At 39.6% G+C, this 72,089-nt stretch overlaps 4 protein-coding genes across 4 annotated transcripts; all 4 read left to right on the top strand.

Annotated features, from left to right (window-relative positions):
* The first annotated feature begins 46,721 nt into the window (after positions 1 to 46,721).
* Positions 46,722 to 48,702, top strand: LOC141617713 (uncharacterized). The gene is made up of 4 exons (XM_074434879.1): positions 46,722 to 46,959; positions 47,538 to 47,718; positions 47,985 to 48,263; positions 48,513 to 48,702. Exons 1-4 carry the CDS (start codon positions 46,722 to 46,724, stop codon positions 48,700 to 48,702), a joined length of 888 nt encoding a protein of 295 aa, XP_074290980.1.
* A 15-nt stretch (positions 48,703 to 48,717) lies between these two features.
* Positions 48,718 to 49,104, top strand: LOC141617712 (uncharacterized). The gene has a single exon (XM_074434878.1). The coding sequence runs from the start codon at positions 48,718 to 48,720 to the stop codon at positions 49,102 to 49,104; it is 387 nt and encodes a 128-aa protein (XP_074290979.1).
* A 6,674-nt stretch (positions 49,105 to 55,778) lies between these two features.
* On the top strand, positions 55,779 to 57,222 carry LOC141617711 (uncharacterized). The gene is made up of 2 exons (XM_074434877.1): positions 55,779 to 56,505; positions 56,576 to 57,222. The coding sequence occupies exons 1-2, from the start codon at positions 55,779 to 55,781 to the stop codon at positions 57,220 to 57,222; spliced, it is 1,374 nt and encodes a 457-aa protein (XP_074290978.1).
* Positions 57,223 to 57,351: 129 nt separating this feature from the next.
* On the top strand, positions 57,352 to 58,401 carry LOC141617710 (uncharacterized). Its single transcript, XM_074434876.1, has 2 exons — positions 57,352 to 57,789; positions 57,886 to 58,401. The coding sequence occupies exons 1-2, from the start codon at positions 57,352 to 57,354 to the stop codon at positions 58,399 to 58,401; spliced, it is 954 nt and encodes a 317-aa protein (XP_074290977.1).
* The last annotated feature ends 13,688 nt before the right edge of the window (positions 58,402 to 72,089 follow it).

Raw genomic sequence — 72,089 nt, 5'->3', positions numbered from 1 at the left:
TATCGAGTACTCTTGAAACCATTAGATTGTTAATGGTATATGCGTATCTTATATTCAAAGCAAGATGTCTCGTGCCTTTTGGTTGAAAAGGAGATCGAGGTTTTAAATCATTGATCCAAAATAGGTTAATCATTTTCTTTTACCAACGATTTAAGTTGACACTAATATGTTCACTTAATAAGATAAATAGAGAAATCTTTGAAGAAGTTCAAAGTATTCAAAGAATCACGATTTAGTCGTGATGGGATTATCAAAGTGAAGACTTTGATATAAGCCAAAGGAAATGTGATATAGTATCACAAGTTAATCTCTCTTAGCACGCATTATGAAATAATGTGTGGATGGATAAGAAATCAAACGCTATTCGATATGGTTTGAACTTCAATCAAGTTACTTTGAGTTACTTGATCCTTTTGGGGATTTTATCATTTTTTGTCTAAATTATTTTTCCACTAAATCGAATCATATGAGATATGAAATGGTAAGGGTACAATGGTTGTAAGTTTTCACAAGAAACAAATGCTCATTTTTCTCTTTTCAATTATCACGAGCACGACGGGTTTGCGGCTCATGAAGCTGTCTTTCTAAAATACAAGTTTATGTCTAGAAGATAGAGTGGGAGAAATTATTCAAGAGCCACATAGAATGTTATGTCGCAAGAAACTGGTCTTTCTTGGCTACATGAGACGTTTTGTGTAAGACATTGTTTCTTCAAAACCTAGGAGGTTAAATTCGTCACTTGTTAAAAATGATGAATTCATGCTACTTTTAAAAAAAGTTAAGAGCTTATAACTTACAAAAGAAATTGTTTGATTCAAGTTGATTACTTCTAGAAAGTAATGAACATATGACTTACATAAGAGTGTTTAAGTCACAACTCAATACAAGGCTTAGAGCCATGAAAATCCGAAACAAAAGGGCTTGATTAGTGACAAAGGGTTTTGCACTAATAAAGAGATATTTCAAAGCAAGATTGGTTGCAAAGGGTTTTGCACTAATTGAAATGATTAAGTCTACTTGGATCTTCTTAGGGATTGTGTTTTATCATGAGAATATGCATACAACAAGTGAATCTAAAACCCACTTCTTCAATAGAAGGAATGTATTCAATACATGTCTTGAGTTTTATAGATTCTTGCAATCCTAAAATAATGTGAAACTTAAAAGAGAATCTTAAGTAGGACATCAATGAGTTGGAATCAACATTTTGATCATGTGATAAAACATTTCTCGATAAGTCGAGAAGTTGTGTTTATACATGGAGTTTAGTGGGAGTTACGGAATTTTTAATTAGTCCGATATGTGGATGACATATTGATCATTGAGAATGATTTAAGACTTTTGGAGTATTATAATACATCTTGAATATCCGGATTTATGAAGATAAATCCACATGATATTAGCGTCGAAGAAAGTCTTATGTTGATAAGATTCATGACTAGTTCAATTAAATTGAACATATTTGATTGATTTCATTTGCTTCCGCTGCCGAATCAATTAAAAAGAAATGATGTATAACACTTCATATGCTTTGAGTATGATGAATTGTTTTCAAAATCGAATTTAAGTAATCTTTACCAAGTAAGCTATAAAGATTACCCTTAAGTGCTTGCAGAAGCATTAAGGAAGTAAAGCAAAGTGTTTATGATGCAATTTTGTGTAAGGGTGTTACACAAGTGACAATTGACAATTGAGATTGCGCATGGTTTCCGACAAAACCATAATCAAAACACATTAAGATGGTTAAGATACCATTGTGGCAATGTTAATTAAGAAGTAGATTTTCTAGAATCGTTCTAGGCAATAAAGAACAATGAGAGATATTTATAACGGAAATTGAGTACACTTGCAATCATGAGATGTGCAAGAAGGATGAGTCCCGCACACTGTGAAAACAGTGGGAGCTATTCTTAGGCTAGAGGGCCTATGTCTTGATTGGATCTCGACACGTACTCAGAAAGTTTAGTAATGCAAATGTATACATTACAAAGGAAAACGAGTATGTAGTGAGGTTGAGTAAGGTACAAGAAATTGATAAAACCTACTAACTAAAGCCTTCTCAAAGGCTGAACATGAGGAGTCATGTCATTTCAATTGAATTGAAATGAACAACTACATACAAGATCAAATTAGATTATAGAACATGAAATAGTAATCAGGCATTGACTATTCATATGTGATAATCGCATTTGTCGTTCGAGTTTTACTTTAAAACTCTTTTATTATACTTTGTTACATCCAAACGGGTTGTAAAGACAATTGAACCCCGTTAAAGTGAACACGGATTAGCATTGTATTCGCCCATAGTCACTTATATGAGGTGACGTCTCGAAGTGACTAGAGTGTGATGCGATTGATGGCAAGTTCAAGTGCCATAGAGTCATGTGAGATGACTAGTCGATCACATAGGCAGACTGTTAGGAACACTTTGTCGGGCAGTGACCGCTTATAGAGTTCTGGCAAATTTATAAAGCCTGGTCGTGGCGAGAGCTACTATAGTATTCTAATGAGTCGATTCTTTGACTAAAGACTGTTCACCTAAGATGGCACAGTTTCAGATTAAGTTTGATTTGTGTTACTACGACCTTCGTAAATGGGGTCAAATGGGCATATTTTGGGTTATGATGGCTGTGGCTAGTCGAAGGGAATGAGTGCGATAGGAATTGTCCATCCCCTTGTCAGGCTTAAAACAATATCTCGGGGCCACTCGAGGAGTAATGAATCGGAAATGCGTGGCCACGCTCGGAAGGTATCCGAGTGGATAAATCCGGTCAAACAGTTATTCTCCAGATCGAGGAAACCACTCTCGATATGATCACTTGCAAGTACGACCTGAAAGACACCTTGCATTGAGTGGGAGATAGTAATAGGACAAGAGAATTGGTGACGCACACTTGTCGAGGACAAGTGGGAGATTGTTGGGAAATGTGTCCTCAACAATAGTGCGATCACATGATTTAAATATCATTATTAAATCTCAATTTAAGAATACATGTGGGATGTAATATTTTACAGTCAACTGGTCCACATATATCGGTAATGATTGGCTGGCTAGAGTTTGACATTACTTTCGTGCGACAGTGGTGATCGGTTGATCCCTTGAGGTCACACCTAAAGGACGATTCCCTTAATTGAAAAGGTTAATTAATTGTATACCGATACAGATTAATTAATTCCTTAAAATTGAACAATTCAATTTGTGAGAGAGAATATTGATATCTTATTGTAATGGGATTAAATAAGATTTATTTTAGTAAATAAAATGCTTTATTGCTAAAATTGTTTATTGTTTGAGAAACAATAAAGATAAGAATGAATGGTTGATTATAATTACAAGATATTGTGAATTATAATTATATGACCCATTTTATTTATGTGATTAAGTATCACTAGTCAATTTGTTGAATGTAATTTAATTAATTTATAAAATGATATTTATGTGATAAATATGCATTTAATTAATTAGTAACATGTATCATACTACATGTGACATATTGTGTGACAAATGACAAATTGACAAAATAAAATGGTAGTCCATTTTATGCATATATGGACCGAAATATTGAAAGAGTTAGTGGGTTTAGGTTGTTTTATTTTATTTAATAAAATGGCATGATGATGCCTACCTACAACTAGCCTTACACCTACTCTTACACATCTATTTCTTGTAAAGACAAAAAGTGAAAATAGATGCCCTATTTCTCTTTATTCCAACCGTGAAAATGGATGGGCAATGAGATTAATTTACTCATCATTCATTCTAATAAATGACATGCAAGTTGTTCATGTATTTTCCTCTCTTCTCTCTCTTTTATCTTCATCAAAAAGATGAGATTTTAATTGAAATTGTTCATGTAAGATTACTAAAATTATCAAAGTAATATATGAGTATTAGTAATCAAATTTAAGGTAAACCACAATATAAACATCTAGTACATGTTAGTTTGTGGGATTAAGGGATTGTCTTGGGTGCTACTAATTGGAGAATCTCTACTTTGGGATTTTGTATGTTCATCCATTATTGGAAAGCTCAAGAACTAACAAGAAGGAGATCTTGTTGGTGCCCAATATGACCGAAATTATTATGGTGAGAAAATGTTTTCTTATCTTCTTTTATTTTAGTTTGCATGCATAAGATCCACCATTTAATTTTATGACAATTAAATTAAAACATATATGAATATGTTGAGTATATAGATCTACTTTTCCTTCAAGGAAGAAGTTGAAATTTCAATGGAAAAAGAAAGTGGATGATGCTCCATCAAAAGAACAAGGAAATTGCAACAATGAGAGCTTTAAAATCTCACCCATGACAAATGAAGAAGATGGCCCCATTGGCCAAGGCAAGAAAGAAGAAGAATTGTCTCTATCAACTCAAGACATTTTTAGTGATCAAGTAGACGAAGTTTGCGGTCTTTGGGATGATGAGTTTGAAGGGATATTCAATCCCTATATTGGTAATGCTATGACCGAAGACCATCATGGAGAACAACAAGTGCAAAGATCTATTGAGGACCTTTATCATGATAATGAGCAAGCTTTCGACTACTTCTTCAAGGTGTTGAGTAACATCAACAACACCTTGAACATGCCCCCTTGACATCTCACATTTGAATGAGAGTTTGGTGGAGTCCTCCCTAAACCACCATTTGTAAATATTCTAACTTCCTAACTTGAATTTCAATTATTATATTGCATTTTTGTCATTTTTGGATTTATATTTTTGTGCCTTGACCAAGATATTCATCATTTTGAGAGAAGTGAGGGAGGGACATATGATTTTATTGATGTGTAGTGCTTTACCTTAGTGTGGGGATAGTAATTGCCTAGGCTCTTCATGCCTTTGTAGTGCCCCTACAACGAAGAGCACGAGAATTGAAGAATGAAAATGATACGGGTTACGAAGTACCCACGAATAGACCTGAATCCATGTGGTCAAGGAAGAATCCGAGTGGCCAAATGGAAAATTCGATCGTCCTGAAGAAACCCGAGCGTCCAAGTTACCAGACGCTCGTCTGGTAGACCTGCAGAAATCAAAAATCTGGTCTGACTGTGAATCCGAGCGTCTCAGCTGAGAAACCGCTCGTCTCATTCTGGACGGTCGTCCTTCAAGAAAGACGCTCGTCTTTTTGCTGCAAAATTTTGGGATTTTTCACTGTAAAGGAATCCGAGCGTCCACCCAGAAAGACGCTCGTCTCACCACGAAGAATCCGCTCGTCTTTCCACGAATCCGCTCGTCCTGTGGCGTCTTGTCCTGAGCTAAATTTTGAAGAATCCGAGCGTCCCGACACCTGGTCCGCTCGTCTTCCCCTGCAGTTTCAAATGTAACGGGTCTTTTTAAAACCCTCGTCTCCTATTCATTCTCATTTCTTCAACATACAAAAACTACCCAAAACCCCAAAACCCTCATCCTCTCCATCAACAAAAACAAATTTCCTCACCCAAATCAAATCCAAACATCCTCACAACAAAAATTAATCACTCCTTTTGCAACAACAACTGATTCAAACATCAAAATCTTTAAACCTTTGAGTCAATTTTCAAGATACAAAGAAACATTCTTTTCATCCTAAATCGATTTGGGTATCACTAAAAATTGAAGATTTCAATCTTTCATTGGTGTAATCAAGCAAAGGAGAATGGCAAGAACTAAAGGAGGCAACAAGGCACCCCAAAAGAAGACACTTTCCAAAAGGCAATTGGCTCTTCAAGCAAAACAAGTATCAAAGAAATTGGTAGTCTATGAGGCAAGGTTGGAGGTTCAAGAACAAAATCCCCCTATGGAAGCTACTACTTCAACTCCGGTCATTGAACAATTATCCAATTATCCGGAGGTAATTTTCACTTATGAGTCTCATAGGGAGAAATTCTTTCTCTTTGCTAAGAAAACCATCATACCTACTAAGTTTATTTGCGAAGATGCATTGTCAACGTTGGGTGTTCTTGAACAAACCAAAACCTTCTTTGAGTCTATGGGATTGGGTAAATTGTTTACAATGAAATAATTGACATACCCCTCCCTCATCTTGGAATTTTTTAGTTCTTTAAAAGTCACAAGTGTGGAGACTCGAACCAACATCGAGTTTCGTCTTGAAAATGTTGATAGACGCATAACTTATGGCAAATTGGGTAAGATATTAGGCCTTAGTGATAACCCGAAATATACAAAGATTTCTATCAAGTATGACCCCGCTCCTCTTTGGATGGCAATTTCCGGAAAGAAATTCATACGCTTTCATGATTGTTGTGCTCTCTTAGTCCACCATCCGGGCATTAAAGTATGGCATAAGGTCATTGGGAATACTTTGATAGCTAGAAATGGCACAAATCATCTTACCAAGCTCGATTGTATTCTTCTTGAGTCGGCTTGAACATTGGGAGGGAATTTACCAAGCCATACAGTGCTTTAAGACTTTTGGTTGAACGATGGCTTAATGTCGATTGTGGCAAAGAAGGCACCGCCTTTATTGTCAATGGACGACTAGTTACCCATTTGGCTAAGCATTTCAACCGGAATTTCAACAAAAACAACACTTATGTGCCGGTTAAAGGAGGCCATCTTATTGATAGGGACACCATGATTCACAAGTTTAAGTGGGTCAAGCACGACACTCTTGACAACAAATATGGGTGGTTAACAAATGAAGCTAGATCCTTCAGCTTGCCTTCCAAAATTTGCCGATTGAATGTTCACCGACCGAACTACCTTCTCCCACTCTCTGAAGAGACCGAGTACATCATTCAACAATAAAGGGGCGAAATTGCCAAGCCCTCCTCCTCCATTATCACCCCACCTTACCCATTTGAATACCACGAGTTCAAACCCAAAGATGTCGAAGTGGGAAATGATTACTTGACTCTACTCATGAGGGAAATGCATTAGCAAGCTGACAATGATAAAGTGGATGCTTACTAGGCCCAATATCTGCCCCTCCTACATCTAGCTAGGAAAAGACTTCTTGATCCGTCTTGTCCTTTGCCTAGTTGGGCGGATAAGGAAGTATTCTTTCCTAGAACTTCTAGTGGTGGTAGACCGGGTGGAGAGGAAATGGTTGTTGAAGAGGGTGGTGACCAAGAAGGAGAAGAAGAAGAGGTTCAAGAAAAAGAAGTCCAAGAAGAGGAGGAGGAAAGTGAGGAAGAACAAGCAAGTGAAAGTGAGAGTGGACATGATTCCACATCTTTGGAGGTTTATGATGCCTCAAGAGAGGAAGATGATGATGATGATGATGATACGATGGGTGAGGATTAGCAAACTTTGGAGGCTCCTACATTCTTACACCTCCCTTATGGTTTGTCTACTTCTCTTGTTTTTTATTTTATCTTGATCATTTTGTGGAGTCCTAGCAACATTGGAGGACTAACACCTTGGCTTCATTAAGGTGTTCATTATTATTGTTCCCGACTTGTAAAATCCAAAATGACAATCTTCAATTTCATGCATTTTATTCCATGTGCATGAACTCCCCCGAAATTCATGGCATTAGAAATAATGTCTATTTTGGTTTGGGGAAGTCCATGCATATGCATTGGGAGCTAATTTAAATTATGCTCTCCGCCATAACAAAAACACATGCATCATGTAGTGTAGTTTCGTGTAGTTTCCATTTAGTTTAGAAATCATGCATATTCATTGCATAATTTCCTATCGTATTGGCCATTGAGGACAATGTCCATACTAGTGTGGGGATCGGATATTCATACTTGACTTTTATATCAAAATCCAAAAAAATAAAAAATTTCGAAAAATCCAAAAAAAAATGAAAAATTGAAAATCCAAAAAAACAAGTTCATTTCCTTTGAAGTATAGTCTTGTATATATTGTTTTGTATATATTGTGTTTGTTCATCCTTGTTCACATTGATTGACTACGCCACATCCGAGACATGAGGATATTGAAGACCGGATGGTATGATCTTTCCAATCTCCTTTTTCCTTTTTATGTTAATGACTATGTTGCTTTATTTTGTTTGATGCGGTATAAACAATGTGAATTTAGGACTTGCATTTAGATTATTTGGCATACTAGTTGGTAGAAGCATATGCATTAGGATGTATATATGTTAGTTGCATCATGGCATATTGATTTCATGTTAGGAAAATTATGCGAAACCGTCTATTTGGGAAGCTTGACAAGTATATATAGGCCCTAGTAGATACTTTTTCTTCTTAAGAATTTGCTTGTTAGGATACTTATAAAACACCCTAGGATGTGTCATGCTAGTATCCTTTGACCCATGGATTAAGGCCTAGTCAAGAGTACCTTGTGGTGTGATAACACCTTGGCTACCGTTTATTCCAAGGTGACCCGTGAAACCATGAAACCATCATTCATCCATGTTCTACCATATATTTTGTCATCAAAGGGAATGGGCACAAAAATTATTCAAATTTGAGTTCAAGAAGTGAAATGAAATGTCCAATAGTTTGCAAAATTGCATCAAAAGAAAAGAGGAGTAACAAAAATGAAAACTCCTATGCTTCAAATATAAGGCACCCTTATTACTAATTTGGGTGACTTTGAAAATATTCAAAAGAAATGCAAAAGGTTTAAAAATTGTCAAGTGTTGGAAATGCCAAACATCAAAAGAAATGGCAAAAAGAAAGTGTTCTCAAATGTCAAATGCCAAAAGAAATTGGGGGAAAACAACAACAAAAGCAAACTCCCAAATGAAACTCAAATCCTATTGATCCCTTTATCCATCGTATCCATTTTTGTGCATGGTAGAGAGGGGACGACCCTTCTTCTTGTATAGGCAAGAGGGGGAATTCCGCGATCCTCCAGTGTTTCTAACACCATAGGGAGTCTACTCTTGACGAAAGCATTTAACGATTGAGGACAAAGGTACCCTAGCTTGACACAACTTGGAGGTGATTTTTGGTATCCTTCTAGGCTTAGTAGTTTGAAGAAACAATATCTATGAAGGAGTGTGTACCCTTAGATTGCTTCCCCTTTAGATAATTTCCGCAACTTAGATGAGGAAAGTGGCTATTCCTTTTGTAGATGCATCCATTACTTGATTTTGTGTGCTTTAATGATTGGATGTGTCGCTATTTTGGCAAGACCCACCTTGAAGATGATTGTGTTGTTCAGGTCAGGGACATCCTTGGTCATATGGGCTACCACTTCTTCGGGTGAGGAGGTGGAATGCACTGTCAGCTTCCCCATAGCTTGATGAAAAGCCTGTCGTTGCTCAAAGGATATGGTGATTAGTTGCCAGATAGATATCTCGGCCTTGGCCTTCTGGAGTTGCTTGAGAATTGAAATCTCGGGAAACCTAGGTTGAATGTCAACGTCTGGGACGATTTGATCATTGATTGCTAACGGATTGTTTTTTATGTTGTTTGGGTTTTGATAAGGCCGTCTAGATCGAGTAAGGTGATCAATCTCTTTTGTTTGCTTACCCTTTACTGAGACAATGTAGACATCATCTACGTCATCTCTCCAAATGTCGTTAATTTCAGGGTCGCGAGTGTACCTTGAAGGGCTGTCCGTCGAAGGATAGTTTTTGTGAGGGAAATTTTGTGCGGGTAGTTTTGGTGAAGGTGATTATTATGAGGTTGATTATTGTGGGTTATGTTGTGAGGTGCGTGCCAGAATGGTCGCGGAAGTAGTCCATTTTGGAATTGGAAGTTTTGGGTGTTCGGGGGACTCTTCCTTGGACGTGGTGCAAGTGTTGGTGTATTTAATATTAGTCGGTGATAGGCATCCTCTAGTCGGGTGATCTTCTCCGAGAGAAAAGTTGTGGTTTTCTCAATTTGCTGAAACATGGCGAGCATGGACGCGACGCTGAACATAAACATCCCGTCCGAAGTGTCCTTTCCCAAGGCATTGATCTAGTTCTCAATAAGAAAGATGAGATGCGAGTAATCCAGAGTTGGTTCATCATCTTAAATGATGTGGATTCCTAGAGGGTTTATTTTGTTGTTTGGTTTTGCTGGTGTAGGTAGGGGTAGTTCTCCTTTCTCGATCATGTCCTGGATAGCGTGCTTCAGTTGAAATCAAATTTCTGTGTCGTGGCCCTTGCCCTGGTGATATTGGCAATAGGCGATAGGATTCCAAATGCGTGTTTTATTTGCTTCAGGCGGGTCCGTAGTAGGCCTAATTGATTGCAGTTTTCCTTGTTCCATGAACCTTTTCAGGGCGCTAGCATAGGTCGACCCTAAATTGGTGAATGTCCTTTGGGGACGTTCGGCTTTCTTTGCAGTTGGCTCGAGGAAGTTGACCGGGTCAGTTATGTTTTCTTGACCATAGCAACGAGATCCAGTTGATATAAAACCCCGATAACCTGTACCCGTGGTTTTGGCCCAGACGTCCTTGCGTAGGTCATCTTCGGTACGGGTCCCGAGGATCTGCAGATCTTGCAAGGTTTTTTATGTTCTGGCACCTTAGCAGGTTGGCATAAAGCAGATGGATATTGTTGACGAATTTCTCCAGCAAGGTTGATTAGCTTGGTTTGTTGACCAATTGGGTACTCACCTTTCTCCAGCGGGTTACGAATTCGATGAATCCCTCCTTGTCATTTTAGGTTAGGACCTCAAGGGTGAGAGTGTTTCCCTGAATTTCGACATTTTCGGCATATTGCTTAGCGAATTCAACAGCGACTTCGTCCTAAGTGGTAATTCTCTTTGGGTCGAGGGACTAGTACCATTGACGGGGAATCGGTTCTAAGGACGATGGAAAGATCCGGTTAGAGAGCTCTTGTTTGACCAATTTGATGGACATATAATCTTTGAAGGCTTAAATGTGATTGAGTGGGTCCTCCACTCCTTTGAACTTAGGCACATCAGACGAGGTGAAGTTGTTAGGTAGTCGATCCCCGACGGGGTCGAACCTTCGATTGTTTTCGAGGTGATGGTTGTTCCCACGTGACACGGCTGTCGCAACCCTATCAAAAATAAACCTACATGCCCTAACTAATATGGCATAGGTAAGTCAGGTATCCTACTCCACAGGGAGGCGGTCACTATCTACTCGTTATTCAGTCTGTCTATGGTCACAAAATGGGAGGTTTTAATTTATTTTGACTAAACTAATGAACTGAAACAAAAACAATAAGAGAAACAGCAAACAAAATTAATAAAAGTGAAATAAGATGTGATCAAATAAAGAAAAAGATGCCAGGATGTCGGTTCACCATGATATCACACAAATCAGCTAAAGGTAAGGTCAGTCGGTCTGATGTGAGAGGGGTAGTGGAAAGGTCATTCTGGTCCGCTATCCGCCCTAGATTCTTCCTAAATAGCTTCCGCTCTGATTAGGGTAGTTTATTGTTCATAGCAGGTCTATTCATTCCAATCTTCCGATCTAGGTCTAAATTTAACCAGTTTAATTACTTCAGTTGCGTGCACTCAACCTAATAATTATTTTTATATTGCTATAAAACAATTCTCACAACAAAAACCTCCTAAACTAATTATCGCACCATTGCTTTACTATCACGGCTCCCCTAATCCTAGCATTAGAGAAATTAGCTACGCATGGCAATAAATAAAACAGCAACGATTGAATAAACTATGCTAAACATGGTAATGAGATTATTAAAGAGAAATCGCATCAATCAAATAACAATATTAATAAATAACAGAAATTAAAGGACAAGAATTAAGTGTTTCAAAGGAATTAAATTGAATAAGAGGAAGTAGAGAAATTACAAAAGTTGAGATCCGGCAAATGAAAGCAAACCTACGTACGAACGAAATAAATTTTGAGTTTAATGTAAACTGAATTTTTTAGGTAAAGGATGAGATATCTAAACCTAATTACGTCTTTCCTTTATAGAGGAAAGATATTTTATTCCCTAAACACGTAACTTAAAATATCAAAATAATAAGTTCACGCAGGAAAAATCTGTGGGATTTATCTGTATGCATCCCTTTATTTTTAAGGATTATAACGAATTATAAAGTGATGATTAAGAGTCATAAAACTAAAATGCATAAACAAAACGTAAAGGATTAAGAAATAACCTTCGGTCCTAGCTTTTATGGCCTATGAACAATATCGCAATGATATTCTCCTCTCAGTTGCACCCAAGACGATATGAAAAATGCCCTTTGATTTTGCTAGAATCAATCCAAAAATTAACTGATTAATTTTTAGGTTTTTTGTGTTTTTTTTCGATGAGAAGAGGCAAGGTTGAGTTAGGGCAAAAATTAGGTTAGAATGAATTCACCCATCTCACCCTCTTAAACCGTGTATAAGGGTAGATTAGGGTGGATTTTTCATCCTCTAATTTCCGGCCCAATTACCGAAACAATAAGGAGTTTTAATTCCTTATTTTCGGTTTCCAAAAATGTAAAAATGTGTTAAATATAAATTGTCATCTAGTGAGGATCGAACCCATGACCTCTTGGTTTGAGTACCCTCACTATTACCACTATGACACATTCATCTTGTTGATATTAAATATAACCGATTACATTTAATTACGAATTAACAGATTAATTCGTTCAAGCTAACATTACATACATTTAATTAAATATAACTTATTATATTCAATTTACGAATTGACAGTTAATTCGTCTCAACTAATATTTTTTAATCTTAATTAAATAATTGTCTCATCAACACATTGACTAACTGTTTAGTCATATAAGGCATCAATGTGATTATATTTCTATAACCACATCTCTAAAACACATCCTATAGGTGTTACCTTTAGGGACCAGTTGATCACCGCCATCTGTATGATAATAACGTCAAACTTTCTAGCAAGCCAACCGTTATTAGGTAATCGTTAATCAACTGATTAAAATACGAAGTATACCCTTGTGAACCTGTAAGAGATTTACAAATGTTATCACACTAATTTGTGGAGGACACAAGCTCCAACAAACTCCCACTTGTCCTCACAAGTGTATGTGCGATAACCGATTCTCATATCCTAAAATTTCTCCCACTCAATGTAAAACAATTTGCAAATCCGAATTCACAAAGGTCGTATTTTATAAGCGATCATTATCAAGAGTGGTTTCCCCGACTAGTGACTAACTTAATTGATAAACGAATCAACATTCGAGCATGGCCATGCATTTCAGTTACAACTCCTCGAGTGGCCCTGAGAAATACCTATACCTAATAAGGGTTGGATATTTTCCTCAACTCGAATCCTGCAGATGTAAGCACAGTATGAAATGACCCAGAAAAAAACTACATGGCCTCCAGTTACGGCAGACCGTGAGAAAGAAACCAAAGTCACCCAAAAACTGCCTTAATCTCAAGAGACAATCGATAGTCAAAAGAATCGACTCTAGGAACACAATGGATGTCCTATCCACGACCTAGCACCGAATGTTTTTAAACATTTAGGACTCCATTACGTTGTCACAAAAAAATTTGTCCTATGCGGTATCGTTATAATCTCGTATTTGTGAACGATCAGTCAACCGTTTGACTTATGACTCGTTGAACCCACCATCAATCGACTGCACAATATAATAGCCAGAGTTATCAGCTGTTTAAGGTGATTACGGACCAAACAAAATATAATGTAATTCAGTTCACTTTGTGGCGTTCAATGTTGTTAGTACAATCCACATGAAAAACAAAATATTATATTAAAACGATGAAGTTATAAATAGTATATGAAAAAGATAACGTATCGAATTCATAATCAACTACTATAACTCAGGTACACGTTTAATTCTCATGAAAATAACGTGCCCTCCATGCTTATCATATTTCAATGGCTCAGTAGTAGAATCTGCTACAACTTCTTGTTTTGAACTATTCCAGCTGACCGCAACACCATTAAGAGTAAAAACGAATCTAGACTGAGATTTCTAATCATCTCGATCCGTTTGGAAGCTAGCATCTGCGCAACCGATTGCGCATAGCTTAGTATCGCCTCCATATGTCAATACCCTATCCTTAGTCCTCCGTAGGTACTTGAGGATATTTTTAACAGCTATCCAGTGTGTTTCACCTGGATTCTTTTGGTACCGACTCGTCATACTCAATGCATATGACACGTCTGGACGTGTGCATATCATGGCAATCATGATTGATCCTATTGCAGATGCATAAGGAACACGACTCATGCGCTCAATCCCTTCAGGCGTCGTGGGTGACTGAGACTTGCTCAACTGCATCCCAGACGTCACTGGAAGGTTCCCCTTCTTGGAGTTGGTCATGATGAACCTCTCAAGAATCTTATCCAAATAAGACTCCTGACTTAGTGATAACGTCTGTCGTGATCTATCTCGGTAGATACAGATTCCCAAAATGCGTTGTGCCTCACCCATATCTTTCATCTGGAAATGGTTATTCAACCATTCTTTAACCGGAGATAGGAGAGGAATGTCATTCCCAATCAAGAGTATGTCATCAACATACAATATCAAGAATACAATCTTGCTCCCACTCGACTTGATATATAAGCATGGTTCTTCGACCGATCGAGTGAAACCATACTCTTTTATCACCTGGTCGAAACGATGATTCCAACTCCGAGAAGCATGCTTAAGTCCATAAATGGAACGCTTAAGCTTGCATACTTTCTTAGGATGTTCAGGATCTATGAAACCTTCGGGTTGCACCATGTACAACTCTTCCTCCAAATAACCGTTTAAGAAGGCGGTTTTCACATCCATTTGCCAAATTTCATAGTCATGAAATGCGGCAATCGCTAAGATTATCCGAATGGAACGTAACATGACTACGGGTGCAAAAATCTCATCATAATGCAATCCGTGCACTTGAGTGAAACCTTTTGCCACAAGTCGTGCCTTATAGGTATCTGATTGCGCGTCTACAGAATGCTTTATTTTGTAAAGCCATTTACACTGTAGAGGTTTTACCTTATTAGTTAAATCAACTAGATCCCATACGTTATTCTCATACATGGAGTCCATCTCGGATTGCATGGCTTCGAGCCATAGCTTTGAGTCGGAACAGGCCATAGCACCTTTATAGGTAGCGGGTTCATTACTCTCAAGGAGTAAAACGTCATTCTCCTCGACCATACCAATGTATCTGTCCAGAGGATTAGAGACTCTACCCGACCTCCTAGGTTCCTCAGGAATATGAACCGTGTCATCAGTTGGAGGAACAACTTCCTCCATCCGTTCCTCGGTTGTTGGTTCTGGAATCTCCAACAGCTCGAATGTTCTATTACTCATCTTGTTCTCGAGAAATTATTTCTCTAAGAACGTCGCATAGCCGCAACAAAAACTCGATGTTCGGTAGGCGAATAGAAGTAATGACCAAATGTTCCTTTTGGATAACCTATAAAGTATGTCTTGACCGATCGCGGGCCGAGCTTATCCTCGTGTCTCCACTTGATATAAGCCTCGCAGCCCCAAACCCGAATAAAGGACAAGTTAGTGACCGTTCCCTTCCACATTTCATATGGAGTCTTGTCGACAGCTTTAGTCGGACTTCGGTTAAGTATAAGAGCAGCTGACAAAAGAGCAAAACCCCATAATGAATCAGACACTACCGCGTGACTTATCATGGATCGAACCATAACAAGTAAGGTTCGATTTCTCCATTCGGACACACCATTTAACTGAGGTGTTCCAGGTGGAGTTAACTGCAAAACGATTCCACAGTCTTTAAGGTGTTGATCAAACTCATTTGAAAGATATCCGCCACCCCGATCTGAACGGAGTGCTTTAACCTTTCTACCCAGTTGGTTTTCAACCCTGTTCTGGTATTCCTTGAATTTCTCAAAGGACTCACTTTTATGCTTCATTAAGTAGACATATCCGTATCTACTCAAATCGTCCGTGAAAGTGATAAAATATCTATAGCCAACTCTAGCGGTAATTGACATAGGTCCACAAACATCAGTATGTATGAATCCTAATAGGTCACTAGCGCGCATTCCAACACCTTTCAAGGAAATTCGAGTCATTTTGCCAATGAGACATGATTCACACGTGCCATATGTAGAAAATTCGAATGCGGGAATAGTCCCATTATCGACGAGTTTCTTCACGCATTTCTCATTTATGTGTCCCATTCGACAATGCCATAGATAGGTTTGATCTTTGTCACCAACCTTTAATTTCTTATTATTCACGTGTAATACTTCCGTGGTTTGATCTAAGATGTAAATTCCATTCATGGAAACTGCTTTGCCATAAATCATTTCATTAAAAAGAAAATACAGGTATTATCCTTTATTGAAAATGCAAAACCGTCTATATTGAGTACGGAAATAGAAATAATGTTCATAGATAAACTGGGTACATAGTAACAGTTATATTAAATAATTCAAAACCACTAGGGAGTTGGATTACATATGTTCCGTTCGAGACTGCAGTAACTCGTGCTCCATTCCCTACTCGCAGGTCCACATCACCCTTTTCGAGAGGTATGATGTTCTTTACGTCCTGCAAATTATTACATATATGAGAACCACAACCAGTATCAAGTACCCACGTTCCGAAACTTGTATGGTTAATCTCAATCATATGAATATAAGATGACATACCAACAGGAACGACGCGGCCTGCTTTGATGTCCTCACGGTACATGGGACAGTTCCTCCTCCAATGTCCAGTCTTGTGACAATGGTGGCACTCAATGACACCGCCCTTGCTCTTTGCCTTGCCTTATGAGCCACTAGTCTCACCAGGCCCACTCTTACCATTTCCTGGCTTTTTAAACTTTGGCTTTCCTACAGCTAGGTCGCCATGAGCCTTGCCCTTACCTTTACCCTTGTTGGAAATCATGAGAACATCCTGCTTCATGCTCCCACTCAATTTCATATCCTTCTCGGTCTGTACGAGAAGGGAGTGTAGCTCATGAGGACTCTTTTTCAAGTCATTCATGTAGTAGTTCGCCCTGAAAAGGGCAAAACCATCGTGAAGAGAATGAAGCATTCGGTCAATGACAATGCTCTCACTGATTTTGCAATCAAGTGCCTCCAACTTCTCGACATTCTCAATCATGTTAAGAATGTGTGGGCTAACTGGTTGGCCCTTTTGGAGTTTCCCATCAAAGAAGCGACAGGTATGCTCATAAGTAACGATCCTCGGTGCTTTCGAGAACTCGTTAGTGAGCGTGGTGAAAATTTTGTTCGCACCTTAGGGAATGAAGCGTCTCTGCAAATTGGTTTCCATTGCAAAGATGAGTACGTTCTTTATCGCACCCGCTTCCATAACGAAGTCACTATAAGCGAGTGACTCGTTGACTCCTGCATTGGGGCCTGGGTTTACCGGTATTGGCTCGATTAAGTACACGAGCTTCGCGCGAAATGGCGGCATTCCGTAGTCTTTGCCTCCCAGTCCGCAAAGTTGGACCCGTCGTTTTTTAGACGTGTGAACTGATTCATTTGGTCAATAAAAACTTTAAGCCAGGACGCGCGATCAAGTATGGCACTAGGCATTTGGATTGCGTTATTTCCAGACATTTTGTTGAAACAGTAAAATAAACGTGTTCTACACTGCGAAAAGAAGAATAAATAATAAGCATGTGCATCGTTTATATTTTTAAGTCTAATGAACTACTGTCATAACGCGAAGACTCAAAACATTTATACAATTGACCTTCCTCAAGAATTATATAAATGATCCCAAGACTCAATTACCTGTAAATTGATAAGCTAAACTTTTAGCTAATTCTACCGTTAGAATTCTTGGTCGATAAATTTCTGTAAATTCTATCTTTAGTCCATCATAATCACGAGAAACTCTTCGGACTATAATGTTGAGATAAACTAAGTCAATACAAACTACTTACCCAACGGAGAAGGGGTCGTATTATGCCTACCGACGAAGAAGGGATTCATAGTTGTTTGCCCTTATAAAGACTAATCTCAATTTCCGTTTTAGAGGAAGATCCCATCAACTTAATTTTAATTCATTTTAAGTGAACTAATATGTAGCATGCGTGAATGAATAAACTAAGGTGATGGCTTAATAAACATGTGACATCTGTATGTCTATGAAAACTAACATACAACCTATATGTGTCAATTTTCATGCATTTTAGTAGTAGGTGGTTTGGTTTAGGCGGAATCTGATGCATAAACTATCATGTGAATGAAAAGCAATAGGAATGAAAACGTAAAAACAATACTAAAGTCCTAGTGTGGCCTATCCTATCAAAATGAACATTAAATACAAGTTTGGAATCCATCCTTGGACCCGAGAAGCTTGTCTCGATGTTCCATCTTGATCCATGTAGCGGGAGTGAGCTCCAATCTCCATCTTTAGTCTTCTTTGAAATTACAATAAATAAATTACATAATAAACCTATTTATTACATTCTAATTTCAAAACACAAAACTAAAGAAAAATAAATGGAGATACGAGATCTCATAATTACATCAAAAATTATGTTTCCTTCATTACGAAAACATAATTTGACTAAGGCCACACTAAGTATTACAAATTACAACCGATTGCAAATATACGTAAATAAATTCATTCAACGATTCATTCAACAAAAATAAAATGCATCAACTAAAAATAAATTAAACATACATGACACAATTCCTTAATTATGTTGATTAGTTTTATCCAAACCACCTATTTAAATTAAAAAATTAAGTGATAATTCCTCAATTAATTACATCAATTTCAAACTTAATTCATATTAAACATGTAATATGAATTTAATCCATCAATATTTTAAACTGCTTAAAAATAATTAGGTATCTTTAAATTTTGTGAACCGCTTCACAAAAATTATCATACATTATAAATTTAATGTATAAACAAAATTGGCCAAAACAAAAAAAAACAAAACCCTTTTTTTTTCTTTTTGGTCTCGGCTAAACAGTAAAAAAAAAACCAAATTTTTTTTTTTATAATTTCAGCACGGCTAAACTAAAAACAGAAAACAGCTTTCCTTATTTTGTACACGGTTTTATCTGTAAAAACCGAATCAAGAAATTTTTTTTTTTTTTTAATCCGTCCTCTGTGAACAGTAACAGGAAAAAAAAATTTCTTTTCTCGGATGCTTTTCAAATCGGCATAAACAAAAACAGCCGCAAAAAAACTTTAATCGGTTTTTCAGGAGAAACCGAAAGAAAGAAAAAAAACAAAATTTTTTTTTAAATAATACTGTTCATCCGTGAACAGTAACGGAAACGGAAAAAAAAAAAATTCCACGGCTCAAAAAAAAATTCCAGCCGATTATATTTTTTCGCAAACCCTAATTATTGTTTACAAACAATTTTATGAGAACCATCAAAATTAAAATTCGTGGCCTTGGCTCTGATACCACTTGTGGGATTTATCTGTATGCATCCCTTTATTTTTAAGGATTATAACGAATTATAAAGTGATGATTAAGAGTCATAAAACTAAAATGCATAAACAAAACGTAAAGGATTAAGAAATAACCTTCGGTCCTAGTTTTTATGGCCTATGAACAATATCGCAATGATATTCTCCTATTAGTTGCACCCAAGACGATATGAGAAATGCCCTTTGATTTTGCTAGAATCAATCCAAAAATTAACTGATTAATTTTTAGGTTTTTTGTGTTTTTTTTCGATGAGAGGAGGCAAGGTTGAGTTAGGGCAAAAATTAGGTTAGAATGAATTCACCCATCTCACCCTCTTAAACCGTGTATAAGGGTAGATTAGGGTGGATTTTTCATCCTCTAATTTCCGGCCCAATTACCGAAATAATAAGGAGTTTTAATTCCTTATTTTCGGTTTCCAAAAATGTAAAAATATGTTAAATATAAATTGTCATCTAGTGAGGATCGAACCCATGACCTCTTGGTTTGAGTACCCTCACTATTACCACTATGACACATTCATCTTGTTGATATTAAATATAACCGATTACATTTAATTACGAATTAACAGATTAATTCGTCCAAGCTAACATTACATACATTTAAATAAATATAACTTATTATATTTAATTTACGAATTGACAGTTAATTCGTCTCAACTAATATTATTTAATCTTCATTAAATAATTGTCTCATCAACACATTGACTAACTGTTTAGTCATATAAGGCATCAATGTGATTATATTTCTATAACCACATCTCTCAAACACATCCTATAGGTGTGACCTTTAGGGACCAGTTGATCACCGCCGTCTGTATGATAATAACGTCAAACTTTCTAGCAAGGCAACCGTTATTAGGTAATCGTTAATCAACTGATTAAAATACGAAGTATACCCTTGTGAACCTGTAAGTGATTTACAAATGTTATCACACTAATTTGTGGAGGACACAAGCTCCAACAAAATCCCGCGTAAGATAGCAAAGTTTTGGATCGAGCACTTTCAGACTCCTCGATCGAACAACTCCTCAGAAAAACCTCTCGAGCGATTACTTTTCCTACTCGATCGAGGCACACCAATATCTCACCTCTCGATCGAACACAGCAGGGGTTCGATCGAGGTCTTCTCACCATCCAAAAGGTCTCGATCGAGCATATAGGCCAGCAAAACCTCTCGATAGAGTCAACTGCCACTGAATCAAGTCAATGGACATATAATTTATCTTCTAAGGCGACTTCACAAATCTCAAGACAGTAGCAGTTTATCTCCAGTTCTTCCATCTCCTAAATGCGAGCTAAAAGGACAGCAAAAGGTCAATTCTGCTTCTTTCAGGTCCATTCCTGCAATTAAAGCAAAACAAACCAAAGTAGATTATTCGGGGCATTTCGTAGCCTAAAACTACGGGAATTGCATAGAAATGCATGCAAATAAGACATAAAAAGACTATATAAAATGCACGCATCACCACGGGCCAAGAGTTTCTCTTCCAAGAGCTTAAGCCTTTTCTCTGTTTTGGTTAATGGCGGAGTGTTATGCTCTCCGGTTTCCTTGTTTTTTCCAGTGTGTCGGAACGGGTCTCGACACGGTCCTGAGTGACTTTAAGGGCTTTGAGCATGCTGGCTAGATGAGCAGTTGTGAGATTTCTGTTGTTGTCATCGTTGTTATTGTTGGACGAAGCTGAAGAAGGGGCTATGGTTCTGAGACAGAAAACAGCTCACGTTACATCTCAATCCGACACGGTTTAACGAATAAACGCAGAGATCACAATGGATGGAAAGACACTTTGGACTCAACGAGACGAGGGCAACCGTGTGTGGTGCCTCGAAGCTAAATTGGTTGATGGTGCGACGGTGTTGACTAGACTTAGACTCGCGTTTAACGTGATGGCGTGACGCCGTTGAACGAGTCTCGAGTGAGACGACTCATAAGTAAAGACCCATAAGCACGTTTGCTTTGACACGGTAGACACGAGGCGGAATTAGAGTGATGGACTGAAATTTTCGAAAATATAAATATTCAAAAAGATACATTTGTTGCTTTAGGGACGGCTTTCGAAGAGTAGGTGTTAGGCCTGGAAATCCACAAACCGCCTTCATCAGTATTTCATCTAAACCTGACTGCCAGGCTGTCAGGGTGGCAGGCTATCAGGGCACATGAAGATAGGCGGCAGGCCATGGAGAGGACAACGGTCAAAATATCAGGACGATATTAGACTACATACGGGTATATTAAAGGAATTAAATGCACAGCATTAAGTGTGAAGATTATGCGGTAAATACGATAATTAAGAGAGAAATATTCGGTGATTATTACTGGCAATTATGGAGAATATTCTGCCTTTAATACCAGATCAAGCAGCCGTTCAAGGAAGAAGACTATATAAGGAACACTTTGAAGATTTCAGAAGGCATCCCATTCATACGCAAGAAGAAGCATACGCAATACTTAGAGAAATACAAAGATTGTTATTATCATATAATTATTCTCTCAAATTACATAGTGAAATCCTCTCTTGGCTTGGTGCCCGTGGTTTTTTCCCATTCAAGGGCTTTCCACGTACAAAATTGCTTATTTTGTTATTGTTGTTATTTCATTTACGTCTTGTTATTGCACCCTGACGACCTGACCAACTGACTACCTAGAGCTAGTTAACCCTGCACAGTTTCACCCTGACCTGATATCGCCTTGCGCAAAATTCACACAAAACAATTGGCGCCCACCGTGGGGCATCTAGCACTTTAAATCCTTTTTTCTTATCTTACAAAAACTCAAAAATCCTATAAAAATGGCCCAACCCACCGTTGAAGAACAATTGAACGCAGATCTCCAAAAATTCACTGAGTTGGAAAGCCTGAAAGAAAAAGTGGCCCAAACTCAAGCAGAAATCCTGCAATTGAAAGAATCTGAGTCGGCCCTGAAGCAAAAATTGGAAAAAACCTAAGGGACAGGCTCTAGATTCCAACCAGGAACCCTGTTTTCATCAATCATTAAGAACATTGACTTTTCCAGCTTTGGGAGCCCAAGTATTCCTAAAGTCATTAACGTAGATGGTGATGATGAACCAAAAGATGATGATAAAGAGAAACCTGGTGAATCTGCAGCAGCCATCATGATGGCAGTAGTTCAGGAGAACAAGAAACTCAACGAAAAATTTGATAAGATACCAGGAGTACCTGCCAGCATGGAAGAAGTTGCCCCTGATAGCTATGCTGATTCGCCTTTCATAGACGAAATAGCAAAAGTAGACCTACCAAAAAAGTTCACAATTCCATCCATGAGGGTCTATGATGGAACCACGGATCCACAAAATCACGTGGCTCTTTACAAGAAAAAGATGTTGGCTGCATCTATTCCCAGCGAGTTTAGACAAGTTTGCATGTGCAAGGGATTTTGAACGACCCTGACTGGTCCTGCCCTGCAATAGTACATCAACCTGCCAATTGGCAGCATCCATTCCTTTGCCAACCTGATCAACAGTTTCAACCAGTAGTTTGCGAGTAGCAGGGAGTTGGAGAAATGATCCAGTGACCTTTACCGAGTTACACAGAAGCCATATGAAACTCTCAGGACATTCCTCGCAAGATTCAACAAAGAGAAAGTGTCTATACCCATGTGTGACGTTGGAACAGCAGTGGAGGCATTCAGACAGGGGTTAGTACCATTCAGTGACTTATACAGCGAACTCACTAAGTATCCTTGCCACACCTTCGAAAATGTTCAGGCCAAGACTCTCGCTTTCATCAGGCAGGAAGAAGATAAAAGTTACAAACTTGGATCACCCAGTAGACCAAGGGATCATGAAAGAAGCAATATGAAAAGCAACAAAGGGAACAATTATAGACCTACTCCATATTCCAAGCCAGATCAGTCAGAAGTCAACCTGGCTCATGAATATCAAGGTAAGGTTAAGGTTTATCCACCTATCTCCGAACATAACTTCAGTGTTGATATTGCAGGATTGTTCCTGAGACTTGACAACACGGGAACAGCAGTTAGATGGCCCAGGAAGTCATAAAATCCAAATCCCAGAAGAGACAATTCAAAATGGTGCGAATTTCACATGGATATTGGACATACCACGGATGATTGTTTCACCCTGAGGAAGGAAGTAGCCTACCTGCTAAAGTCAAGATATTTGAAAGATCTGATTAAGAAAAAAGGCAGGAACGCAAATAAAGATAAAGAAAATCAGGAGCATAAGCAGGATCGCAATCTCCCTCCACCACCACCAATCTATGAAGTAAAATTCATATCTGGCGGTTCAGAGATTTGCGGCCTGATAAGTTCAGCAGCAAAAAAGATAGCCATGACACCAAGGACTGTGTCACCCTGCAAACCGGATCTTGTCCCAACAATCACTTTCAATGATTGTGACCTGTTGGGCATCCCTGATGTTCATCATGATGGCCTAGTGATTTCTATGCAGATTGGAGCAGCCACAATAAGAAGGATTCTGGTAGATGGAGGCAGCTCAGTGAACCAGATCATGCTTGACATACTGAAAGCCATAAAGATAAACGAGGATCAAATCACCAAGAAATCCAGCGTCCTAGTAGGATTCAGCGGTGAAACCAAGAGCACTTTAGGAGAAATACACCTCCTAACCTACGTGGAAGGAGTCTCATCCTAGGAGAAATTTTGAGTCCTTGACTGCATGTCATCCTACAACGCTATCCTGGGCGGACCTTGGATTCACAATGTCAAGGCCGTACCATCAACCTATCACCAGTGCATCAAGATACCAACAGACTGGGGCATAGCCACAATCAAAGGGGATCACAAGACAGCCCAGGAATGCTACACAGCAGCCTTGAAGCCTTCCAAGACAGGTAAGTCCCTGGCATAGCAATTACAGTACCCTGTCAGGAGCACTTATGTGGCACCTCCCAGAATGGAAACAGATCAGATAATCCCATACTCTAAGTATCCTGACAGGTATGTATCGATAGGATCTGACGCACCAGATAGTGTCAGGCCTGAACTGGTAAAATTCCTTAAAAATAAATCATCTTGGTTTGCTTGGTCACATTTTGATATGAATGGAATTAGTGCTGATATAATTACTCATAAGCTCAATGTTGACCCATCTTTTAAGCCTGTACAGCGGAAAAGGCGCAAATTTGAAGCTAAAAGAAACACCATAATAAATGAGAAAGTAGAAAAACTCTTGGATATAGGGATGATCAGGGAAGTAATGTACCCTGAATGGCTGGCTAACGTAGTTGTTGAGCAGAAAAAGAATGGAAAGTGGAGAGTCTGTGTAGACTACACTGACCTGAACAAAGCCTGTCCTAAAGATCCATTCCCCCTGCCTCATATTGATGCCATGGTAGACGCCACATCAGGTCACGAAATGTTAACATTCATGGATGCTTCCAGTGGATTCAATCGGATAAAGATGCACCTGCGACCCGGAAAATCTTGCATTCAATCTGAGGCCAGGCATATCTTTGTTACACTACCATGCCTTTCGGCACGAAGAATCACGGGGAGCAACGTACCGGCGCACAGTCAACATGATGTTTAAAGACCAGATAGGTGACATTATGGAAGTATACATAGACGACATAGTGGTGAAATCCAAGAATGCAGAAGGCCATGTGAAACATCTAGAAATAACATTTGAGATATTAGAAAAATATAACATGAAACTAAACCCTGCAGAGTGCCACTTTGGAGTCTCTGCAGGCTAATTTCTCGGATATATGGTCACAAAGAGAGGCATAGAAGCCAGCCCTGAACAGATAAAGGCTATCCTGGAACTACAGTCATCCAAGTCTGTCAAAGATATCCAAAAATTTACAGGCCGGGTAGCTGCCCTGAACCTCTTTATATCAAGATCCTCTGAAAGATGCAAAACATTCTATAACCTCCTCAGGAAGAATAAACAATTCCAGTGGACGAATGAGCATGAGGCAGTCTTTCAGGATCTAAAAACCTATTTGTCATCTCCACCCTTACTGGCTAAGCCAGAAAAGGGAGAACCTCTGTCAGTATACCGATCTGTCACTGACACAGCAGTCAACGCAGTCCTGGTGAAAGAACAAGATGGGCAGCAACATCCAGTCTACTATGTAAGTAAAAGTCTGTTAGATGCGAAGTTGAGGTATGGACTACTTGAAAAATACGTTCTAGCTTTAATTATGTCATGTACCAAGTTAAGACCCTATTTTGAAAGTCACCCCATTATAGTCAGGACCAACCTGCCCATAAAATATGTCCTGCGTAAACCTGAACTTTCAATCAGGATGGCCAAATGGTCAGTACAAATTAGCACATATGATATCTCCTTTGAACCCAGGGCAGCGATCAAATCGCAGGCCCTAGCTGACTTTGTGGCTGATTTCAGCCCTAACCTGGAACCAGACCTAATAAAAGAGCCACAAAGTCTGTTGGAGCTTGTGTCCTCCACAAATTAGTGTGATAACAGTTAGTGTGATAACCGATTCTCATATCCTAAAATTAGTGTGATAACAGTTAGTGTGATAACTTTTATTAGGTCTGGTTCCAGGTTAGGGCTGAAATCAGCCACAAAGTCTGCTAGGGCCTACTATTTTATCGCTGCCCTGGGTTCAAAGGAGATGTCATATGTGCTAATTTGTACTGACCATTTGGCCATCCTGATTGAAAGTTCAGGTTTACGCAGGACAGATTTTATGGGCAGGTTGGTCCTGACTATAATCGGGTGACTTTCAAAATAGGGTCTTAACTTGGTACATGACATAATTAAAGCTAGAACGTATTTTTCAAGTAGTTCATACCTCAACTCAGCATCTAACAGACTTTTACTTACATAGTAGACTGGATGTTGCTGCCCCTCTTGTTCTTTCACCAGGATTGCGCTGACTGCTGTGTCAGTGACAGATCGGTATACTGACAGAGGTTCTCCCTTTTCTGGCTTAGCCAGTAAGGGTGGAGATGACAAATAGGTTTTTAGATCCTGAAAGGCTGCCTCATGCTCATCCGTCCACTGGAATTGTTTATTTATCCTAAGGAGGTTATAGAATGTTTTGCATCTTTCAGAGGATCTTGATATAAAGCGGTTCAGGGCAGCTACCCGGCCTGTCAATTTTTGGATATCTTTGACAGACTTGGGTGATTGTAGTTCCAGGATAGCCTTTATCTGTTCAGAGCTGGCTTCTATGCCTCTCTTTGTGACCATATATCCGAGAAATTAGCCTGCAGAGACTCCAAAGTGGCACTTTGCAGGGTTTAGTTTCATATTATATTTTTCTAATATCTCAAATGTTATTTCTAGATGCTTCACATGGTCTTCTGCATTCTTGGATTTCACCACTATGTCGTCTATGTATACTTCCATAATGTCACCTATCTGGTCTTTAAACATCATGTTGACCACGTCAGACAATTGTCGTTGCCCCCGCATTCTTCAGCCGAAAGGCATGGTAGTGTAACAAAGATATGCCTCGGCCTCGTATTGAATGCAGATCTTTCGGTCAGCAGGTGCATCTTTATCTCGATTGAATCCACTGAAGCATCCATGAATGTTAACATTTCGTGACCCGATGTGGCGTCTACCATGGCATCAATATGAGGCGGGGGGAATGGATCTTTAGGACAAGCTTTGTTCAGCCGTGTAGTCTACACGTACTCTCCACTTTCCATTCTTTTTCTCGCACAACAACTACGTTAGCCACCATTCAGGTACATTACTTCCCTGATCATCCCCATATCCAAGAGTTTTTCTACTTCCTCATTTATTATGGTGTTTCTTTCAGCTGCAAATTTGCGCCTTTTCTGCATGACAAAGGCTTAAAAGATGGGTCAACATTGAGCTTTTGAGTAATTATATCAGCACTAATTCCAGTCATATCAAAATGTGACCAAGCAAACCAAGATGATTTATTTATAAGGAATTTTACCAGTTCAGGCCTGACACTATCTGGTGCGTCAGATCCTATCAATACATATCTGTCAGGATACTCAGGGTCTAGGATTATCTGATCTGTTTCCATTCTTGGAGGTGCCACATAATTGCTCCTGACAGGGTACTGTAATTGCTATGCCAGGGACTTACCTGTCTTGGAAGACTTCAAGGCTGCTGTGTAGCATTCCTGGGCTGTCTTGTGATCCCTTTTGATTGTGGCTATGCCCAGTCTGTTGGTATCTTGATGCACTGGTGATAGGTTGATGGTACGGCCTTGACATTGTGAATCCAAGGTCTGCCCAGGATAGCGTTGTAGGATGACAGGCACTCAAGGACTCCAAGTTTCTCCTAGGATGAGACTCCTTCCACGTAGGTTGGGAGGTGTATTTCTCCTAAAGTGCTCTTGGTTTCACTGCTGAATCCTACTAGGACGCTGGATTTCTTGGTGATTTGATCCTCGTTTATCTTTATGGCTTTCAGTACGTCAAGCATGATCAGGTTCACTGAGCTGCCTCCATCTACCAGAATCCTTCTTATTGTGCCTGCTCCAATCTGCATAGAAATCACTAGGCCATCATGATGAACATCAGGGATGCCCACCAGGTCACAATCAATGAAAGTGATTGTTGGGACAAGATCCGGTTTTTAGGGTGACACAGTCCTTGGTGTCATGGCTATATTTTTTGCTGCTGAACTTATCAGGCCGCAAATTTCTGAACCGCCAGATATGAATTTTACTTCATAGATTGGTGGTGGTGGAGGGAGATTGCGATCCTGCTTATGCTCCTGATTTTCTTTATCTTGATTTGCGTTCCTGCCTTTTTTCTTAATCAGATCTTTCAAATATCTTGACTTTAGCAGGTAGGCTACTTCCTTCCTCAGGGTGAAACAATCATCCGTGGTATGTCCAATATCCATGTGAAATTCGCACCATTTTGAATTGTCTCTTCTGGGATTTTGATTTTATGACTTCCTGGGCCATCTAACTGCTGTTCCCGTGTTGTCAAGTCTCTGGATCAATCCTGCAATATCAACACTGAAGTTATGTTCGGAGATAGGTGGATAAATCTTAACCTTACCTTGATATTCATGAGCCAAGTTGACTTCTGACTGATCTGGCTTGGAATATAGAGTAGGTCTATAATTGTTCCCTTTGTTGCTTTTCCTATTGCTTCTTTCATGATCCCTAGGTCTACTGGGTGATCCAAGTTTGTAGCTTTTATCTTCTTCCAGCCTGATGAAAGCGAGAGTCTTGGCCTGAACATCTTCGAAGGTGTGGCAGAGATACTTAGTGAGTTCGCTGTATAAGTCACTGTATGGTAGTAACCCCTGTCTGAATGCCTCCACTGCTGTTCCAACGTCACACCTAGGTATAGACACTTTCTCTTTGTTGAATCTTGCGAGGAATGTCCTGAGAGTTTCATCTGGCTTCTGTGTAACTCGGTAAAGGTCACTGGATCGTTTCTCCAACTCCCTGCTACTCGCAAACTGCTTGTTGAAACTATTGATCAGGTTGGCAAAGGAATGGATGCTGCCAATTGGCAGGTTGATGTACCATTACAGGGCAGGACCAGTCAGGGTCGTTCAAAATCCCTTGCACATGCAAACTTTTCTGAACTCGCTGGGAATAGATGCAGCCATCATCTTTTTCTTGTAAAGAGCCACGTGATTTTGTGGATCCGTGGTTCCATCATAGACCCTCATGGATGGAATTGTGAACTTTTTTGGTAGGTCTACTTTCGCTATTTCGTCTATGAAAGGCGAATCAGCATAGCTATCAGGGGCAGCTTCTTCCATGCTGGCAGGTACTCCTGGTATCTTATCAAATTTTTCGTTGAGTTTCTTGTTCTCCTAAACTACTGCCATCATGATGGCTGCTGCAGATTCATCAGGTTTCTCTTTATCATCATCTTTTGGTTTATCATCACCATCTACGTTAATGACTTTAGGAATACTTGGGCTCCCAAAGCTGGAAAAGTCAATGTTCTTAATGATTGATGAAAACGGGGTTCCTGGTTGGAATCTAGAGCCTGCCCATTGGGTTTTTTCCAATTACTTTTCCTACTCGATCGAGACACACCAATATCTCACCTCTCGATCGAACACAGCAGGGGTTCGATCGAGGTCTTCTCACCATCCAAAAGGTCTCGATCGAGCATATAGGCCAGCAAAACCTCTCGATAGAGTCAACTGCCACTGAATCAAGTCAAAGGACATATAATTTATCTTCCAAGGCGACTTCACAAATCTCAAGACAGTAGCAGTCTCTCTCCAGTTCTTCCATCTCCTAAATGCGAGCTAAAAGGACAGAAAAAGGCTCAATTCTGCTTCTTTCAGGTCCATTCCTGCAATTAAAGCAAAACGAACCAAAGTAGATTATTCGGGGCATTTCGTAGCCTAAAACTACGGGAATTGCATAGAAATGCATGCAAATAAGACTTAAAAAGACTATATAAAATGCACGCATCACCACGGGCCAAGAGTTTCTCTTCTAAGAGCTTAAGCCTTTTCTCTGTTTTAGTTAATGGCGGAGTGTTATGCTCTCCGGTTTCCTTGTTTTTTCCAGTGTGTCGGAACGGGTCTCGACACGGTTCTGAGTGACCTTAAGGGCTTTGAGCATGCTGGCTAGATGAGCAGTTGTGAGATTTCTGTTGTTGTCATCGTTGTTATTGTTGGACGAAGCTGAAGAAGGGGCTATGGTTCTGAGACAGAAAACAGCTCACGTTACATCTCAATCCGACACGGTTTAACGAATAAACGCAGAGATCACAATGGACGAAAAGACACTTTGGACTCAACGAGACGAGGGCAACCGTGTGTGGTGCCTCGAAGCTAAATTGGTTGATGGTGCGACGGTGTTGACTAGACTTAGACTCGCGTTTAACGTGATGACGTGACACCGTTGAACGAGTCTCGAGGTGAGACGACTTATAAGTAAAGACCCATAAGTACGTTTGCTTTGACACGGTAGACACGAGGCCGAATTAGAGTGATGGACTTAAATTTTCGAAAATATAAATATTCAAAAAGATACATTTGTTGCTTTAGGGACGGCTTTCGAAGAGTAGGTGTTAGGCCTGGAAATCCACAGACCGCCCTGATCAGTATTTCATCTAAACCTGACTGCCAGGCTGTCAGGGTGGCAGGCTATCAGGGCACATGAAGATAGGCGCCAGGCCATGGAGAGGACAACGGTCAAAATATCAGGACGATATTAGACTACATTCGGGTATATTAAAGGAATTAAATGCGCAGCATTAAGTGTGAAGATTATGCGGTAACTACGATAATTAAGAGAGAAATATTCGGTGATTATTACTGGAAATTATGGAGAATATTCTGCCTTTAATACCAGATCAAGCAGCCGTTCAGGGAAGAAGACTATATAAGGAACACTTTAAATATTTCAGAAGGCATCCCATTCATACGCAAGAAGAAGCATACGCAATACTTAGAGAAATACAAAGATTGTTATTATCATATAATTATTCTCTCAAATTACATAGTGAAATCCTCTCCTGGCTTGGTGCCCGTGGTTTTTTCCCATTCAAGGGTTTTCCACGTACAAAATTGCTTATCTTGTTATTGTTGTTATTTCATTTACGTCTTGTTATTGCACCCTGACGACCTGACCAACTGACTACCTAGAGCTAGTTAACACTGCACAGTTTCACCCTGACCTGATTTCGCCTTGCGCAAAATCCACACAAAACAATTGGCGCCCACCGTGGGGCATCTAGCTCTTTAAATCCTTTTTTCTTATCTTACAAAAACTCAAAAATCCTATAAAAATGGCCCAACTCACCGTTGAAAAACAATTGAACGCTAATTTGTGGAGGACACAAGCTCCAACAATTAATTGCTAACCAAATAAAGGGAATTTATACGGTTAAGGATGCAAAAATGATTTCGTATTTAGAATATGCAAAAAACCTTACCGCTAAATTTGCTTTATTTAACATAGATCAAATATCAAGAGACCGAATACCCAGGTGATGCTCGATGCCAAATTTAGGTTCAAATTTCACCCCCACTGTTTTCGACAAAATACCAATTGTGCACTTACTAGAGCCAACCATCAGCAAACCTGAACAGGTCAATCCTATCAATCAGGACAATAACTCTTGGACTAAACCCTATTATGATTGGTTTCTCTGAGGAATACTGCCTCAGGGAAGACATGAAGCAAGGGCTTTTAAAATTAGAGCTTCAACTTATGCTATCATCAATAACACCATGTTCAAGAGATCGCAGGCTGGACCCTACCTGAGATGCTTGGAGCCTGACGAAGCCAAACTAGTACTTCAAGAAATACATGATGGACATTGTGGCAACCACAAAGGAGGAAAGAGCCTAGCAAGCAAAGTTCTCGGACAAAGCACATCGTCCTACACCGAGGGCCGATCGCCCGGAATACTCTTCAAAATGCGAAGCCTGCCAAATTCATGCACCAATCATACATCAGTCATCTGAACTCCTTTATTCAATTTCCGCACCCTGGCCATTTATAAAATGGGGCATGGATATTGTGGGAAAACTGCCTGTAGCTCCAGGACAAAAAGTCTTCATGTTAGCTATGACTGATTACTTCTCCAAATGGATTGAGGCTGACTCTTTCAGGCAAGTAACTGAAAAAGAAGTAATATCATTCATCAGGACAAACATTATTTGCAGATATGGAGTCCCATCAGAAATAGTATGTGATAACGGAACTCAGTTCGTGGGGAAAAGGACCCAAGCATTTTGCCTAGAATGGAATATCAAACTGGTAACATCGACCCCTGGATACCCAAAAGCTAATGGCCAGGCGGAGTCAAGCAACAAGGTAGTCATAAGCTGCCTAAAAAAGAAGCTGAAAAGAAGACGAGGCAGATGTGCTGAAGAACTTCCATTAGTACTTTGGGCAGACAGGACAACTCCAAAAACTGCAACAGGCCAAACACCTTATTCCCTGGTGTATGGCTATGAAGCTGTCATCCCTGCGGAAGTACGAGTACCAACATCCAGATGCAGCCTGAACAACGTTGAAGCAAACAAAGACCTGAGGCAAGATAATTTGGTTCTGACAGAAGAATTAAGAAACGCTGCCAAAGTCAGGATGGCATTATATCAACAAGCAGTCGCCAGGACTTACAATAAAAACGTCAGGGTCTTTAAAGAAGGAGACCTGGTCTTACGTAAAGTATTTCCAAATAAAAAAGAAAAGTCAACAGGCAAACTGGCTCCCACATGGGAAGGCCCTTACTTAATTGATTCAATTGTTGGACAAGGAGCATACAGGCTCCAAACGCTAGAAGGGGAAATGATCCCAAGATCCTGGAAAGATCAGGCTCTATGTAAAGATCAGGCTACAATCAGGTATAAATTACTACTCAAACCAACATGCTATGTGATGAACTACATGTTTTAGATGCCTTGTCTGTATTTTATATCTGATCAACTAACCCATCTATTTACTTTTTGAATCCTGAACAATTATACATAATGAAAGATTATATGCATAAATATTCAGGATTGAGGGCTACTCTACTGAATATTCCTGAAACAAAAATTCTGCACTTAAACGTGCCTGACGAGTTGGTAACCACCACAAGATACAGTAAAGAGTCAGGACCAATCAGGCATGAAATAATTGCTTGACCTCACTAGGTTTACTGTCACGGATTACAACTGGCTGGGCGCAGCAAGACAGGTGCAAGGGTTTTTTTATCCTGACCATCAGTCTAAATGCCCTCTTGATAGGCCGAATACCAAGCCCTCCAGCTAGGCAGGTGACATAAGCCCTCCTGACAGGCCGGATTTCCCACCCCTTCAACCATTATAGCAAAAAACTATACTTGGTTGAAATACTCATAACAAATTAAAACAAAAATAATGTGTAGGTTATTCAAGCAGAATGTTTGACAGCACCAACAGGATGAAATTCACAAGTAAAGCAAAAGATAGAATAAGCCAAAAGAAGGCCACCATGCCTATATTAATAAAAACCTTTACCCCCTGGGGCAAAGGTGCCAAAATATTCATAAAAGCCAGGGACAACCTCCCTGACCAAAAAACAGGAAAATAAAAATAAATGTTTGTCCAGGGACATCCCCCCTGGATGGGCCAAAATACCAATTGAAAATATTTATCATCAAGCTCCTTAGAAACAAGCAGCAAGATCAACAACCTGCTCCTCACTCTTAGCCGATCGCGCAACATCCTGCTCCCCTAGAGAGTCGACCTCCTGCTCGTTTTCCAAATTGTGCAGGTCAGGATACTTTGAGGCAGCAAAGGCCATCTCAGCTGCAGGATCCCACTTGGCCCTGGTCTCGACAGGCTCTGACATAGCAGCCGCCCTTCCTTTAATATAGAAATAGAGGGAAGCATCATCCAGCTGAAACTCCAAGTCATCCCTCTCTTGGGTGAGCTCCTCATTCCTATCCAAGGCCTTCTGCAACAGCCGCATGCTTGAAACCGCCTCAATCTTAGCAGCATCCCTCTCAGCCTGCACCCTGGTCAAGTCAGCAGCTTTAGCAGCTAGGTCAGCTCGTGCAAAATCTAGCTCAGACTTTAGCCTATCATAATCTGATCTCATCAGATCAGATCTGGCTACCAAAGAAGTAGCCTGATTGGCATTATGGAGACAGGTCGCAGCACCTTGGTCAAAAACAAGAAGAGTATGAGTAACTTATACCATCAATAGAAAACTACCAAAACAAAACACATATATAAATTATGCCAACCTACCTCCCTCACAGCAGCCAGGGCACCAGCCAAGAGGCTGACTAAATGATCCACTGAAGCAACTGCCTGAGTAGCTGTCTCAACAGGGTCAAGGGTAAGCATGACATCTAATTTAGAAGCTACATAGTCCCTGATCTTCACCCTAGCTTCCTCCATATTATCCAACCTGGATCTCACCTCCCTGACCGGGGCAGAAACATCAACATCTTCAATTCTCCATTTTTGGGCTGCTGAACTTGTTTCAACAGGGGCGGCAGGTGCAGCAGTGACCTTGGCAGCGTCAGACTGCTCAGTCAAGTCAATAACAGACTCAGTATCCCCGCTTCTCTGGGGACCTTCCTCCTTGATCTTAGCCAGCCTGGCTAAAAGGTCAGCCATGCCAAACCTGGCAAGGCGAACAGTTGACCTAGTAGCTGCAACACGAAATACTGTATCAGCAATATAAACCAAACATTGTCAGGAAGCCCAGGTAAAAAGAAAGGAAAGATCAAGATGGACTTACTGCCTGAAGTAGTGGCACTAGCAGCCCTTGAAGCCTTAGCCGCCCTGGAAGCACCGTCAGCCTTCAAACAGCGTGGAAGGTGACCAGCCCCACAACAAAGAGGCCAGGTCCTCTCCAAAGGAGGAATAGCAAGGAAAGCAGAAACATTGGGAGTGGGATACTCAGTTTCAGTTACCCAGTCATCAACTGCACACATAGGAGGTATGATTTATTATAAATTTCATTTCATTTTTTATTAACAGATAAAACATGCAGGGCAAAGAAAGAAACCAAAAGACTCGCAAGCCACGCAGGCTTCATGATTTAAATACGCCAGGTCAAGACCCACAGAATTTGTCCTGACCAACATGTAGCCAGCAGCCCAGCCCTTATCATGGCCACTGTCCAAGTTACTCAGAAGAGGAGTAGTAGACGCCCTGACCTTAAAACTTATACGGCCAGGACTGTTTGTTTTAACAGAATAACAGGTCTTCAAATCATCAAGAGAAAAATAAATATTGTGTTTTTTACAGAGGTTCTCAATAGAACATACAACCTTCCACACCATTGGCATTAATTGATAAGATGGAACACCGATTTCCTTAATAACCTCAACCATAAGAGGAGAAAAACGAAGATTACAGCCTGCCCTGAAGGGCCAGTCATGGATGCAGAACCAACCAAGACAAGCCCAGTCAGCCCTGATAGGAGAATCCTCAGGGATCCAGACTTCAGCATCAGCAGGAATGATCCCCTTATCCTTCAAAATCTTCTCGAACTCAGGCTTCAAACGGTTTGCAGGAGACTGATCCTCATTTAAAGCCTTCGTAGGCTTGAATTGGAAAGCACCATGAGATATTGAGATCATCTCCAATGGAGGATCACTCGACTTATTTACTATGGGAGATGGAGCAGCAAAAGAAGCAGGCAAGGTTTCAGAAGAAATTTTCTCACGATTCAGAGGAGGAGGAGTTGCAGGAACCGCGGCCCTGGTAGATTTTTTCTTTGAAGCCATTATTTAAAAGATTATGGAAGATTGATTAAAGATTGAGGAAGTTGGAAATTAAGAAAATTGAAGAAAAAGATTGTTAAAGAAAGAAGATAAGAAGAAATTATGTTGATGAGTTCAACTTAATGAAACACACAAGTATTTATAGCGAAGAAGATTAGGGTTTCAGCCGCAAAATCATTAAGAAAGTTGCAGTAAATAACCACGCGTCAGCAACTGCAGTAAAAGAGCCATTACGGGAAAATGATCAGGAAAACTTAACCGTTGGGTAATCTTTCCAAAATTAAAGTTATCTCCCCATTTTTTCGTCCTGGCATTACAAATAAGGAGATAAGGAGCAATTGTTAGGCCTGGAAATCCACAAACCGCACTGATCAGTATTTCATCTAAACCTGACTGCCAGGCTGTCAGGGTGCCAAGCTATCAGGGCACATGAAGATAGGCGCCAGGCCATAGAGAGGACAACGGTCAAAATATCAGGACGATATTAGACTACATTCGCGTATATTAAAGGAATTAAATGCGCAGCATTAAGTGTGAAGATTATGCAGTAAATACGATAATTAAGAGAGAAATATTCGGTGATTATTACTGGCAATTATGGAGAATATTCTGCCGTTAATACCAGATCAAGAAGCCGTTCAGGGAAGAAGACTATATAAGGAACACTTTGAAGATTTCAGAAGGCATCCCATCCATACGCAAGAAGAAGCATACGCAATACTTAGAGAAATACAAAGATTGTTATCATATAATTATTCTCTCAAATTACATAGTGAAATCCTCTCCTGGCTTGGTGCCCGTGGTTTTTTCCCATTCAAGGGTTTTCCACGTACAAAATTGCTTTTCTTGTTATTGTTGTTATTTCATTTACGTCTTGTTATTGCACCCTGACGACCTGACCAACTGACTACCTAGAGCTAGTTAACCCTGCACAGTTTCACCCTGACCTGATTTCACCTTGCGCAAAATCCATACAAAACAGTAGGGATCTTAAACGAGGCGGCTTGTTTAAAAGGGTCGTCTTAGGTTTCTTTTCAAAAGACGGTTTGAGTTAAAGTTGCGGCGGCTTTGAAAACGTTGCATTGTTTCCGAAGACGGGTTCTTTGAAAATCAAAATCATTCGTTTTGAATATCGAGATTTGAAAAGGGTTGAAGTTGTTGTGTTCTTGAGAACGTTGTGTTGTCCTCGCTCGGGATTTGGAATGTCCTCAAAAATGGTGTGTCATTTTCGGGTTTTGAAAGGGCCATTATGTCGACGCAAAAGTCCATTATGTCGGTGCAAAACGGTTTAAAATCCGTATATTTTGAAATCACCATTACGACAGCATGAAAAGTTTTTTTTAAAACGATTGTAAAAACCGGGTTTGAAAATCGTCATTACGACGGCATGAAAAAGGTCTGCAACGGTCGGGGAAAGACCGAGGTTTGAGATGGCCATTATAACGGCGTATAAAGGTGTTTTGAAAGTTTAGAAATGACATGGAAAGACTTATGATCACATAGCACATAAGCACTCACAATTCATTATACTATGCATAATTCTAACATGGGTTTTGGCTTAATAAGGGTGGTTACACACCAAACGATCAATCCCCGATTTTCGAGAGGGAAACCAATCCAAACAAAATATGTAAGCTTGGTGCCCCAGCCTCGTGCACGTAGGAAGTGAATGCTCTTTAGCGAAATAAAATGGTGTAACGCCAATGGTATGCTTGACGCAATCGGGATGAGAAACGCGGGGATAAGAAAACTCACTCCGACGGGACGAGCCAATTGGTCGATAATGTAATACTACGGTTTTATGAGTCTCTGGGTACTCTATCGAGTGGGCCTTACTCTGTCGAGTAAGGATATTTTGGATTTTAAAATAGTTTCTGTCTGTAGGGTACTCGATCGAGTAGCCTTGGTACTCGATCGAGTAGAGAGCACTCGATCGAGTATGTTGGCCACTCGATCGAGTGGCTCGGTTTACGGGTAATGTTTTGTCAGGTTTTGTTAATAATGCGAATTAATATATAAACCTTTCTGTCACTTTCATAATACACTTTTATCAAACCTAATTACTCCAAAAGAGATTTCAAACTACGTTCTTCGCATCGTTCGCATTATTGACAAATCCAGGAGCTTGGGAGGTCGAAATCTATCGTTCTTTACATCCTTGTGATACTTGTGTCGAGGGTAAGATCTGCGTACCGATTTTATAGTATTTTATTAAAGTTGTTTAAACCCTAATTTGGGGAGTTGGGAGTTTTATTGGTTTTTGTGAATGTTAGTAATTGTGTGATCACATGTTAGGAGGAGAATTCGTAGAGGAGGCTTTTTGATAACAACTGTTGAGATCGTCTGATTGTTTTGTATTCCCGGTAGGGTTTCCCTACTCAGTATTATTCACATATGTGTTGGTTGTGGTCTATGTTTGTTGAGTATTATCATACGAGTATTGTGACGGTTGTTGGAATTGTTTACTGCTGGTTGTTATGATTGGTTGTATTTGTCTGTGGTATTTGGGGTGCATCCCTGGCTGAGTGGGGTCACTTGCGGGAGTGGCTTCACGCCCATTATTCGCCTTTTGTGGAACCCGTCACAGAAGGGATGTGCGCATTAATGGATTTGGTTTATTCGCTCTATGGTATGAGCGGGGCTTAGATGGGAATGGCTGCGGTCCCCCACTGGCGGAGTGGAGTAACCTATTGCGACGGGTACTCTGGCAGGACTACACACTCTAGTGTGTAGTCGGTGATGAGGAGTTGATTGTGAAGTTTGGGTTATGTGACGATTGAGATATGTTGGTTTCTGTCTTATAGTAGTTGTATATGTATGATTGTGTGAATAGTACTGACCCCGTTTTATTGTTTTAAAAACTGTGGTGATCCATTCGGGGATGGTGGGTAGTTGTTGAGCAGGTATGAGTCGAGAGATATGGGCTAGCTGGGATGTGTCACCTTCAGATGATAGAGTCTTTCGCTGTAGCTTGAGTATTTTATCAGACATTTGTTTAGTTGTTTAGACAGTTGGATTCTGAACATGTAAACCGTTTTTGGCAGTTTGGTTTTGGATTGTATTCACTTTAAACTTTATACTATTTAAACGTTGTTTCTTTATTGTCTTTTGGTTATCATTGCCTCGGGAAACCGAGATGGTAACAGCTTTATACCTGAGTGGTCCTGGTAAGGCACTTGGAGTATGGGGGTGTTACAGATAAAGGTTAGGTTGTGGGCCCGGACAAGGAACACGACTTATGACCGTAATATCAATTAATGTACTTCAACCAAGACCTCGTTCAAGTTTCACCATCTAGGGATCGCAAAGACACAAGTCTCCTAGTTTTCCCAAGCGGAGTCACCAGTCTGTGGACATGGGCCACTTACACGCCAGTCTGTGGACATGCAACAATTGGAAAGCCACGCTCGGTGAAGTATAAATGCTTTTGACACGACCGATTTAGATCGGTCGGTTTCGTCTCGGTGAAGGTCTCGAAACGATTGCTAAAGATGTTCGGAGTCGCCACCAAGCAATTATGGGATGCCTGGAAACCGTTCGAATCTACTTTGTACCTCGGTCAATCGAAGCAAAAAGCAGTGCTTGACATAGGTACTAAAGATTAGGAATCGTCCCTTTAAACTATTAACCAAAATATTATCACCGAGTCACGGGTTAAACCGTCATGTGATGAAGAGCCAATGGTGAATATAATTCATGGTTAAAAATTATCATAAAAATGATTTGAAATATTTGAAATGGTAAAAACCGATTACAAATAAGAAATGAAATGGAGGATAGATGAACTAAAACACGTTTGAGTTCTGACTGGGGATGCCTAAAGAGGCGTGAGGTTGGTAGTGGTGACTACCAGCCTCTGTCTCCAGTCAAAACTCGGTTTTGGCTCGATCAATCCGTATTTTGGATCATGTTATGCATGTTTTATCATGTTCATGTCATGAAAACATATAAAAAGAACATGAAAGAAGACGATTAATTACACCCTCATACTTACATGCTAGGCTGCTTGACGAGCAATCGACAAAGTGTAAAAACTCGTGAGTCGGAATACTCGATTTACACCGTTTTTGTAAAATATGGAGTGTTGCTTTGCTTTAGTGATGGTGTAGTTGGTCAAAGTGGTAAGTCAGTGATTTAATGCACGATGACGGTACCAAACAATGTGTAAGGCTTGTATTTTCAATCGGTAGGTCGAAAATACGTGTCGGTTGTTGACTTGAGAAGTCGAGGTCTAGAATGTTAAGGGAGAAAAGAAGGGGTGGACTCTCGCGTACCATCAAATGGTGGCATTTGAGGGTTATTTATAGAGGATTTGTGTGGTGTTATGCATTTTGGGCGACGTGGCTGTAAAAGCTGCTTGAAGAGGTGCGAGCATGTCCACGGGTCTTCGAATTGTCTTGTCACTATCACGCATTTGAATTTGTGGTTTGTTCTATCCTAGGTTTTATAGGATATGATTGTACTTGACCATCAAGTATATCGGGTATACTTAGCATGAAAGCACTGTGTGAGATGTTTTTTTGTGTTTAACTCGTTGTTAGAGTCGGGATTTGATTTTGAAACGGTTTTTGTTCCGGTGTCGGTTTTGACTCTAGTTAGTGTCATTGCGACCCCGTCGTCATGCATAAAACACTCCAGGTATTTTTGAAATGTTTTGAAAATGTTTTCCTTTTCAAAATCGTTTTTTAAGTTTTTCGACGCATTGTTATATAAACTCTCGATCAAATGTAGCGATTCCTAAGCATGTTGTAGTCCGATAATCATCGGGTGTTTGTTAGGGATTCAACAGATACCGGGTATCTACAGCGGGTCTGGTCGACTCGACGTGCCACATCAATTTGCCCCAGACAGGATGGCGTCTGAGCTAGGCGCCTGAGTGTATTTACCCATAGGCAATTTCGTGGGAGTCTCGTCGTTGCAAATATTGTTACACCAGGTGGAGGTTTAGAGGTGGTCTACCTAATCCTCACGCAATCTATTTTTAAATGCCTTTGGTAAGCAAGTTCACGGGTATCTTTGAGATTTTTCTGCCGCGTTTCGCTGGTTAGGGTTATAAGGAATTTGGGGCGTGCAGTTCTCCTAATGTCATAGACGAGGAGGAGTATTGTGCCCGTGAGTAGGCGGCCAGCCGAATTGGACGTGTCGGTCACCTCTCTAATGTATTCTCTGGTGGCGGAACGAGGAAGGTGAGGTGACTTCGGAGCCCGTGAATCCTGAGTGGGAGAATGCTTTGGATGAACTTCCTTGTGGTCAGAGTCAGCAGGGGGATGCCCGTAACTGAGTAAGTATGGCATTCTTGGATCTTCCCTTTGGATATCGGAGGTCGACCGTTGTGCAGGCCGAGGGTATACGGATCATTTTCGAGACTGCTAAAGATGAGGACTTCAATGTAGCAGAGAGGAGGTTCGTCGAGATTAAGCTATACATGTCCAAGGCGGTCGAAGCGCATGTGTTGCTGGAGTCCTACTATAGGAGTTTTTGTCTTATTATTTGTAACAGACTACTTCATGTACTTAGGATTCGAGTTGCTTCTTCTGCAATCTTTGTACCTTCATCCTTTTTGCTCGTGAGACATGAATATAGAGTTTTTACCCTTTTCTGGATGCCGCATGTTTATAAAACGATTTGTCTTACTTTTTCTTGGGGAACACTCTCTAGAGGCTCCCTGAAGTTTACGTTGTACCCTCTTGTTTTTGTTGATGTCGATCAACGCCGGTAGTGATATGGTGATCAATCAGTTTGTTGGCGATTCGTGCCCCTGTCTGTCGAGCAGTTCTTCACCGTCTACTATTGGCATGCTGAACCGATCCCCGTCTCCTCGTGAGTTGTACCGTACGGCCGTTGTGGAGCTTAAGGTGGATTTGTCCGACCTTAGTTTATCCGGTAGGATCTTTCAGAGATAGGGGCATTCGTTGCAGTACATGCTTCGCCGCCTAAGGGTTAGTTTGCCCCTGGGACATCCAACAGCGACCTCGATCAAGAAACCGTTGTAGCATGGTTCTGAAGCTGGTTCGGAAGTATAGGGCGAAGTTAAAGAGGCCTCTGAAGTATCGGGTTGGTCAAGACTCGTTGGGCCGGTCGTCCGCCTCTAATTCGGGGGGGGGGGGGGAGGGAGCTCTCTAGAATCGGCTTCCTCTCGGACATATGGCTAGCTCTCCATAGAGACCTTTGGCAGGAGAGGAAGGGTCCTGCAGTTTCTTCGGGAGGCGAGCTCGAACCTAGTTTTCTAGATGACCTCCTTGTGTATTCGCTCAGTAGATGCATGCGTTCAACCCCTTTTTTTATCGGTTGATATGCTGATTGTAGATCCGGCTTCTTTTCCCCTGGGCCTTTCTTAATTCAGTTTGTATTTGAACCGGTAGCCGGTTTTTTGGTTCTTTCTTACACGTGTCACCCTCCGATTCCTCAGAGGATTCGGTAGCGGTTGACTGCCTTTATTCCATCTTTGGCTTTTCCTATAAATAGGAATGTCGTCGTTGATAAGTCATATTTATATACATTTATATGCCTATCCTTTAGTTGTTTTGAGACGGTTTTGTGCTTCTATATGATAATTATATGCCGTTTATATTAGAAATGTCGATACTTCCGCCTTTTGGTGTTTTAATGCAGATTGGATGCATTCGTGGAACAAATGATTAATATGGAGCACCGCGGAGTCGGTAAAACGGGGCACGAAAGGATTAGCATAAGAATCGAGAAGGAAACACAAAGAAAGGACACGAAGAAAGGCTATGGCTGAGAACACTCGAACAAGTGTCTGAAGACTCGATCGAGTCGTGATGGTGCAAGTACTCGATCGAGTGTCACAATACTCGATCGAGTGTTTACTATTTCCTGCTTTCTACGAAACTTCCTTAAGTCGATTTATTTTGTAAGATAAATAAGAAGTTCGTAGATTATTATTAGGGTGAAAAGGGATCTAGGTTTTTTATAAGGGGTTTAACTTATTGAATTAATTTTTAAATTACTTTTAGTTGTTGTTCAATTGTTGTCCTAAATCTAGTTGATTAGTTTTGGCCATAATTTGTTTACTAGTCTTGCGAATTAGGATTATTGCCAAGCGGGTTAAGACTAATAAAAGCTGTGACAATTGAAGAAACTAGCTTAATTATAGCGACCGCATGTTAAGTTTAGTTCTAAAGGGAATATTTGAGTCGACCGATCATATGACCTTAAAAAACATAACTACTCAATTAATGTAATACTCCGTATTTTTAATTAATAATTAATAATTTATATTTATAATAAGTGAATAAATAATAAAAAGTTGTTGTCGTAAAAAGAAAAGAAAAACAAAATAAGCAAATACGACGGAGTGGGGAACCGTGTTAAAACACGTCTTGGACCGTGTATGGCCACGGTTGGACCGAGCTTGTGGGAAGGTGGTATGTGGTTCGGGTGTTACCTATATACTAAGATATTTCCATTATGTTAATATTAAAAGCACTTTCCTAGAACCTTCCAACTACATATACCAACTAATATAAATACAGACCCTATGCCTTACCATCATATTTATTCTTCTACAAAAACTCAATACATATAATTGTGAGGAGAGCTTTTGTAAGACAACTTTAAGACGAAGTTTTCATCTTTCGCTAATTAAATTGTGGTAAGTTATCTAATCGCCTCATATCAATTATTTACGTTTGATCTTGACAATACCCGTGAGTCGTTGACCACCGTGACCGTGGAGGAGGTCGTTGACCAGCCATTGACCGACGGGTTTGACCACCGTCGGGTCAAGCGTGTTATGGAGTCGTGTTTGTGACGATGTTTGCGGTATTATTTTGGGTAGTTTACATCTTAAATTTATTAATAAGATTAGTTAATAATTATACATAATTTAATTATTTGTTTAGGTGGTGGAATTGTTGAAGAAGCTTTTTGATTGTTTTATTGGTTGAGAAGAATTGCTAAGAGGTAGGTTAACTACTCAACTATACTATATTGGTAATTGGTGAATTGTTGAAAGATGATTATTGCTGTAATTGTTGTCCTGAGCCCATCGTCGTAATTGTTGTCTTGAGCATATTGATATGATTGTTGTCTCATAATCTTATTGTTATCATTGTTGGTTGGTTTTCTACTGTTTGTTGGAATTGTGAAAGAGGAATGGCAATGATTTGAGATTATTTGGTCGATCACGCACGGGGATGTGGAAGAGTCGTGGTCCTGTACGGTTTTGGTAGGCCAGGCATGGTGGCATTAGGGGATGTGCCGTGGACCTGAGTAGTACACTGTGTGGTGTCAGTTGTGTTGCGTGGTTGGTTATGGCGTGTGATGTGGCACACAGTTGAGCCATGTGTGACGGTCTTGGTCGAATTCTTGATTGTAACGTTTTGCAGGTTATCGTATTATTATTGTTGTTTAGTTATCCTACTCAACCTCGTGCTTGACTGTGTATTCGTGAACACCTGTGATGAACCAAATATTGGGGAGCAGATTGATTTCAGGTTAGCTTGTGAGAAGTGCTGGATGCTTAAAGGGGGAGCTTGGGACGAGATTATCACTTAAGTCTAGAGATCGCCTTAATTCATTCAGACACTAGTTATTTTATTTCCGATGCAGTTATTTTAAACGTACTTTGTAATATTTATTTATCTCGTTGGGATTTTGTAATAAAGTCTTTTGAGGCACTTTAATTTACTCGTCTTAAAGTAATTTGGTAATTGTTTTTCTTTTATACTTACTACCTTAGGCAACTGAGATGGTAACACCTTTATTTACTTGAGAATGTCTTGCTAAAGGCTCCTAAATAAATGAGGATGTTACAAAGTGGTATAAGAGAGAACGTTCCTAAGGCCTAATCAAATGAATTTAATGAACTTAGGATGAGTATAATAAAATGAACCCGGGGTAGAAACTGTTTAGGATCCCTCTTCTATGTTAGAGAGACGTCCTTGATCTGGCCCTTCTCAGTTTTGAGCTGGTCACCTCGAGGAAGGTTAAAGAGAGAAAAGGGTTGTTAGCGTGGATGCTTTACCTTAAGGGTCTTATTGGGTCCTGATGTTGCGAGAAGCACTAATTTTATTGCAGGATGAGAACAAAAGGTAAGAAATAAAGACAATAGGCGTGTCGCCTATGTGACGATTGTGTTGTGGTTGAAAAAAAAAATTTGAGCTTGATTTAAATTGTGGCATGACTACGCAGGGAAATTTTCTTAACATATCATGAAAGGCATAAACTGGAGAAATATAAATTGCTGAATTATTGCATCTTTATATGAATTGATTGAATATACGTGAACTACATGTTTAGTAGCATTTCATGTCTAGAGATATGCGGTATATGTTGCCCTAAGCCTGTAACTATAGGATTATGAGATTCCATGAATTAAAGACTAAACATGTATCAAGAATAATTAAATTGGAAAAAGAAAGAGGAAGATCGTGGGTGCCGTACGTCACAGGTGGTTGGTCGTGCAAGGCCAGCTCGACCAATCACATATTCTTTTGTATGCATGGATTGTATCTTATACCTTATACCACAAACTTGTTTAGAACAGAAACTTATGTTTCTTCTTTATTCTTATAAGAACCCAAATGGCACCAAAGAGAGCTACATCCACAGCTATGACACAGGAAGAGATTGACAGGCTCATTGCAAGCAATGATGCGTTGACTGCTGCGTTGAAATCGAAGACTGCGACGGTGGATCCTGCTAAGATATGAGTGCTGCCATTGCTCGTCATAATCCAATGAAGTACGATGGACTTGGCGAACCATCATTGCTGGGAGATTGGTGTAGAGAGTTCGAAAACCTCTTCGAATTGTTGGACTGTCCTAAGGAGATGTAAGTAGATCAAGCTGCTCACTACTTGAAAGGAAAGGCTGGATTGTGGTGGAATCACAGTAAGACAGTGATCAGGGAGACGTGGTGAAGGAGGAGAAGAAAGATGAGGGTGAAAAGAGAAAGGTAGAGACCACTAGTGAAGGGACTGGAGGAAACAAGAAGCAGAATTTCAATCAACACCATTCATTTTCTATCGGTGGAGCCGTGAGTGGGGCGGTTTCGGCCGTAGCGGAGTGTCAGGTGGAGCGAGAGGTGTGGACAGGCCACAGTGCTATGGATGTAGTAGGTTTGGTCATAATATTGTGGAGTCTAGGACTACTGCAAGGAGGAACAATATGAATGGAGGATTTGGTAGGGGAAATTTTAATGGATTCAAGACACCAGCACCTAGCTATGGAAGCAATCGTTTTAATGGATCATGGAATAATCAAAGGGGCTATAACAATAACAACAATTTTCAGAATTGCTTCAACAACAATCAAGGCAATAGAAATGGAGGGAACCAGAATGGCACCATAAAGCAAGGGACAACGTCGGCATCTATAGTGCAGGGCGGCGTGAAAGCAGTGGTAAGTTGTTCATGATAGGGAAAGAGGCTACTGAGGGAGATGCACATGTGGTTTCGGGTACTTTTCTAACCAACTCTAAACCATCTTATGTTTTATTTGATTCGGGAGCAACCCATTAATTTATATCGAGTGACCATGTTAAGGTGTTGGGATTGGTTGACCCAGTAGTGATAAAAGATGAAGTAACAATACCTTCTGGGGAGTCGATATCTTGTACCCATTCATATAAAAACGTAATTATTCTTATCGGTGAAGTTTTATTTTCTATGGACTTAATAGAATTTCCATTGGGTGGTTTGGAGATTATTTTGGGGATGGATTGGTTGAGTAGAAATAGAGCTTTTATAGATTGTCATCAAAAGAAAGTATCTTTGAAGGGACTGAAGGGAGTAAGAGTGTCTTATAGGGGATTTCTGGTAAGACCAAAAGTGAAACTTATATCAACAGTTACCCTGAAGTCGTGTTTGAGGAAGGGAGGAGAGTTGATATTGTGTCGTGTAAGGGACATGCGTGAGAGAGTGAAGGGCGCAGATGAGATTCCAGTGGTGAGTGAGTTTCAGGATGTGTTTCCGAAGGAGATTCCAGGTTTACCTCCAAAGAGAGAGGTTGATTTTAATATTGAGTTGAAACCGGGGACGGGACCTATTTCTAAAGCACCATAAAAGATGGGGCCTAAGGAATTGGAGGAAATAAAGAAACAATTAGAGGAGTTTTAAGATAAGGGTTATGTGAGGCCAAGTGTGCCACCTTGGGGCGCACCAATTTTATTTCTTAAGAAGAAGGATGGGAGAATGAGATTGTGTATAGATTACAGGGAATTGATCAATGTGACGATTAAGAATAGATACCTTTTACCTCGAATTGATGAATTATTTGATCAGCTGAGTGGAGATGGAGTTTTCTCTAAGGTTGACTTGAGGTCGGGTTACCATCAATTGAGACTTAAGGAAGAGGATGTGCCTAAGACTGGCTTTAGGACGAGATATGAGCACTACGAGTTTGTAGTTATGCCTTTTGGTTTGACTAATGCACCTGCAGTATTTATGGATTTGATGAATAGAATGTTTAGCCCTTACCTTGATCAGTTTATCGTTGTCTTTATTGATGATATATTGGTGTACTCTAAGGATAAAGTGGAGCATGAGAAGAATTTGAGGATCATGTTACAGACTTTGAGGGAGAATGATTTGTATGCTAAGTTGAGTAAGTGTGAGTTTTGGTTGGATAAGGTAGCATTTTTGGGACATTTGGTGTCAAAGGAGGGAATGTCAGTTGATCCAGGTAAGATTGAGGTAGTGTCTAATTGGGAGACACCGAAAACCGTGGCTGATGTGAGGAGTTTTGTAGGGTTGGCTGGCTACTAAAGGAGGTTTGTGAAATATTTCTCTAAAATAGCCAAGCCTTTGACGGCTTTGATGAGAAAGGAGAACATGTTTAAGTGGGATAAGAGTTGTGAGATGGATTTTCTAACCTTAAAGGAGCGCTTGGCCACAGCTCCTATCTTAGCTTTACCTGAGGAAATAAGGATTTTGAGGTGTATACTGATGCTTCAAAGAACGAATTTGGGTGTGCGCTAATGCAACGAGGGAAAGTGATAGCTTATGCTTCGAGACAGTTAAAACCATTTGAGGAGAATTATCCAACGCACGATCTAGAGCTAGGGGCGGTCGTGTTTGCTCTTATGTTGTGGAGGCATTACTTGTATGGAGCTACTTTCAAATTATTTTCTGATCACAAGAGTCTTAAGTATATTTATACTTAGAAAGAGCTTAATATGAGATAAAGGAGGTGGATAGAGTTGATTGGAGATTATGACATATAGATACTTTACCATGAGGTGAAGGCCAATGTGGTAGCAGATGCTTTGAGTAGGAAGTCGCTTCATGCCTTATGTTTAGCTATGTCGCGGGTTAAGTTGCAAGATGATTTATTGAGAATGGGAATTTGTGTGATAAGGAAAGGGGATTCAGTTGGGGATTTGACTATAGAGCCGGAGTTGTATGCTGAGATCAGAGAGAAGCAGAAAGTGGAGACCAGAAAGTGGAGAAGTGGCGCACGGCCGTGGAGGAGGGTGTGCCATCATGATTTGTCGTGGGGATAGATGATAGTTTGAGATTCGATGGGAGATGGTGTGTACCTGATGATGAGAAATTGAAGAGAAAGATTTTGGCTGAAGCACATTTTACGCCATATTTTGTACATCCCGGAGGAGACAAGTTATATAAAGATTTAAAGAAAACATTTTGGTGGCCTGGGATAAACAATGAGGTTGCTGAGTTTGTTTCTAGGTGTCTAATTTGTCAAAGGGTGAAAGGTGAGCATAAGAGACCACGAGGGAAGGTAAAATCTTTAGATGTGCCTGAATGGAAGTGGGAAAGCATTTCCATGGATTTTATTGTTGGTTTGCCTCGCACTCAAAAGGGCAATAATATCATTTGGGTAATAGTAGACCATTTGACTAAGACGGCGCACTTTATTCCTATGAAAAACACGTGGAGTAAGGCTGAATTGGCTAAAGCTCATATGAAGAATATTGTGACGTTACATGGAATTCCAAAGGATATTGCTTCTGATCGTGATTCAAGGTTTATTTCTATGTTATGGCAAGAGTTGCAGGAGTGTATGGGTACGACTTTGAAGATGAGCACTGTATTTCATCCAGCTACAGATGGACAGACTGAGAGGACTATTTAAACTTTAGAGGATATGTAAAGAGCTTGTGTTTTGGAGTTTGGACGTTCATGGGAAGAGAGGTTAGATTTGATAGAATTTTCTTATAATAACAGTTATCATGCTAGTAGTCGTATGGCACCTTTTTAAGCTTTGTATGGAAGGAAGTATAGGAGTCCAGTTTGTTGGGATGATGTCACTGATGTCGTGACATTAGGGCATGTGTTGATCCAATGGATGGTTGAGCAAGTACATATGATTAGACAGGAGATGAAAGCTGAACAGGATCGACGGAAGAGTTATGCAGATTTGAAGAGAAGTGAGATTGAGTTTATGGTGGGAGACAATGTGTAATTGAATGTATCACCAATGAAGGGTGTGATGCGGTTTGGCAAGAGAGGGAAGCTGAGTCAGAAGTACATTGGACCTTATGAGATTTTAGACAGGGTTGGTGAAGTGGCATATCGTCTTGCGCCACCACCAGCTTTGGCAAGAGTACATAATGTTTTTCATGTTTCACAGTATAGGAAGTATGTGAGTGATCCTGCTCATGTGTTAGCAGCTGAGACATATGAGATGGATGTGAATTTGTCTTATGAGGAAGTGGCTAAGAAAATTTTGGACAGGAAGGCGAGAAAGACTAGAAATAGTGGGATTGCTTTGGAGAAAGTTTTATGGTCTAATCATAATGTAGAGGAAGCTACTTGGGTAGTTGAAGCTGAGATAAAGGAAAAGTATCCTCATTTGTTTGTGTAAGGTATGTTGGTTACGAGGACGTAACCTTTTCTTTTCGGTGGTAGAATATCACACCGCTTTGATTTTGGTCATTTATTATAATAATATAGATAAGCTTGTGTATCGTTTATCGTGTGGTTGCTTGGTTCGGGTAGTGTGGTGTGATGAACTTCAGGACGAAGTTCTTTTTAAGGAAGGAAGACAGTAATACTCCTTATTTTTAATTAATAATTAATAATTTATATTGATATAAAGTGCATAAATAATAATAAGTTGTTGTCGTAAAACGAAAAGAAAAAAAATAGGCAAATAAGACGGAGTGGGGCACCATGTTAAAACACGGCTTGGACCGTGTATGGCCACGGTTGGACCGAGCTTGTGGGAAGGTGGTATGTGGTTTGGGTATTACCTATGTACTAAGATATTTTCATTATTTTAATATTAAAAGCACTTTCCTAGAACCTTTCAACTACATCTACCAACTAATATAAATACAAAACCTATGCCTTACCATCATATTTATTCTTCTACAAAAACTCAATACATATAATTATGAGGACAGCTTTTGTGAGACAACTTTAAGACGAAGTTTTCATCTTTCCCTAATTAAATTGTGATAAGTTATCTAATCGCCTTGTATCAATTATTTACGTTTGATCTTGACCATACTCGTGAGTCGTTGACCTCCGTGACCGTGGAGGGGGTCCTTGACCAGCTGTTGAGCGACGGGTTTGACCACCATCGGGTCAACCGTGTTATGGGGGCGTGTTTGTGATGATTTTTGCAGGATTATTTTGGGTAGTTTACATCTTAAATTTATTAATAAGATTAGTTAATAATTATACACAATTTAATTATTTGTTTAGGTGGTGAAATTGTTGAAGAAGCTTTTTGATTGTTTGATTGATTGAGAAAAATTGCTAAGAGGTAGGTTAACTACTCAACTATACTATATTGGTAATTGGTGAATTTTTGAAAGATGATTATTGTTGTAATTGTTGTCCTGAGTACATCGTCGTAGTTGTTGTCTTGAGCATATTGTCATGATTGTTGTCTCATAATCATATTGTTATCATTGCTGGTTGGTTCTCTATTGTTGGTTGGAATTGTGAAAGAGGAATGGTAATGCTTTGAGATTATTTGGTCGATCAGGCACAGGAATGTGGAAGAGCCATGGTCCTGTACGGTTTTGGTAGGCCAGACACGGTGGCGTTAGGGGATGGGCCGTGGACCTGAGTAGTACACCGTGTGGTGTCAGTTCTATTGCGTGGTTGGTTGTGGCGTGTGATGTGGCACACGGTTGAGCCGTGTGTGACGGTCTTGGTCGAGTTCTTGATTGTAATGTTTTACAAGTTATCGTATTATTATTGTTGTTTAGTTATCCTACTCAACCTCATTGTTGACTGTGTATTCGTGAACACCTATGACGAACCAAATATTGGGGGCAGATTGATTTCAGGTTAGCTTGTGAGAAGTGTTGGATGCTTAAAGGGTGACCTTGGGACGAGATTATCACTTGAGTCTAGAAATCGCCTTAATTCATTCAGACACTAGTTATTTTATTTCCGCTGCAGTTATTTTAAACGTACATTGTAATATTTATTTATCTCGTTGGGATTTTGTAATAAGGTCTTTTGAGGCACTTTAATTTACATCGTCTTAAAGTAGTTTGGTAATTGTTTGTCTTTTATACTTACTACTTCCGGCAACTGAGATGGTAACACCTTTATTTACTTCAGAATGTCTTGCTAAAGGCTCTTAAATAAATGGGGGTGTTACAATTAATTAGTTAAATCATACCCCCTGATAACTGGCCTAGTGAACTTGATCCCTAGGCTCTTTTAATATATTTGAATTCACCTTTATTTTACAACGCTATTAGTTTATAGAAATCAACAAACAATCCTTGAAGAAATTGTTACTTTTAAGACACTTTAAATATTGGCAAACAGAATAATTACCGCATCCCTGTGGATTCGACACATGTCTTACCGCTAGCTATTTGTTAGTATTGAGTTAGGTTTATTTTGAATAAGGTGATACGACTTTAGCCTTGTCAAGTTTGACGCCGTTGTCGGGGAGGCAGTTATTTTCTGTTTGTTTTTGTTTAGCTTGTCTTTTGTCTCAGGGAACGTAGTTCCTTGAGACCATTCTCACACTTTTATTGTTAGTTTCGTGTATGCCCAGGTCCAACAGGTCTGATATTTGACCATTAGATCCCGAAACAGAGAAGACTTTTCGCTACAGACGAAAGTTTCAAAGAAAAGTTTCTCAAGTAGAAGACTTGAGTATACTTGATAGTGACGCTGAGCATTCCACTATTTCGAAAAATCCGTCCTTTGAAGAGGACAACATACTTTATGACGCTGACATTCCAGTTCCTGTAGTAATCAAGATGTCTACATTAGCAAGTCATTCCAAGCCTACCTCGGCTTCCATCGCTAAAGGATTAAAGCTGTCTACCACTTATAATGGCACTTTCGAGATTCTCTCATCTTACATTAATTTGGTGGAGCGAAACATGTTTAGAGTAGGGGATAGTGAAGATCCTGTTAACCATATGGAGAAATTCACTGACTATAGTTTCTCCATCCCTTTGACCACTGGGGTCACTCAGGACCAAGCCAAGCAGATGTTTTTTCCTTTCTCTCTTGGAGATGGTGTTGCGGAATGGCTACGTGATTTGGATATGGAAGCCCATGGTATTACAGATTGGAACACTTTGGCTCTTGCATTCTACAAGGGAATTTCCCACGACAAAAGACCAATGCTTTAAGAAGTCATATTACGAGCTTCAAACAAGGTCTCACTGAAGACCTGAATGAAGCGTGGACTCGGTTAAAGAGGTTGGTCTGTTCTATTCGACATCATGGTTTTCAGATATGGTTTCTTTACAACCAATTCTACAATGGGTTGTACGATGATCATATACCTCTCCTAGATTCCTCTGCCCATGGGAGGTTTCAAAATAACACCAATGATTCCAATGCTTGGAAATTGATAGAGGAGATGGCTACTCACATTGCTGAGTATGGTAATCCTAGAGGAAGTACAAGAGAAGGCGGTTCATATAATGTCGTTGTAACCCAATTGGAAGCATTAACTGCCCAAATTGCGGAGATGAAGACAACCCAATATTTAAGTAATAAGCAGGTGGTTCATGTTATGGTTCAACATGAGGAGTCTTGTGCACGGTGTGGTATGGATGGTCATAGTGCAGCTGAGTGTTTGAGCACAATAGAGAAAGTTCATACCTTTTAGTTTTTCAGGCAAGGTACACCATTCTCTAATTTTTACAATGAAAATTCTATGAAGCATCCTTTTCTTCAGTGGTCTAGCTAGAATGTGCAAAATCTACAGCCGTAACAACTGCAGAAAAATATATGTGGTTCCTTATAATCATGGTAATCAACCACAAGGTAGCTATCAGAGGCAAAATCAAGGAGATTAACTTAATGAAGTGAATAAGTATTTATAGTAGATTAAATTAGGGTTTCAACCGCAAGTGGATGGATAATCATTGAAGAGGTTGCAGTAAAAACTACACGCGTCATAAACTGAAGAAAGTAGTCGATACAGGAACTGATTAGGCATGATTCAACCGTTGAGTAATATTCCAGAGATTAAAGTTATCTCCTAATCTTTTGTCCTGACACATCGAAGATAAGGAGATAAGGGGCAATTGTTAGGCCTAGAAATCCGCATATATCCCTGAATCAGTGCATCACCTTAACCTCACTATTAGGCTGCCAGGGTGTCAGGCTATCAGGACACATGAAGACAGGCGCCAGGCCATGGAGAGGACAACGGTCAAAATATCAGGACGCTATCAGACCAGGAACTAATATTATAAGAGGAATATACGCGCAGCATTGAATAGGAAGATCTCGCAATTAATACAGCAATTAAGGGCGTGATATTTGGAATTATTGCGGGTAATTAGGGAAAATATTCTGCATTAATGCCAGGATCAAAGTAGCCGTTCAACAAGAGCCTATATAAAGAGCATTCGGAAATCATTCGAAGCGAGACAAGACGAGAAATAGCAGACAATATTCGTATAAAAATCTTACATACTTACGTCCCATTGTGCTAAACATATAATAAAATAGTGAAATCCTCTCCTGACTTGGTGCCCGTGGTTTTTTCCCATTTAAGGGTTTTCCACGTACAAAACTCTTTGTCTTGTTATTGTTATTTTTAACATCTTTATATCTTTTTATTCTGCCTTGATAATCTGACTAATAAACCATATAGAGCTAGTTAACCCTACCTAAATCAACCCCGACCTGATCCTGCCTTGCGCAAAATCCACACGAAACAATATTAAAAATGACAAATTATAAAGATAAAATGGAGGTCCATTTTATGTTCAAAACCGGTTGGACAAGGGTTAGTGGGTGATGATTTTTGTCATTAGTTTAATGCATGCTTAAGGACATAATGATGACAAATAAACCATGCTTAAACTAGACCTACACCTAGCCTTTCTTGTGAAGATAAAAAGCAAATTGAGAAGAACAATTTTGGCTCTCAATAAGAGCCAAAACCAGCTCGCTCTTCTCTATAGGAGAACTTTTGGTTCTCATTTTTCTAGTGTAGAAACTTATGCTTATCTCTCATAATTTATCATCCTCTCTCATATAAAATTATTTTATGTATAATTTGTTCCATAATATAATATATTCAAGTTACTAGAAGTAGTAATAGATAATAATAATTAGATTAAATTTTAAGAACACAAATACTATTTTCTAGTAACAAAATTAGTACTTGTATTAAGAGTGATTATCTTGGTACAATCCTTGAGGAGTAGAGTCTACTATTGAATCTAAGGGTTTTGTTGGAGCACTTGGTTTTCCTTAAGAAGACTAATTGGTAGGAGACCGATTAGTATAAACCATTCGGCCCTTATTGTAAGTTGATCAATTTTCTTCTTACTTTGCATTTTAATATGTATGGTTAACAAAATTAATTACGTAAGATGAGAGAGAAACATGAGAGAGAAAAGCTCTGAAATTCTAACCTAAAATTCTGTGAGAATGACGGTTGCTAAAGCTACACAAAATCGTTTTTCGCCATTAATGTCATCTTCAAAAACTACAACACTTGTTAAACATTCAATAATACGTACTGGTACTAAAAATACTACTCAAAATAAACCTAAAGATGCTACCTTTCAGGGTCCTTCATCTCTGGATACTGGTAAAACGAAGTCCGTTAATGCAATTAATGGAATTCCGATACTGAACCTTAGTGAGGGTGCTCCTGAACAACTCAATGATGGGTGGATGCTGAAACACCAAGGAAAGAGTATCCTAGTCATGGAAACTATTTCAGAGGAGGAAGAACTCACTGATTTACTGCAATTCACACATGAGGATGTTAAACAAGAGGTAGACTTTTGGAACAACTCTGTTTTTTGCTATATTTTGGGTGCTAACCCTCCTGCTGAGATTATTGAGAATTTTGTGTATCGTATCTGGGAACAATTTGGGATTGACAGAGTTTCATTCTTAGATAATAGAATTTTCCTTGTCAGATTTACTAAGTTTGAGAATAGGGAGGCTTTATTAAATTCGGGGTATTACATGTTTGATAATAAACATGTGGTTATCCGTTCATAGCTTCCTGAGACTGAGTTGATTAAGGAGAAAGTTGATATTGTTCCAGTGTGGGCAAAATTATCTGGTATACCCTTGAGATTTTGGGGGGCCTGTCTGCCTAAGATAGCTGGTTTGGTGGGAAATTTTATTCGTATGGATGATGCTACTTATGATAAGATTCGTCTTAGTTATGCTAGAGTTATGGTTGAAGTGCCTTTTAACCAAAAACTTGTTGATAAAGTTAGATTTCTGGACGAATCTGGGCATTTGGTTATGGTTAATGTGGAATATGAATGGAACCCTATTTCGTGTACTAGTTGTAATGGGATAGCGCATGACATGTCACAATGAAGAAAACCTATACCTAAGAGATCTAAAGTTCAGCAACCTAAACCTAAACCCAAATAGATTTGGAGGCCTGTACAGAAAGCTCAACCTGCTGAGACTGCTGAATCTCCTCCTGCCCTTATTCTTGATATGTTCCCTTCACTATCAATGGTGAGGTCCACTCCTACTGTCAAAGCTACACCTGCAAAATAAATTATGTGGCTCAGTAGGCAGGAGAATATGGTGGGAGTTAGACTATCTGGTAAGTTCAGTAAGTACACCTTTCTGGATGCTTTGAATGGTTTTGCTACACCTAGAGTTAGGGTAGAGAACAGTGGTAAGGACCCTCCTAATCAAGTTAATCATGCATAGTATTGGATTTTGGAATGTTAGGGGTCTCAAAGACCTGAATAAACAGAAGGTTGTCAAGTGGTTCATGCGTAATAATGGTGTAGGGCTTTTTGGTTTATTAGAGACTAAACTTAAACCTAGTAATTTACTGAATAAGGCAACCACAATTTGTGATGGATGGAGTATTTCTACCAATTGCAGTTGGCATAAAGGGGGTAGGATTTGGTTACTCTGGAATCCTACTTGTTTTGATGTGCAGTTCCTGAATTATGGATCTCAGTATATTCATATGTTGGTTCACTCCAAACTGGATAACAAGAAATTTCTACTGACTATGATCTATGCTTTTAATGACCCGATGGAGAGAACTATTCTTTGGAATTCTTGAAAGATACAGCTTCTACTTGCACTATGCCTTGGTTGTGGATTGGAGATTTTAATACTGTCTTATCTCCAATTGAAAGATTGGGGGGTAACACCACAGATGCTGAGATGGAACACTTCCAGGAATGTGTCTCTTTATGTGAAATGGAGGATATCAAGGCTACTGGGGCATTGTTTACTTGGTCTAACAAACAAGCACCTACTGATAGAGTTTATAGTAGACTGGATAGGGCAATGGGGAACCCTGAGTGGATGAGGCTTTATGGAGAGTATATGGCCCATTTCCATCCTGAAGGAATGTTTGATCACTGTCCATGCACAATTGTAGACAGGAAAGTTGAATTTAATGGGAAAAAATCTTTCAAGTACTTTAATTTGTGGGGTGCTTCTGAGCATTTCAGTACAAATGTGGATAGTGTGTGGAAGCAGTCTTATAGAGGGACTAAAATGTTTAAGGTGGTGAAGAAATTGAAGGCTCTTAAACCTGTTCTCAAGAACTTAAATAAAAATTGTTTTTCTGATATTGAAAACAGCACTAACATTGCTGGTACTGTCATGCAACAAATTCAAAAGAAGTTGGTTGAAAGTCCTGGGGATTTTGACCTGATTCAGCAGGAATATGACCTGGCTAATGAGCTCAAAGATCTTACTTTGGCCAGAGATAGTTTCCTTTCTCAGAAGGCAAAAATTCAGTGGTCAATTGCTGGGGATCTCAACACTTCTTATTCCATCAAGTTATCAAGAAGAGAGTTATGTTGAATAAGGTTATGCAGATTGATGATATGAATGGCAAAGTTTGTACTACTGGTGATGATATTCAACAGGCTTTTTTGGATTATTATCAGAACCTGCTAGGCTCTCACAATTACACTGTGGCAGTCCAGCAGCATGTAGTCACCAGGGGACCTTGTTGTACCACAAAGACACCAATATCTTAGACACTCCCATCACTGCTGAGGAAGTCAAGAAGAGCATTTTCAGTATACCTAAGGACAAATCTCCAGGTCCAGATGGTTATACTAGCCAAATTTATAGAGATGCCTGGGCTATTGTGGGGGATGAAGTGTGTGATGCTGTTAGGAATTTTTTTGATACTGGTAAGCTCTTAACTCAGATTTATGCTACAACTATTACACTCATTCCTAAGATGGATAGGCCTACTAGTGTGAAGCACTTTCGTCCAATCTCTTGTTGCAATGTTCTCTACAAAGCTATCTCAAAGATCATGTGCAATAGGCTGGCTGCTATACTTCCAGACATCATTAGTAAGAGTCAAGGTGCCTTCATTAAAGGAAGAAGTATTCTGGAGAATATTTTTATTTGTCAAGATTTGGTAAGGTTATATAATAGAAGTATGGTATCCCCTAGATGTTTATTCAAATTAGATCTCCAAAAAGCTTATGATTCCATTGAATGGCAATTTGTGAAACAAATGTTGGATGCTTTGAATTTTCCTACCAAGTTTAAGTAATGGGTGATGTGCTGCATTTCTTCTCCCACATACTCTTTAAGTTTGAATGGTGCGCACTTTGGTTATTTTGAGGGAAAAAGAGGCCTTAGATAGGGTAACCCTATTTCCCCACTTCTCTTTTGTGTTTGTATGGAGTACTTATCAAGAATTCTGGACTATGCTACTAATAGATGGTCCTTCAGATACCATCCTCTATGCAAAAGTTTGAAGCTCACTCATCTTCTCTTTGCTGATGACCTCCTTATGTTTTGTAAGGGGGATGTGCATTCTATTATGCTACTTCTTAGGGCATTATCTACTTTTTCTGAAACCTCTGGATTGAGAGTTAATGCTTCAAAATCTGAAGTTGTCTTCAATGGTGTAGCTGCATCCCTAAAGGAGGATATTATTCAAGTCTCAGGCTTCCAGGAAGGCTCTTTGCCTTTCAAATACCTGGTATCCCAAAGGCAGGCAGTGAGGTTAAAACGAAGTGATTGCCAGGTGTTGATTGATAAAATTGTTTGCAGAATCAGGGGAATTGGAGCTAGAAAGTTAAGCTATGCAGGAAGACTTATTCTTATCAACTCAGTTCGTAGCACTTTGCATAATTACTGGGCCTCAGTTTTTCTGATTCCTAAAGGTGTTATAAGTAGGATTGAAATGATTTGCAGGAATTTCCTATAGGCTGGTGATGCTGAGTACCATAGAGCTCCACTTGTTGCATGGAATAAAGTATGCTGCAGCAAGAAGGAAGGTGGTTTATGTGTGAAAGATGCTAGGGTGTGGAATATTATAACTGTGGGTAAACTTGTCAACTGGATCTATACAAAAGCTAATCGTCTCTGGGTTCTCTGGATTGACCATGTATATATGAAAGGGACAGATTGGAATAGTTATCAACCTCCTCCAGATTCAAACTGGAACTGGAGGAATATTTGCAAGGTTAGGACTATACTAGCTGGTTTTCGGGCAATCGGGCTAGCAAGTCCCAATGGTTACACTGTTACTTCTGGTTATCAGTGGATGCAGGGTGCCCACCCCCCTGTCCACTGGTATAAGGATGTTTGGGATGGCTGGGCTATTCCTAAGCATTCTTTCATAGGTTGGCTTATCAAACATGAAGCTTTAAACACAAGAGTTAAGCTGTTCTCTTTGGGTATGTGTACTACAAACAGATGTGTTCTCTGTGAGAAGGTGTAGACACCTCGTTTCTGCACCTCCCGCAAACCACCCGGTGATGATTGGGCCGCATGTTTGATACGCGGAACGATTTGTGACAATTCGTAAGATTATCGTCAAGTGATCGCTCAAAAATTAATGTCGACCTCTTAGTTGTCATCTACGTCCCGATACGGTCGTTTTGGCAGTAATTAGAGTACATTCGGAGTCCGGGTAAAAAACCGTCTCCATTTTCTGATAACTGTTAAATCCCGAGTCGTAATGTTCTGGAATGTTCCGGATATTTCTATTCCATATTTCACAAATTTTATCTTTTGGCAAATAATATCCCGTAATATTCATATAAGATATTAAGGAAATCGAATTATTTCCTTCCTACCATAACTCAAACGCGGAAATCTTTCTTCAGCAGGAGGAAACCTCCTGGGAATAGACGCAAGCAGTGCTTTGCGCCTCTTCCAAGAGACGCAGATGGTCTGCGCGCCTCTTCCCGTGCCCTTTTCGCATATTTCTCGTATCTTTTTCATATCTTTCCGAGATTCACTTTCAAAGAGTCTCCGAAACCCTAATTCCTTCACGTGATTAGTATAAATAGGAGCCTTCGCTCCTCATATTTCTCACGCGAGTGTCTGCCCTTCTCTTCTCCCTTTGCATTCTAGACTTTGTTCTTACTTATTGGCGCTTACGTGTTTGAACTTTTGACCACGTAAGCTCGGATCTTTCCGGGTACCAGCCTCTCCGTTGCATGACCGACCAATTTGACCAACTACACTTAATCAACTTAATTTAATCAATCGTTTTCCTCTAACGAGGGCGCTTTCTTTGCATTCGCGTCGAGCATCACTAATCGATATCTTAGTCCTTCTCGTTTCGTCAACATGTAAGTCTGAGGGTGTAAATCTCTCTTTTATTTATTGTATTTATTTTATTGTATCATCAATTGTAAGGTTTACGTCGAAAATACCATTAAAACCGATTTCTAAAACCCTTTGTTAAAACCTGTTTTTGCGGATTTCTAGTAGACAACCGTCGAGAAAGGACGCAAAGAATCGCGCGCCTCTTCGAAGGAGCGCGCAGCTTCTGCCGCGCCTCTTCGTGAGGGCCGCCGCAGCCTCCTGCTTCCTTTCTTCTTCGTTTGTCCTCTGTAATTCGTGTTCAAATTCTTTCTTTTGCTTGCTTCGTCTGTTAATTCTTCGTCTTAATATCATAATAATTCCACATGTGTTATAATCACCGTCATTCTCATGTTTAATTTGTCATAAATCCGACTTAAATCCCAAATAATCCAATATTTACGGGTTTTCGTCATTAAATTCAATTCCGGGTTGTAGAGATTCAATTTGTTCAATATTGGGTTTCTGGGATTCGTCTTTGATGTAGTTCATATCTGTTTATTCACATGTTCGTCGCGTATTTGTCATCAATCTACCGTATCTAACATAGTTAATTGATTTAATTCGTAGGACTCATTAATATTTTTCACTTCTATCATTCTTCCATCATGTAATTAATCCGTTTGCATCCGTCTCATTCATGTTTATCGCTTTCATGACCTATTCATATGTTAAATAACCTATTAATCACTTTCATCCGAGTAAATAATTAAATTAATCATTAAAATCACCAATTAACATTAAACGGCTTGCGAATACGGCTTCACAGCCAGAACTGAGCCAAGGAACAGACGCAGCGTCTGCTGCGCCTATTCCAAAAGACGCAGCTCTACTGCGCCTGTTCCTGGCTGAGTTCTGTCCCTGAACTCTGTTTCTGCCTTGACCTAGTTTGTTTAGTTTACGTATTAATTAACTATTATCCGTATTATCACCTTCTGACTTGTTCGTTAATTCTTTTAATTCTTTCTTTTATTCTTTTCCTCAAATTATCCGTTTTAAAGGTATTTTCGACATAAATCGCCTATTCCAATGTAATTAATGTAATTTTCATTATTGTAATTTGTAATTATTGTGTTTCTTTTATTGCTTGTATGTTTTCACATGTAAATGAACACTAAATCCTACTTCGACCAAATTGTATGCTAATTACGTGTCAACCGACTTAGTTAAATTCTCACATGCTAGGATTAAAACTTGGATGTTGCATTGCATGCATATAATCGACGATATATCAAGTACGAATAAATTCCCTAATCATTAGTAGAGGCCGCTATCGAGGCGGGCGGGATTAGGTGTTCGATCAAAAGAGCTTCCTAATACGTACCCTCACCCCTTACTCCAGATCTCCGTGAGCACCCGTGTTCATTGGCATCCACGAGAGTCATTCTAGACATAGAATGCAAGGGGTAACGATTGCTTAGTGTTCATGTCACTACTTTGTGTCTTGACGTGACACGAGGTACTCGAACGGTTCCAATTTCCCATAAAAATTGGTGGCGACTCCATACAAAATGCAAACGCTTGTTTCGTTCTCACCAAGCGCCCCCGTGGGCGGCCCGCTGTCCACAGTTTGGCGACTCCGCTGGGGATAATACACTTACGTGTAGCTAAAAGGGTGAAACTTGAACAAGGTTAGGGAATAATTTGTACAAGACAATTGTTGGTTTTCATAACTCGGTCTTTCTAGACCGTTTTATTCGGCCTTCCTAGGCCCAACCCAACCCATTCGACCAATCGTCCCGTCTAAACGGTCCTAATTCTTATTTGGGCCTAAGGATGGATAGCGATTGACGTCATCCATACCATGATGCTTACTCTTGTTTGTATCAAGGACTTTCACTACTTGAGGAAATGGACTAGGAATCGGCCTTACTCTTGTTTGGTACGAGCCTCTCCACAGACTTCGGGTTTGATTGTTCGGTATGGCAACCCACCATTTAAACCAAAACCCTCTTAAATGCACTTAGCATACCGTTATAATGCCTGTATATATGTTTGTACCTTATGTGATCACCATTTCTAAACGAAACCATGGCAAAATTTGTAAAAAATCAAAACCTCTTTTAAAATGTAAATTTTCAAAAAAGGCCAAATTTAGCGCAAAACCAATCCAAACTCTGTCCATATGTCGAGTCAAACTTCGGGCCTAAAACCCATTTCAAAACTAAAAAAAGGGTCCGAAAAATAAAAAAGGAAAAAGAAAAAAAGAGAAAACCAAAATATTTTTCAAACCGTTTAAATGTAAGTATGTAAATTCAATTGGGCTAAGTTAGAGTCAAAGTTCAATCCGACTATGTCCTAGTCGGAACTCTGTCGAGTCATAAACCCGTCTTCCTTTACACTTTTGGGTCTTTTCAAATTTAAGTCAAGTCCTAAGGCGTCACGCCGTCATTATGGACTCCCTACCCCAATTCAGTTAGGATCTAAGCATTTTCGGCACATCGAGTCACACGTTTCGAGGCTCAACACACGAGTCTCAATGGGCCTCATATTTGAGTCTAAACTACAAGTCTTCTTAACACCTATAAGCAAACCTCGAGTCCAGAATCAACACGTGTCATCAATCCCGTCAATAAGGTCAATCATATTAGGGTCACTCCGTCCAAGTTAACACTCGAGTCTAAAGGTCAAGGTCAAGCACCGTGAGTCCAAACACGAGAAGTCACTCACGACATTCCCTAGATTCACAAGTCAAGAGTCTAGTCATCTCGCCTTGTTGCATGTCCTTTGTTTGTTGCCTTAGTATGCGTGATCCCATGTTAAATCAAGTTGTAATGCGCATCATTTTCTTCTCGGTAGGAATTCCGCAATTTCCAATGAAAGTGTTCAAGAACGTTTATCTGTCGTCATCGAGGGACTAAGTACTGCAGTCATTAAGCTTCAGGTCATCATCGAAGACTTGAGCGCTCGTGTCATCAATATGGAAGACAAGATAGATATGATGAAACCTTTACCATCTTCTCATACCCCAAGGCCAGGGCATAGCTTCAACACAACTAACCCATCTAAGAAGGCCAATGAAGGAAAGGGAGTTAACCTCTTGCAAACTCCACCCAGAAGGCCGGGACGAGCTCATAGGGAATTCCATGACCTCGGAACCACATATGAAGTAGCTCTACGAAGACTGGTTTCCCAAGGAAAACTTCATCCAATCGGTCCAACCCCAGACCCTGAAAAGATATTCCCTAGATGGAAGGGCGATTCATATTGTCAGTACCATCGAGGTAGGGGACACGATACGGAGGAATGCTTTTGTCTAAAGCATATTATTCAGGATATGATCGAGGATCGCAAGCTTCCTATGCCACCTTCCGCAAAGAAATCAAAGAAGACCGACCCTCTTGGGTCTAATATCATTAAACATGATGAAGAATCCTTCCTGGATTGCTCTCACCTCCTCGCTCCACATGGTAGTGAAGAAATAAATGTCCTCGAAGACGAAGATATCCAAAATGGAATGCTCATGCTTTCCATGGCCTTCGACAAAAAATTCTCCAAAATAGAGGAAGCTATTGATAGCCTAAACTCTCGGCTTTCCAACATGGAGAAACAGTTTGCTGAAATGAGTAAGAAGCTTGATGCCCAACCTCTCAAAATGAAAAGTGTCCAGACAAACCCTCAACTTGACAGTCCTAAGGAGAAAGCAACAAGTGGACAATCTATTCTTAGTTCTTATCATCGAGGAATCAAAATCAATAAAAGCATCCTCATGGATCCTTCGTCAAAGAAACCTAACAACCCTCCAAGGTCATTTACAAAGGCTTCCGAAAATAAGGGCACACCTCCTAGGAAATTTACCGACATTGGTATTGGATACGCCAATGCCTTTCAGAGACTCATGGAACAACGAATGTTGGCGCCTATAGGACCTACACCCGAACCAGAAAGGAAATTCAAGTTCTGGGACGAGAACTCATACTGCGAGTACCATAGAGGCAAAGGGCATGATGCAGAGAAATGTTACAAATTAAAAAACGTCATTCAGGATATGATCGAAAATGGGAGGTTGTCCCTCTCAACCTTTAACCCACAAGGTAGCTTAGGCAATCCTCATGGATATACCAATTATCAAGAAACTCTTCTTGACTATTATCCTTTCAGTGTTCCCAATGATGAGGACGGGGTGCTCAAATGGGTGGATGCTCAAAACCGGATGCCGAAGCCAGTTGCTGAAAGAGAAAGTGTTCAAGCATGGGCCGATGATTACGAGTCTGGATCTAAGATCGCGTCAAAGTCCGAGTCCGAGTCCGAGTCTTAGGCTTCCTATCTCATATTTTTCTAATGTCTTTCTTTGTGTCCATTTTCATTCCTAGTGACAACCTGGGGGCTGTCCCACGAGTCACAGGTCTTCTCGAGCCTATGTTAAATATATTTATTATCCATTTCAATAAAAGCACACTTTTCAATCCACATATTCTATCCTATCTCTTCCTTTATCCATTTCCTGTGACGACAAGAATTGATTTGAGACATTTTAAAACGAACAACAACGTGTTAGTCGATGTGAGTACACTTAAATGATGTTCCATTCTAAGTTGTAAAGGACCTAAAACTCCGTATTCTTTTCTTTACCTATTCCATGTCTGGCAATATAAACCTCACTATAACCCTAGTCTAGGAGGAGCCTATCTCAAGAGATTCTAGGACGAATCCAGACCATCTCCCTTGTTAACGATCCATGACGGAAGGCAAGCCCATTCCCCACAATAAACAACCCGTGTTACTAAAAGACCAACCCGTTTCACACTAAACGTGCTAGTCTGACCCAAATCCATGTTTTGCAAGAAAATCCAAGACGATACAAGCCATGATCAAAGACAAGGCTCAATCAAGAGAAACTGAGATCAATATCCAAGGCCAAAATTATTCCTATAATCCAAGACAAAAGAGTCAAAAGAAAAAAAAAGCTCAAACAAGCAAGTCAATATAAAAAGTCCGAATCAAGAGTCTAAGCAAAATCCGAGATATATTCCATCAAGAATCAATCAATCAAGAACAAGTCCAAATCAAATGCTATACGGAATAATGCCGAAGTCTATATAGAATCAAGTTGCAGTATAGAATCAAGACACCAATCAAGATGGTTAGCTAGCATCCTCACTTAGCCTTTCACACATCATCACACTCTAAGTCCTTCTCTAGACCGTTACAAGGAGATAGTTATGAATTTTGAGAATCCTCTCAAGCTTGTCAAGTATACCCATCCTTTACGGCCAAGACATGGAAACTTGATCCCAGGTCATTTAACCTACCTTTGTGTGCTCAGGCTACATTAGGCCAAGAGACTCCATTTCCAAGCCACATTACAAGCCTTAATCCAATTAAGCCTTAACTCCACAAAATCAAAGCTCCAGAGATTTGCTCATCAAAGCCTATTATTACCGAACTCCACATTCCAAATATCCAATCCAGTTTCACCTTGACCCTTACACGGAGTCTTCAATACTTTGCTACCCAGAACGGGACATACCCATATCATCCTTAGGGTCCACTTTTAGGTGTGCTCACGCGACAAGGAAATTTTTAAAAACTTAATTATACCTCTTTGGTCTATGATCGGAGGGAGTTATCTCAAATCGATTCTTCGAGTCACCAAAGGAATACACCCTTGTGACCCCTGCACTTTAAGGTCCTAGCAACATAGCTTGGGCATACACCTGAACTACGAGCATGGTTTGATTTCACCTCTTCAGGCGGATACGTAGGCAGTCCTTTCTTACATAAGAAGGATACAACCACAACACCCAAATAAAATTAACCAAACCTCGTAACTACGATCCGGTTTGATTTCACTTCACGTGAATACGAGGCGATCCTCAAGGACACAACCATCCCCACTTCCAACTTTCAATCTCAATTATCAACCACCTCAACCATCAACTTTCAACCTCTATTTCAACCTTCCAGCCTCAATTAACATCCCTTCCACAACCAACACCTCTATACTGGGGGCTCCTTATTGTCGCCCAGTCTCCCATTTTACCAAATTCCAGAGTCATCTTCTCATCCTGGGGGCTTCTTTTTCGAGATGCCACCCTTCCTTTATTCCTTTAAGTCCAGCTAGTGCTCGGTCCGGACAATGACAGAGATCTTAGATCAATTCTCCAAGTCACCATGCCTCAAGAGGGGTCTCTTTTACAGCAAACGGTGGTGAAAGAAGTCCTAATAGACAGCAAATCCATAGCTCATGCCCTACCTTTAAGTTCGCATTCTTATACCTTTGGAACTGATACGCATTGTCACCCACTTTTGGCTAGGGGTTGCGCATACTTAAACAAAGTCTGTCAAAGTCATCCCCGTGTCTTGTCAAATCTAAGTTAGTGTCGCGTCAGTCAAACCTAAGTCTACATTTCGCGTCGCGTCCTAGTAGGTCTGTGTCATGTCAAGTCCTATGTCTAAAGCCCTTTGAATATGCATAACGCATAACAAACGACAAACTTCTTTGAACAAGTTTTAAACAACTTTTATAAAGAAACAACTTTTGCAAAACCTATGTGTTCCCTCATTGTCCATGTGATAATTGCTTACATGCATATATTTGATTGCATTCTTGTGTGGCTACTAACCATGCAGGTAAGTATTAGAAGCAGTACTTTACCAAGACCTTGTTTGTCACAACGAGCGAGTATTTCCCGACAGGTGTTTCGACACGCCTTCATTATATTTCCACAAGCGAGAGTAAGCGGATAGACAATCTCTCTCAAGACATGGAAATAAATTCCCGATTATGTTCCCCAACGAGAGTTCACGACCGACAGTCATTTCTTCTCGAGACATGGAGATCAACATTGATCCAACATTCTTCTGAAGTTTGTTTGAAGACTACCCAAGCAGTTTTCTCCCCAGCAGTTCCCGCCTGTGTCCTGCTACTTACAATATTTCTCGAAGACTACCCAAGCAGTTTTCTCCTCGGCAGCTCCCGCCTATGTCCTGCTACTTACAATATTTCTCGAAGACTACCCAAGCAGCTTTTCTCTCGGCAGCCCCCTTTGTGTCCTGCTACTCGCAATTTTTCTTGTTCCCAAACCAGAGCCTCCTTCCTTAGGTTCGTAAACCCAAAGTTAGGATTCTTACCCTCTAGATTCTTAGATCCCATAATGGCCTCCTTTAGGTTCATAAAACTTTAAGATCCCATACCATACGACCTTAGGTTCATAAACCCATAAATCCTTTTGGAATTCCCATACCTCAGAAAGCTTAAGCGCACGCGTTCAAAACAAGAATTAGTAACCCAGTAAGTTCCTAAACTTAACCCTAGGATCCCAAATCCTCTTAGGTTCACAAGCCTTTATGTTCTCATACAAGCCTTTCATATACCCAGGTTTATACACCCAACTCTTTAGGTAACCCTTTTCAGGATAAACCCTTCAGATCTTTCAGAAACTTACCTTAATCTTTCAGACAACCCTTTAGATAACCTTCCTATATTCAGATAACCTTCAGATAACCTTCAGATAACTCCTTAGATATCCCTTTCAGGATAATCCTTCCTTCAGCCTTATCCCTTCAGATAACCCCTTTTCGCTTAAGTCCCCTTTCGATCCTTCGAGAATTATCCTTCACCTTCCCTTTAGAGAGAACTATCCCTTCAGTCCTTCCCTTTAGAGAAAGATATCCTTCAGAGTTAGCCTTCAGAAGTTTTAAGAAGTTTTCTCAGAATCCCTGGGACCCCTAATGCCTTCAGACACCAATTTATCTTCAGACCAAAGAGTTTTGCCGAAGCGTCTTCAGTTCCGTTTCACCCAGGGGTATCTCAGGTATGGTTTCTTCTTATGGCTGGCGAGCTTCCTTACGTAGTCTAATGGACTTTAAACGACCCTCCTCGATAGTCGACAGACTCTAAAATGTTCCCGACGACAGGTCCTTGGCTCAGACCCCTTGAGTCGCCTCGCGTCGCCATAGTCGTCAGGTTGTAATCTTCGATTGACCTGATGGCTATACTTTGACTTTCTCCTTGTCCAAGCCTCAGTCAAAGTGGGGGCTCTGTAGACACCTCGTTTTTGCACCTCCCGCAAACCACCCGGTGATGATTGGGCCGCATGTTTGATACGCGGAACGATTTGTGACAATTCGTAAGATTATCGTCAAGTGATCGCTCAAAAATTAATGTCGACCTCTTAGTTGTCATCTACGTCCCGATACGGTCGTTTTGGCAGTAATTAGAGTACATTCGGAGTCCGGGTCAAAAACCGTCTCCATTTTCTGATAACTGTTAAATCCCGAGTCGGAATGTTCTGGAATGTTCCGGATATTTCTATTCCATATTTAACAAATTTTATCTTTTGGCAAATAATATCCTGTAATATTCATATAAGATATAAAGGAAATTGAATTATTTCCGTCCTACCATAACTCAAACGCGGAAATCTTTCTTCAGCAGGAGGAAACCTCCTGGGAATAGACGCATCAGGTGCTGCGCCTCTTCCAAGGGACGCAGTGGCTGCTGCGCCTCTTCCCAGGCCCTTTTCTGCATATTTCTCGTATCTTTTTCATATCTTTCCGAGATTCACTTCCAAAGAGTCTCCGAAACCCTAATTCCTTCACGTGATTAGTATAAATAGGAGCCTTCGCTCCTCATATTTCTCACGCGAGTGTCCGCCCTTCTCTTCTCCCTTTGCATTCTAGACTTTGTTCTTACTTATTGTCGCCTACGTGTTTGAACTTTCGACCACGTAAGCTCGGATCTTTCCGGGTACCAGCCTCTCCGTTGCATGACCGACCAATTTGACCAACTACACTTAATCAACTTAATTTAATCAATCGTTTTCCTCTTACGAGGGCACTTTCTTTGCATTCGCGTCGAGCATCACTAATCGATATCTTAGTCCTTCTCGTTTCGTCAACATGTAAGTCTGAGGGTGTAAATCTCTCTTTTATTTATTGTATTTATTTTATTGTATCATCAATTGTAAGGTTTACGTCGAAAATACCATTAAAACCGATTTCTAAAACCCTTTGTTAAAACCTGTTTTTGCGTATTTCCAGTAGACAACCGTCGAGAAAGGACGCAGCAACTGCTGCGCCTCTTCGAAGGAGCGTAGTTCATGCTGCGCCTCTTCGTGAGGCTGCCGCAGTTCCTGCTTCCTTTCTTCTTCGTTTGTCCTCTGTAATTCGTGTTCAAATTCTTTCTTTTGCTTGCTTCGTCTGTTAATTCTTCGTCTTAATATCATAATAATTCCACCTGTGTTATAATCACCGTCATTCTCATGTTTAATTTGTCATAAATCCGACTTAAATCCCAAATAATCCAATATTTACGGGTTTTCGTCATTAAATTCAATTCCGGGTTGTAGAGATTCAATTTGTTCAATATTGGGTTTCTGGGATTCGTCTTTGATGTAGTTTATATCTGTTTATTCACATGTTCGTCGCGTATTTGTCATCAATCCACCGTATCTAACATAGTTAATTGATTTAATTCGTAGGACTCATTAATATTTTTCACTTCTATCATTCTTCCATCATGTAATTAATCCGTTTGCATCCGTCTCATTCATGTTTATCGCTTTCATGACCTATTCATATGTTAAATAACCTATTAATCACTTTCATCCGAGTAAATAATTAAATTAATCATTAAAATCACCAATTAACATTAAACGGCTTGCGAATACGGCTTCACAGCCAGAACTGAGCCAAGGAACAGACGCAGGCTGCGCCTATTCCAAAAGACGCAGCTCTGCTGCGCCTGTTCCTGGCTGAGTTCTGTCCCTGAACTCCGTTTCTGCCTTGACCTAGTTTGTTTAGTTTACGTATTAATTAACTATTATCCGTATTATCACCTTCTGACTTGTTCGTTAATTCTTTTAATTCTTTCTTTTATTCTTTTAATCAAATTATCCGTTTTAAAGGTATTTTCGACATAAATCGCCTATTCCAATGTAATTAATGTAATTTTCATTATTGTAATTTGTAATTATTGTGTTTCTTTTATTGCTTGTATGTTTTCACATGTAAATGAACACTAAATCCTACTTCGACCAAATTGTATGCTAATTACGTGTCAACCGACTTAGTTAAATTCTCACATGCTAGGATTAAAACTTGGATGTTGCATTGCATGCATTATAATCGACGATATATCAAGTACGAATAAATTCCCTAATCATTAGTAGAGGCCGCTATCGAGGCGGGCGGGATTAGGTGTTCGATCAAAAGAGCTTCCTAATACGTACCCTCACCCCTTACTCCAGATCTCCGTGAGCACCCGTGTTCATTGGCATCCACGAGAGTCATTCTAGACATAGAATGCTAAGGGTAACGATTGCTTAGTGTTCATGTCACTACTTTGTGTCTTGACGTGACACGAGGTACTCGAACGGTTCCAATTTCCCATAAAAATTGGTGGCGACTCCATACAAAATGCAAACGCTTGTTTCGTTCTCACCAAGCGCCCCCGTGGGCGGTCCGCTGTCCACATAAGGAAGAAGAAGGGCATGAACATCTCTTTGGGAGCTGTGATTACAGCTCTAAGGTTGCTGCTGTGTTAGATGATTGGTTAGATATTAAGCTGAGTACTGCCACTGGTATTTCTAAGACTCAGAAGAAACTCTATCGAGTGATCAGGCTTGCATTCTGGTATGTAGTCTGGATGGAGAGAAACAATTGTCGCATTAATCTTCAACTGAGAAGACCTGGTATTGTTGCAGACGAAATCAAAGTCACTGTGAAGTCAAGGCTGAATCATGTTATTCCTCGGCCTATGTTAGTAGGGGATAAGGATTGGATTGTAAACTTAGGTTTTTGTTGTACTTAAGCCTAGTTGTTATATCCAAATTGGACTACATGTTGTAATCTGATTATTTTATCAATCAAAGCTCACATTTCACCAAAACAAAATGTTATGCATGCATAAGATCTAATTAATTTTATTACTAAAATAAAATATAATGTTATTAGAAGTGTCTAATAAGAGGTATATAAACCTTACAATTGGTATCAGAGCAAGAGTTGTTGCATGCATAATCGGTTTAGTTTTTCCGAGTTAAAATGTTAACATATAAAACTTGTATTTTGTGATTTATGATGACAAAGGCCACAAAATTTTTTGCATGAATAACATTTTGGTCCTAAATTGATTTTAGGTCATTTTGATGATTTATGGTATTTTATTGCTCTTTAATATGATTTTTAGTATTTTTATTACATTTTATTGAGTAAAATGACAATTAAAATGCTAAAACTAGTTAGACTATGATTCTGACCATGAAAGTTTTACACGACCTCACATGCACATTTTACAAATTTTATGTAAAATTTCAAAAAAAATGGTTTTATATACCATGATTTATGATTTTTACATGTTAAAAGTTTATTAAATAGAGGTATTTATCTAAAAAATGGTTAAACTTTGTTCCTGCCCATGAAAATTTAGTATGTTGTCACATGCAATATTTACACATTGTATGTAAATTTTTAGATCAAATGGTTTAATTTTGCATGATTTATGATTTTTAGATGTAAAAATCAAATAAATAGTGACTAATTTTGGCAAAAATAGATAAAATAAATTTTATGGCATGAATATTTTTCCCAATGTTGTACATATGATATGAACATCATATCTAAAGTTGTATGTTAATTTTCATATGATTTTAATGGTTATTAATTTTTATGGGATATAAATTGATAAATAGCAACTTTAATAGTTAAAAATAAAAAAATTCGATTTTGGCTTAAAATTGGTCATTTCCAGGTTCAATAAACTTGTTAAGAATATTCAAAATTTTAATTTTGATTTATTTCATAATTTTATGTTTAATTTGGAATTAATGGGTTTAAATTATGTTTTATGCGATTTATTTGTGAAATAAATTAATATAATCTAAAGACATTTTTTTTATTAGAATTTTGGGATCTTGGGAAATTTCCAGAATATACAAAATTATTATTTTGATTTTTCCGAATTTTTATGACTTTTTGGGAATTATTTCCTTATTATTATGAATAATAGTGTTTAAAGAGCAATTATATAATATCAAGTTGAATTATTGTCAAATGTTTAGTGAAGACTAAATTTTGAGTCCTAAGAGGTTGGGGTAATTAACTTGGACATAGATGTGATTTATGTAATATTTTGTGATTTTAATAGGTTAATTGTCACAATAATCCATAACACCGGATCATATATACGATATTAGCTTAAATAGGGCGATTTGGCACATAACATGGCATATTTCATACATATATTAATGCTGCATTTTTAGTATGATTGTCATATTTTATTTTATGTAATCTTGAATTATGTAATTTGTACTTAGTATGGCCTTAGTTTTTAATTGATATTTCCCGAAATGAATGGGGATATCGATTCGGTTGTAATTAATGTGATCTCGTATCACTTTTATTTTATTTTATTTGGTTTTTATTTTTATATTGTATAAAGTAGAAAAGCTATGTAATTTATTTATCCCGGAGTTCCTTGAAGACGATGTCGTTCAAGAAGGCGTTCCGACAAAGACGGTGTTACCATGAAGTGCGTGCCAAATGAAGTTCAGGGGACCAAAGGAGTTGGTTTCCGAATTTGTAAATAGTTTATTTGATTTACTTTTTTAGGAAGGCCATACTAGGATTTTTTATTGTTTTTGCTTTGCATTTGTTTTATATGTTTGCATGCATAGCCAAATCGCTATAACTACACATGCATATCTTTTTATCGAATCATCGACCGTGTCAATTATAATTATCGCTAGTTCACCGCTTTTGTTCACTTAAAACGAGATAGACAATAAATTAAAAAGACCTCTCACTAAACAATAATTGAGGATTAGCCTTACCAAATAGTAGAACCATGAGCCCCAATTTCATAAGGAAGTA

Source organism: Silene latifolia, chromosome X, assembly GCF_048544455.1.
Source record: "Silene latifolia isolate original U9 population chromosome X, ASM4854445v1, whole genome shotgun sequence".
NCBI classification, from domain to species: Eukaryota; Viridiplantae; Streptophyta; class Magnoliopsida; order Caryophyllales; family Caryophyllaceae; genus Silene; species Silene latifolia.
Note: the sequence above shows the minus strand (reverse complement) of the source record. Positions and strands in the feature narration are given on the sequence as shown.

Excerpts from the sequence above, each read along its gene's own strand:
- LOC141617713 (XM_074434879.1), top strand. The coding sequence starts at position 46,722 with ATGGATTTGATGAATAGAATGTTTAGCCCTTACCTTGATCAGTTTATC. Across the intron at positions 47,719-47,984 it reads CAGAAAGTGGAGACCAGAAA|GGTGAAAGGTGAGCATAAGA; the intron begins GTGGAGAAGTGG and ends AATTTGTCAAAG. Across the intron at positions 48,264-48,512 it reads GCTTCTGATCGTGATTCAAG|GAAGTATAGGAGTCCAGTTT; the intron begins GTTTATTTCTAT and ends TTTGTATGGAAG.
- LOC141617712 (XM_074434878.1), top strand. The coding sequence starts at position 48,718 with ATGAAGGGTGTGATGCGGTTTGGCAAGAGAGGGAAGCTGAGTCAGAAG.
- LOC141617711 (XM_074434877.1), top strand. The coding sequence starts at position 55,779 with ATGCCTTGGTTGTGGATTGGAGATTTTAATACTGTCTTATCTCCAATT. Across the intron at positions 56,506-56,575 it reads GTTATCAAGAAGAGAGTTAT|GCTTTTTTGGATTATTATCA; the intron begins GTTGAATAAGGT and ends GATATTCAACAG.
- LOC141617710 (XM_074434876.1), top strand. The coding sequence starts at position 57,352 with ATGGAGTACTTATCAAGAATTCTGGACTATGCTACTAATAGATGGTCC. Across the intron at positions 57,790-57,885 it reads GACTTATTCTTATCAACTCA|GCTGGTGATGCTGAGTACCA; the intron begins GTTCGTAGCACT and ends AATTTCCTATAG.